The sequence below is a fragment of the Pungitius pungitius genome, chromosome 6, assembly GCF_949316345.1.
Source record: "Pungitius pungitius chromosome 6, fPunPun2.1, whole genome shotgun sequence".
In the NCBI taxonomy this organism is placed as follows: Eukaryota; Metazoa; Chordata; class Actinopteri; order Perciformes; family Gasterosteidae; genus Pungitius; species Pungitius pungitius.
The window spans coordinates 18029197-18099390 of record NC_084905.1 but is presented as its reverse complement, the minus strand read 5'-3'; the positions used below and the strand labels follow the sequence as shown (position 1 = coordinate 18099390).

The 70194-nt window shown below is 46.5% G+C and overlaps 4 protein-coding genes across 7 annotated transcripts; 3 read left to right on the top strand and 1 right to left on the bottom strand.

Annotated features, from left to right (window-relative positions):
• The first annotated feature begins 23427 nt into the window (after positions 1–23427).
• LOC119196041 (prickle-like protein 1) lies at positions 23428–45840 on the top strand. Of its 2 annotated transcripts, none has more exons than XM_037451409.2 (8): positions 23428–23771; positions 39271–39474; positions 41157–41270; positions 42040–42177; positions 42760–42963; positions 43184–43370; positions 43460–44329; positions 44428–45840. In XM_037451409.2, exons 2-8 carry the CDS (start codon positions 39286–39288, stop codon positions 45294–45296), a joined length of 2571 nt encoding a protein of 856 aa, XP_037307306.2. In that variant the 5' UTR covers positions 23428–23771; positions 39271–39285; the 3' UTR covers positions 45297–45840. The 2 variants fall into 2 exon arrangements, with proteins under 2 accessions (XP_037307306.2, XP_037307307.2); XM_037451410.2 differs by lacking the exon at positions 23428–23771 and adding an exon at positions 34760–35020.
• A 37-nt stretch (positions 45841–45877) lies between these two features.
• LOC119196042 (periphilin-1-like) lies at positions 45878–56416 on the bottom strand. Its single transcript, XM_037451411.2, has 10 exons — positions 55991–56416; positions 55443–55508; positions 55125–55198; positions 54464–54685; positions 54013–54074; positions 52319–52381; positions 52043–52212; positions 50705–50766; positions 50195–50362; positions 45878–46566 (listed from the first exon to the last, which is right to left on the bottom strand). Coding segments are annotated over exons 2-10 (1017 nt in total). The 5' UTR covers positions 55444–55508; positions 55991–56416; the 3' UTR covers positions 45878–46371.
• Positions 56417–56543: 127 nt separating this feature from the next.
• On the top strand, positions 56544–60116 carry LOC119196043 (YY1-associated factor 2-like). Of its 2 annotated transcripts, XM_037451412.2 has the most exons (4): positions 56544–56710; positions 57066–57191; positions 58958–59110; positions 59193–60116. In XM_037451412.2, the coding sequence occupies exons 1-4, from the start codon at positions 56685–56687 to the stop codon at positions 59431–59433; spliced, it is 546 nt and encodes a 181-aa protein (XP_037307309.1). In that variant the 5' UTR covers positions 56544–56684; the 3' UTR covers positions 59434–60116. The 2 variants fall into 2 exon arrangements, with proteins under 2 accessions (XP_037307309.1, XP_037307311.1); XM_037451414.2 differs by lacking the exon at positions 57066–57191.
• A 396-nt stretch (positions 60117–60512) lies between these two features.
• Positions 60513–67576, top strand: LOC119196482 (glucoside xylosyltransferase 1-like). Of its 2 annotated transcripts, XM_037452207.2 has the most exons (8): positions 60513–60979; positions 61317–61409; positions 61852–62035; positions 62317–62448; positions 62528–62779; positions 63686–63809; positions 64539–64711; positions 66938–67576. In XM_037452207.2, the coding sequence occupies exons 1-8, from the start codon at positions 60762–60764 to the stop codon at positions 67097–67099; spliced, it is 1338 nt and encodes a 445-aa protein (XP_037308104.2). In that variant the 5' UTR covers positions 60513–60761; the 3' UTR covers positions 67100–67576. The 2 variants fall into 2 exon arrangements, with proteins under 2 accessions (XP_037308104.2, XP_037308105.2); XM_037452208.2 differs by lacking the exon at positions 61317–61409.
• Positions 67577–70194: the final 2618 nt, after the last annotated feature.

The window sequence follows — 70194 nt, the reverse complement described above, 5'->3', positions numbered from 1 at the left end:
AATTTTTCTGAAAACATAACTAATACCAATACTAATATTTGGGTGTAAGATGTTGAAGGAGTCCAAAACACCATATTTCATTCAAAACATCAGGGTCCAATGAAGTCAGTCACTGAGTTTTTTTAGGGATTTCTTCCATTTTATCTGCACAAAAGGAGCTGAATCAGTGGACTGTGGCTTCCACAACGTGGTGTCTGTTGAATTGTGGTTCAAGTGAGTCCCAGTGTGGTGAAAATGTGTAACTCTGCCTTCTCCATTCTGATAAAAAAAAGGGTGACTCAACCTTCCGCCTCAAAAGAACTGTTTATTTATTTATATTTGTTTATTATTATTTATAAAAGACTGGGGCATAACCAGCAGCTCCCAGGTGGATGTGTTCGTGACTCTGGGAATGGGTGAAAAAGGGCCGAGTGGCAACATTCACATTCAACCGAATCGATTTATTCAAAGTTTGAAACAACATCTTCCCTTCATCGCTCCATCAAATCACAAACATTTCAGTGACACCAGCCGGTTTTCTGTAGAAGCCCAATAGATCATCTCTCCCACAGTGGGAGCAGTTATTGAGTCAGACAGTGCTTCAGCAAACACATTCTCACTCACTGGCCATCTGATGTGATTGACATTTACAACTCTGAATGTCTTGAATGTGCTACCTCTATGTTTCTCTGTGGAATATGGTTTTTAATATATGTTGCATGAACGAGTCTCTATACAATTGTACATTGTAAATATACTTATACTAAATATACAGTACCGCTGGTTTGTATACCAGCAAACAATTTCTCAAACTTGTATTAAGTAAAGAGTAGTGTACTATACGGATATATACTGAAATTTAGTTAGAGTAGACATAGAAATGTGATCTGAGAAATGCTCCACATCCCTATATACACACATAGTGTCTCCATAGCAACCACAGCACTAAACACCTGTTCTCACTTACACAACAAACCGGTATCCACTTGCATAAACCAATAAACACATTGAGTGAATGATTGCACTGTAAAGTGTGTGTGAATGGTTATAATGTTCCATCTTTATCAAAAACAGTTTTTGTGAACATTGTTGCGTGAACGTATAAACAGCTGCTACTTTTCTCATTTATATAGACAATGCGGGACTGATACCTGCCCCGGTCACTCCAGGACTTACAATTTGAAACGCACAAAACACCCTCTGGGCATCATTCCCAACAGCCGATTTGGAGGATTTTACAAATCACACACTTTTCATCCTTGCGTCAATGCGTGTTGTGCAATGAGTGGTGCTTTCCTTTCATCTCGCTTGCTTCGGAGCACAGGCGCTCTGTGTGGATCTTGAAGTTCTTGCATGCTGTCAAAACCCTCATCGCTGCGGAACAAAAGGCATAAACAGCCAGCTCTTAGGGTATAGTTCTTATGATTTATTGTCCAGCTGCCTTCAAATATGTTCAAACTTGGCAGAGACTTCTGCGGAGGATTAGCAGCAGCCGCGGCTAATAGGCGATTGAATATTTATATACTGCCGAGGGGGGCGGCAAACCAACCCCCTTTTTGACGGTCAGCACTGTGAGCTGCGAAATGGCACTATTTATGTGCTTGTTTACACAACTCTTACAGTGTTGTCATGGTAAATGAATTCAAATTCTATTGAAATCCGAACCCGGCTCACGGGGGTTAAGTGGTGCCAAAATGCGTATACGCATAAAATGCAGAGGCACAAGTCAAACAATCTGTTCTTTCTGCATGAAAAGGCTTTTAAAACGGGGGTGGTCACCCTCTGGTCAGAAGGTCCTCAGCCAATGAGGGCAGTGAAGGCAGCATGTTGCCTGCAAACAGCAGACAGGCTTTGCACCCGCACAGCCCGAGATCTTCCTTCTGCCGCTAACCTGAAGGTGTGCGTATTAGCTTTGTCCGGATAATCCTTATGCCACAGAGAATAGACGAGGATTAAGACTTTAACCCCTTCAGGGAGAAAGTCAGAAAGGGCCCTCAGCCAGCGTCTCTCGGCTGGAGCTCCTCACGGACTCATTGTCCCGTCACGAGGGCCAGCTGTCAGTGTCCTTGGGACGACCAGATGAATGGGGAGCCCTTGAGCAGTGCGTCTGCTCCCTCTGTTTACTGTGGGGCCCGGTGGGTCTTGCTGTGTAAATCACATCTTTGGGGCGGAGCGGCGTTTCGGGCTGGAAGAAAAAGGGATACTTTTAATATTTATAAAGGAGACTAAACTTATCTATTTTGATCCCTTCCCTGGAATTTACACCTTCACTGCTTATCTGCAACAGTGAATATGTTTTGAGAGAAATGTAATCCCATCTCAAGTATATTTTCATGATGATTTTTTTCTCCCAAACCATACGGATCCACTGCATATACATACAGTGACAAAGCAGTTTTAATGGTTTTCTCAACAATCCAATTAACCCCTTATACCAAGTAAAGCATGATTCTTAGGAGGTTTCTTAGGATTACACACTTAATGGAAACATTGTAGCTCTGGTCAAAATGTAAAAAAAGTCGAAAAATGTGTTTACTTTATTAATATATATTTTTTTGATTTAAAATCCCCCAAAAATTCTTATGCTTTTTTCTTAGGATAAAGTTCAATGCTAAACTCCAGTCTTGCACAGCAGTTTCCTACCTGTTATTTCAATGTTCCACCCAGTGATAAAGCCTTCGCAGCTACTTATTCACTACTTTGTTGACCCTTTCCTAGTTCTACTTACTTAAAGTTACCAATGTATCAAACTCTTTCCGTTAAAGTTATACCTTTTAATTATGGTCTGCGGGTCACACAACAAAATGTTTTGTGAATACTTCCCCTACTACCAACATACTTGTACCAGACAATTTTAACAGTCAAGTGCCACACGGAGAAGTAAAGACAGAAAAAGAAGAAGGCAAGCAGGAATGCGCACGACTTGGAGCCGAGTCGTGGTCCACCTGCGCTGTTTATGGGCGACTGGGAGGGGAATGTTCAACACTGCGTCCTCACAGCTCCAACTGACTGTAGGTGGTCTGCTCTTCACACCTGCCTCTGCATCCTGGACCTGTCAGCCCCACAGCTGCACCAAAGCACTAGGAGTGTTTCTGCATCACAGGTATTCCCCTTTAGGGTTATGTGATGTGGAACCAGCGGGAGGTGAGGGGAGAGGGGGGGTGGGGAGCCGGGTCACCAAGCCGCATCAAGCCGCGCAGCAACGAACCCACGGGGCCATTGTGCCTTGTTTCGCCTCACCGCAGTGCGAAGGGAGGAGATCCCTTCCTCCTACCTCTCACACATTTGGCTTGGACTTTTCTCACCACCCGAGATCCCCGCATGCGCCTGCATGATTAGACGGCGTCGCTGTCGATCTCCCGGGGTCCAGCCCACGGGCCAAGAAAAGACCACCAACGGGGAGGAGCTCTCACAAACTGGTGTCCTCAGGTTTTACCTCACAAAGGCTCGCAAAGTTACACTGCAATCACCCAAGACCTTCAAAGCTCCCATTGATGGTTGCGAGCCTCGAGAAAACAGCACGTTTTGTGGGGTTTGTGGTTTGGCGGCGAGGGGAGGGTCCACTTCATGTAGTTGACTCAGCACTTGCTAGATGGGGTAAGTCCCGCAGGGTTCGGAAGGAGAGCCAAGGACCAGCTGTTTTCCCGATGGTTACCGCAAAGGTCTGGACCCCGCGGAGGATCTTCACCCACTCTAACCTGCGAGTCAGCTCAGCTGTCAACGGCTCTTCGGAACGGACATGTTCATCCCTTTCATGTTGAACTCTCCGTGAGATTGACAGCACCTCCTCATCCCGGCAGCTTCAGTGAATCAGCAACTGCTGCCTGTGGGGCGAAGAAAGCTCGTCCTGCATGTTCGCAAAAGTCAATGGAATTCGTTTTGGTTGTTGTTAGTAGTAAAGAAAAATGTTATCTTCCAGATTCAATCGCACCTCCACACATTCAGTCTAAAGTTCGGGATGGTCAACCATGGAAAAAACTGCCCCTCCCCCGAGCGTTCTGCCCATGGTTTGCAGTGCAAGTGCACTCCATTTGTCTCCGTGGATCAAATGTCCCAGGGACTGCCTCCTTATAAGGACCGAGCAGTGAGAGCACAGCCTTGAGCCATCCCTACCAGCCCTCTGCCTTTATTTACGCAGACAAGCATGGAAAGTTCGCCCTATCACACTTTCTTCACAAGTCCCAGGAACCCTGTCAAATTCCACCACCCCCCCCCCCCCCCCCCTAATGTGGCACGACCTATCACTGCAATGTGTTTGGTTTTCTGTTTTCTTTCCTCTCAATTTTTGAACCAGGTGATGGATACAATTTAATAAAAGTCGTGTTGGACGTTTAAACGGGCATTTCATTCGTTTTCTTTGCCGGTCTGGAAAAGAAAAAAGAAAAAAATAATATGAATGCATCTGTGGGATTCCGTAGGCCTCACATGGCAAATGTCTGACATCTTGCCAAACACCAGAGGAACTCTCCGTTCTGCAAGACTTCATTTCATATATACCCAAAATTTATAGATTACATTCACAGAGGTCGTTAGAGCCCAGATCGGAATTCATATTGTGGCAAACACTTAAGCTCTACGCTGGGGTGCTGTTAACCTGAACTTTCTGGCTTAATCTGTCTGGAAACGGTAATATGTTGTTGTTTTTTCTGCTTAGATTTGACCATGTGACCGGTTGAATAAACATGTATTCAGAGAGGGCCTTGCATGAACAGTACCTGCATTCAGCTCAGCATTCCCCCCCAGTTCCTTTAACCACTTGCTATAACACATGGTCACATGGCCTCTCACTGTGACATCTGTTCTTAACTTAAGGTAACGGGATTGTGTGGCTTTGTCGTAGTAGAGACCGATTTGCATAGTTTGAGTCTACCCCAGCCAATTATAAATGATACATCGGTTAAATTTAAGACGAGGGCTGGCTCTCAGGAAATTCACATCCATCCACCCAACAACACCTTCATTTATCATTTTGGGCTGAAAATTTGAAGAAAAAGCAAAAACAGTAAAGGGATTCTGTTATTGTAACGTAGGGCTCAAGCCGTATTTAGTAGAAAGGTTTTATCATGCAACTGTTTAGCATCAGGTCCTTGCAATAGTTGATGGTGAAATCATTATAAATACATACATTTCATGACACTACAGCTGCAGATTATGCAAATACATCATTTATTGTCTGTACACAGCCCTCCTTTGTCAAAAACTAAATTCCTGTGTGCATTTTAATTTGGCCACCCAGGCTTTCAGTATCAGCTTTCCAGGTGCATTCATTCTTTATTTCAATCACCCATTGTTAATCACCTGCTCGAGGGGAGTCACAATATCGTGCACACAAACAAACACATATAAGCGGCACTGTGCATTTTTGCACAACTCAACATAATTGCAATCCTTACAATAAAGTTAACTATCACGTTTATTCAATTCAGTGGAAAACCAATCAAAGCTGTTGATTCAAATGAAGTTTGGCATCTTAACCAAAACTACTAGTATGGGCAGACAAACGTGCACAGCCCAAAGGTGAATTACCATGGCAGGGATGTTTGTATGCCTTTAAAAAACTTGGTTGCTGAGCAGAACGTCTCAGACATGCAGTTATACAGATAATGAGGGAGTGGAGCCGGGCTGAGGACAATCAGACGTGTGTGTGTGTGTGTGTGTGAGCACACTGTGCGTCAATCCAGCGTCAAGGCTGGCCAGACTGCAACGTATAGCAGCCTTCAGCGGTCAACACATTTTAATACATGTTTGCGAGGAGGTACAGAAGCAGCAATACTGCCATTCCCTGAGCTGGCACATCTGGGTTGGTTGCATTTCTCGTGCAAAAATATTGTGTAGTTGAATAAGAAAAGAAACATCTGAAAAAGTCCCTTAAAGCACATACTTGCTGAGTCAAGTTTTTTATTAAATGAGAGTTTACAAGCCCCTTGTGGATGCACCTTGATTCAATAATGGGGGGAAAACCTGTTGGGAAACACATGCATGCTACTATGTCTTCTTACGAGTAAAGTCAGCCAGACAGCCAGCCTTTTAGCTAGCCGAGCAGGGAGCGAGGCCCCAAGGCAGTCCGGGTAATTACTGGCAAGTCATGAAGGCCAAATGGAATGTTTACTCTCTACCCCGGGGTCAGCAAGCGTTATGGGAGCTCTTCAAAAACCCTTTAAAAGATTTGCAATGCACCACTTAGTTGGCCTTCTTTATGAGATAATTAGCTTTTCATCATAGCTAGTCAAAAAATGGATAGAAGCTTTGCCTACATCTTTCATGACCTGGAGATATTTGCCGTTGTGTGATAAGTCTACTTTTGTTAAGCAAATAGACATATTTTTCCACTTTTTTTCCCCTCGCATACACACTTACAACATATTTTGACATTTAAAAAAAAAAATATTTTTTATTTTTTTGCCCTTTACATCCTTTATCTATTTTTTTTAATTAAATGTTTTAACCACACATATTTATTTATATATTTAATTTCTTGTATATTTATTTTTTTTAATCATTATTATTTGACTTTTTTTCCCATAATTTTTGATCTAACATATTTGATATGTATATATATATATATATATATATTATTTTTTAAATGTAAAAGTATTTTTTGACATAACACATTTAACATTGTTCCATAACTATTTTAGGCCTAATTTTTGTTACATTTTTTTAAAAATCTATGACATTTTTCCAACCTAAATATTTGAAATAAGCTGGGATATATTCTTTGTGCTGTAGTTTTCCAATAATAGTCCATAAATTATCTTCCAGGGCAGGACACAGGTAAACACTTTGGCCATAAACAGTTTTGTTTGACAATCCCACCTGTGCTCTAAGTAAACCTCACAAAGGGCCTCGATGAGTATGATGTCGAAGCATAACTCTTAGCTACTGGGGCTGTGGCCTGTCCCTGGGCTACTGACCCTTGACCACTAGGCAGTGACTTGACTGAGTGTTGAACCCTGTGACCCCGAGGGCAGAACCTCCACGACTGGTTGGTAACCAGGCGGATGCCTCCAGGACCAAAGAAACACGTCAGCTTTTGTGTCTTAGGAGTTGGGACCACATTAAACATCAGGACGGAAACAGGCTGAAGCTTTTCACATGTTTAACACTGCTGAGACGTTGACATTAAATAAATAGGAGGTCAAACTTTTCTCTCTGCACCGGGGCTGTTGCTGACTGAAAGACGAGCCAACTCCAGCATTATGATGTTTATCTGAGCCCTTATGCAACCCCATCAAACTCATGTCTGTGCTTTAGATATTATCTTGTCTAGAGCGCACTCTTGAAAAAGCCATAGAGGGTCCGTATTTATGAGAGAATCTCATGTGGGAAAGCCTCCCTTTCAGTGACTTACGTTACGCGAGTATCGCAACCCGAGTTCATCCAAGTTACAGCCGCGTTAAACTTTAATGCCTTCTTAATTAAAGCGGCCCAGTGAGTATCTGGCTCCACAAGGGTTACCAACTTAATCGTTCGTGGAGTGTCCGAGTGCTTCCCCCCCAGCTCAGTGCCTGTTCTTGGCAGCGAACAACCCGCCGCCATCAAGCCAAAGTCCGTGCGGTCGCGATCGTTTCCCCTTCATTCCGAGCCGCTGCTTTACCCGTCAACTTGCTTTCAACAGTTTGTCCAACGTTTTTGGAGCCAAGTCGGTGTTTGAAACCGATGAGACGCGCCTTGCCTTTCTCTGCTCGCTTTTGGTATTTTTATTTTTTTTAGTCAAGACTTTTTAACAAAGTTTTGGGGTGTGTTGTATCATCTCATTGTGTGAGCTACATTATCTATCTCTCCCCATCTGCACATGTGATGCCATGATGTCATTCACTGTTGCCTCTGCGGAGAGCCAACCGGTGGAATTAAATAAATATGGGTTAAGTTACCCCACCGATAAGGAGAGATAGCATCGCTTTCCTCCGACGGAGGGAAGCACGGCGGTACAGTAGCAACCCGTTCAGGGGATCTCATATGAAAGCCCCTCTTGTTGGCTTTCCTGCATCCGAAATCCATGTGACAGAGATCTCTGTTGGGATAGCAGCGCTGCTTCCCACCGCAACAAAGCACAGCGGGGCCCTGCTGCTTAAAGGCCGATGCTCCGGCAAAAACTGTGCTGCTAGCACATATCCGCTGGAAACTGAAGCTGTGAATCATATCAAGATCTTGTAAAAAAAAAAATAAAAAAAAAAGGGAATGTATTTTAGCTCCCGGAGCCTGAGTACCGGCCAAGCTCAGGCTTATGGAATGAAAATGGAAAAGTAAAGAGAGTAATAGTGGAAGATATATAGCAGTGTGACGTTAAGGTCTCGTCCTCCTCGATGTTTTTTAGCCGGTGCGTTGGAGACAACACGTACGCAAATCACAGCGAAAGGGAAACCTAATCGTTCCGTGAGAGAGCCGGACCTGTTCGGGGCTGTTTGTGTGGTGCGAGAATCTCAACCCGGCGTCAGTACGGCACATCTCTGTGGCATGAGGTCATCTGTGTGTGATCTCGGGTGCCATAGGGGCAACAGGCAGTGGATCCACGCTTGTGGAAATTTGATATGAGAAGGCTTTTACCTCTTTATCGCATCAGCAATCGTGCAAATCATTCAGTAAATATGCTCGTATAACACAAACACCCGGCAACCTGGCTACACATTGAGACATGTCTTTTTAAGTGTTTGTGGTGAGATATCGGTGCTTCACAGTGGTTGTAAAGGATTAGATGCTACCTTTTTATTCTGATCCAGTGAAGTAGATGAAACCCACAGACGTAATATATATATATATATATATATTTTATGATCAGAATATTTGAAGATTCAAAGCAACTCGTTTTTAAAGTAGAGAAGAGCTGAAATTATGTATCATTTTCCACCAACCTTTAGAAATGATTTTCCTTTTAAGGGAATGAAAATAAATAAAGACTAAGACTTCACACCAATAGCAGTTCTGTTAGGCTGTACTTTGATCTAAATTCTTACATAAGCACACTGAATCGCTTACAATGACGTCGACAGCATGATGTACTGCAGATGAAGCTTTTTGACTCAAAACCAGGAACGTGAGGCTCATGGTGGCGATAGAAGCAAAGTTGGGCGTCACGAATGGTGAGAGATTTTCCACATTGACGGATAGACGAACGTGGCGTTGCAGTCGCCGAAGCCATGTGCAGCGTTTAAAACAAATTGGGTTCGGGTGAGCAGGTTCGTTGGGCCTAAATGATGGAGGTAAATGTTAAGGTCTAAAGGTCCTGTTAAAAATGGTGAATAAACCCAAAGGAAACCCGCAGTGTTGCTCACGTGCTCATCATTCGTTATAACATTATCGATTTGTTTTTGCAGGGAACGTAAAAAAAATCCCAACAGAACGACGCTGTAATTGTAGCCGGTTAATATGCGGTGGTACGGTTTGCTGAAGGCAGGAGGTGTTCAGCCAAGTCCCATTCCGGTAAAAAAAAAAAAAAAAAGGGCTGCGAGATGACACAACACGTTCAACTCAAACCATCTGCAAAGCTTGTAGCCAGACTCGGGATGTGCCAGAGCATGCCAACTGCTTCCTGTGGGCTGCCCGGTCCCACCATGTCAACGGATGTCATCTGGATCAAAGGGCCGGCGAAGGGTCATTAGCATCGACACGGAGTGACAATGTTATTCCATGTTGATGAAACCGTGATGTGTGTGTGTGTGTGTGTTTAGTGATGAATGTTCTCCATAGCTTTAAATCCTGAACCTGAGGAACGGAAAATCCTTCAAATGCTTCTTGTTCTATGCTGCGTTATTTTTCGGAGGGATCAAACCCTGAGGGTGAGTTCCCTTAATGAAAAGCTAATAAATGGATGCGTACTGGAAGTCTCGTGTGTCTGATCAGGAATGTTTGTCCACTTCACTACCTTATTTTATTCAAAGTGCTAACAGAGTCTCTCTGCTTGAACGAAATCAGCAGCATTAATTGCCCGGATAAATGTAGATTGATCTGACAAGTGAAGGATGAGGAAACATGTGGTTAGTCAAGTCTCCCCGGCAGTTCTTTTCCGTGGCCTGTGAGCCAAAATGAAGAGAAGAAGAGGATGAAATGGTTAAAAAAAAAAAAAAACTTGTGCTGTACTGCATAATCGTCAAAAGTTGGGTATCAAATGAGAGGCAGCACTCCAGGTGTGTGTAGAAGTAAAAGGCAGCGCTTTTTTTTTTTTTTGGTGGGGGTTGGAATGCAAAGTCTTGAGAAAACATTTTTTGTGCACCTAGCGGAGGTGGGGGAATGAAAACAACGTGGAATGAATGCAGGGCCTCAGAGCGCCGCGTCCGGCATGTGCTGACGAGAGCCAGAGCCCAGACCTAATCCACCCGCCCGGCTCGGACCAACACAAGCGCGCGCATACAGGCAGAAAAGTGCCCACTCATGCACAAACCCCCCCCCCCCCCCCCGAGAGCTGCTGACGCTACAAACAGTCGGCACGCAGGTAAAAAAAATAGGCCAACATTCTTCAAACTAAGCAGGTACTCGAATAGTGTATTTGAGTATAATTGAAGTACTACTTTACCAAAGTTTTTTTCTTTTTTTTTGTTGCATTTTGTGATTTGATGTCAAGCATTCCAGCAATGTTTTAGAGGACAACACATTAGGAACTTTGATATAGATGTAGTAATGAAATCAAACCCTTTGCATTTCTCGTTTCACTCTCGCATCATGTGATGCTTTTGTGTTGACAAAATCAGTCCACAGAAGAAAAAAAAGACAGAAAATCCTGGCGAAACGTTCAAAACCGCTTCTGTGGTCATTCCGGTACACGAGGAATCTCCAGGGACCACATGTTCCATGATGACACACACACACACACACAGACTCACAATGTGAAAACAATTACAACAAGTCCTACATTTTGCAGGGTACTTTTAAATCCTCTCCGAGACTGTGGTACCGTTCAACAAACTCACTCGCCAAACATTTTTAATTCATTGAGACTGCTTGGAACGAGCCACAGCGCCGCAGTGCACGAAAGGCCAGAGCCCCCCCCCCCGTTAAGCGTCCTTCTGAAAGCTGCCCTTTGGTGATGAGTGTGAATCAGTGTAAATGGTCTAGATCGCCGATCCTCCACCCCCGGGCTCTCCACTTAACACGTCGAGCCGTACGACAACCTGAAGACGAGTGGAAACGTGGATGGGCTTGGTTCTGAAGCCCAGATATCCTTTGGTTTCTCAACACGAATACCATCATATTATTGCGCTCAGTTGTGCATCTTTTGTTGCCTCCGTGTAAGAGTGAGCCGACTCGCGTCAATCACTGAGCAGTTTTATTCAAACCCTCCCTCACACGCAGGGAACTCCTCTCTTCTGAGTCCTGTTGTGACCCAAATAGAAGACCACACCTACGAAAAGTGGAAACGGGAGCTTTTCAGAGAGCAGTGTTGGAAAGTCTCTCTTTGCTCAAAGTGAAACCAGATGATTCAATCCCTCGTTGTGTGTTTTAGCTGCAAACGCCGGCAGTCGGGGGGGTGGGGTGGGGGGTGGGGGGGGGGGGGGGGGGGTGAAGGTGTTGAGGAAAAACACGAGCACGCAGAGAGGTTGTTATGGTCCCATTTAGGCAAGCTGGGCTGGGTCCTCTTTGCGTCTTGGCAGATATCACACGGCGGCCCTGCGGTGCTGAGGGGGGATTGGACTCGGCTCTTCGTTTTGCAGCCACTCACGGGCCGCAACGCTCTGCGCTTACAAAGTTTACAAAGACGATGACAGATCACTGTCAAGCACTACGGAGGGACAGAGCCTGCATGTGGAACAAATGCGTGACCAGAGGGCGTCCGCGCTACACGACCTGCTGCCCAATCGGAAAAAAAAGCAAGCACGATGCTCGTAGTCTTCAAGGTTGGAAAAAGCTAATGGTGGTGGGAATATTAAAGGAATTGTTTGCTTTCTTGTTGAGTTTGATGATTTGGACCACCTTTATGTGTCTCGCTGTTTTGGCGCTGCGGAGGTGGAGAATTGAGCTGTTTTAAAGCTTTCTGCTGTGGTTGAAAACAACCCTATTGAGTGAGAATCAAAGGAGTTCATTTCAGGGCTGTCAGCTCAACTTGGAGATGAACGAGTGTAGCTGCTCATTCGGGTAATGAGATACTGTCTGATATCGGAATATTTCTTCTCTTTTTTTGTCAGAACATTCGTTTTTATTGATTGCCTTTAGGATTTAATTCAAATGTCAATGGATTTTGCAGTGTCCTAACAGATTGGCTGATGATTTTTGGATGAAAGTATTTTTCTGCACCGCCAAAACTGCAACCTCTCTTTTCAAATGATTCAATTGCGAAGTAGCAATTTGGCATGTGTCTTAGATGCTCCGTCTCTATTAGTGTGCACATACACCAGAGCCTTTTTGGAACAATTGAGTTCATAGTTTCCCTGAAACAATCTCTCTTTTCTCAGTCTCTTGCCATTACTCATCGGTGGCATTCAATTTGTCAACGTACTTCTCGCAGTCATCTGTTATTATCCGGCTGCAGATGCTGCACAGCCCCCCCCCCCCCCCCCCCCCCACCCCCACTGAGCAGGGATTGCCTGTTCTCAGACATTGGTCCCTTATCACAGCTTGCTGGGCTCGTATCTAATAAGATGCACCATCTGCACTGCAACATCTCACTTATTTCCTGCAGCTTGTTCTACGTCTCTCCGTTGGCTCGTTAGTGAGGTGGGATCTGTGGGTCGAGCCAGCCTGCACATTGAGGATTCTTTTTATTGCTCCCCTCTCACAAGCTTATTTAACTTTGTAAATATAGTTTCAGCAGTTTATTTTACAAATTGTCTTTTTCCACCTTGACCCCTTTGGTTAATAGCACAACAATTAATTTTTCTGCCTATAATGGTTCTCGAAGTTTTCTATTGGTATTTGACTGCTGGGGTGTTGGAACCTCGCTTGCTGAGCTAAGCGCTACATGCCTAAAAATGTTTGAAAATGTCACAGTTTGTGACTTTGAAGCAGCAGGCTGGCTCCTAATCAGTTTACCTTCCCGTTCAGCATGAGCAGCTGAACTGTCGGGCAGGATGGATGAGTCCGAGGCCTCCCCGCTTTTCAAAAGCAGAGAAGTTACTGTAGCATGGAGACCCCCCCCCCCCACACACACACACACACACACACGCCCCCTCGCCTCCCTCCCACCGTCTCCCGGACCCACGCAGCAGGTTGAGTGCGGCTTGTTTGGACGCAGCTGGCAGACGACAAAGATCCGATCGGGCCACTGGGCTCCTTCCTCGCTGAAACAAGACTGGCTGCTTTGGTTGTGTCTAAATAGTAGAATAATTCATTATTGCTGTATGTTTGGCAGTTCCTGTAAGACTCCATTTTTTCCTTTTTTCCCCTGATTTTTCATACGTTACGGCACATTTAAACAGTGTTCCGTATAGTTCATGCTATTTGTGCTATAAAGTGGTTCTGACTGCCAGAGGATTTGGAGCGTTTTGGGTTATTTCAGCTGTGGTTTGTCCTCCAGGCAAAAGGGTGCAAATCCTCACAGCACGAATCCAACATAAATCTGTACAGTGTCAGACCTTCTTGTGTTTCCAATTTGGCTTCATGACACAGTTCACTTGATATTTATTTCAATATGGACAGCAGAGATATCCCGCACAGCGAGGGTAATTGAAGTTTGATCATTAAAATACTTTTCTATTCGGTTATTGAAAAACTTCCACTTGTTTCCAAAAATTAGCACAAAACTGCAGCTCTTTTGGTCATTTGGATTAAAATAAAAAAGTCTTTCCACATAAGGTGCAGTCTAGTCATCACACAGATTGAACAAATGACAGTGAAAGCATTCAGTTGAGACACAGTCGCCTCTTCTTTTGTCTATTGTTGTCTTGGCTTCACACACACACACACACACACACACACACACACATGTACCCACCCCTCCACTCCGCCTGCGCTTAACTCATAACGGAGGGGCCAGTCCGAGAAACGACAATTAGGAAAACATTCTGCAGAGTGAATCACATCTCTTAAACTGTGCCATTCATGACGTCGCTTCAATCTTCTCGTCATAGCTTGTCTCGTTCCCAGTGACATGTGTCTGGCATTGTTCTGCGGTACGGACATGAAAACAGCCTGGAACAAGTTTCCCTCCCTGATGCCTCATTGTAATGCTCACCAGAGTGTCTCTGCCCTGAAGGGAAGTCAGAAACAGCCGCTGACAACGGCTTGAACTTGAACGGTATCCTGCTGATGTGCAGGTGAGCAACTGTTGAGACACAGGTATCACTAAAAATAACCACTGTCCATTTTGCTGATGTTGGAGTCACGTGAATTTGTATACTGCTGCAACAGTGTCTTTAAGCTGCAGTAATGTGACTTTGGTCAAGCAGAACTCAGTGCTTACATTTTAGCACTCCTATTTACACTTTAGCAGGCATGATCAAATGATTAAAAGATGAATAAGAGCAATGAGAGAGAACCACGGTCAAGTTGTGGGCAGTAAAAACCAAACTGTCTACAAAACTAAGATAACCAAGAAGTGCAAAGTGACAATTTTCTAGATTGATTTGTCCCTTTAAGCACCTCAGTTCACATTGCACATACCCATTGTTATTATAAAATAATTGATTCCTGTCCTAGTCTGAAGATGCTCCCTTGAAGCACTGTATTGCTTTACTTTTTTAGGACTTCAAAAAGAGCCAAAAGGGGGATTTTATTTAGGACTTAGTCTAAAAATATAGCGCTTCCCTTCAAGCGAGTGTTGAAATGGTTGATCAATTGGGTTTTTAAAAGAATGTGCCTTTTCAAAGACGGATATATTTTCCAGCGTGATCCTCCCGTCTTCTCTCTCTCTCTCTCTCTCTCTCTGGAACAAACCGGTGCCGAATATAAACCAGAACAATATGAACGCCCTGACAATAAATTATGCTCCTAGTTTACCCTGTGTTTATATCCTCGTACTGGCCTGATCGGCCCCGTTGTCCAACTGGCTGAAAGAGGATCATTTGTCTTCATCAGAAGTGCCTGCTCCGTCCGAGCTGTAGAGAACTTCTTTTCTCTCTCTCTCTCTCTCTCTCTCTCTCTCTTGCAGGCATATTTTTTTTCAAATCCCGAGCCATTAGGATGCTGACAGAACAGCTCCACAGTGATGGACACATCTCCACCTTCGCCGACCCGAAACGTGTGTGTGTAGCTGTAGCGTTGTGCGGGCGTGTGTGAGTGTGTGTGTGTCTCAGCGGCCTCGTGCCTGAAGCGGTGACAGGAGGGGCGATGACACCGCTGTTGTTCGCCTGGATGCTCGGATCACTCGGCACGGCGCTGAGGTTGTGTCGGCTTAAACTGATGGACGAGCACTTGAACAAGAGAGAGAGAGGGGACAGTGGACGGGGGGGGGTGGAATTGTGTACACAGAGGTTACGGTACACCCTGTGAGTGGCAACACCTTTTGTTAACATGTGAGCTCCTCAGACGTCGCTATGACTGATCTCCAAGTGGCTGTTGCCTCTTGTGTGTGACGAGCATATAAAGAAAAAGACCAAAAAAAGTCAGAGGCCGGTGATTTTTGGAAGGTGATTACGTGCGGATTAGTAGTTCCTACACGAATCTACTCACAACGGCTTATGTGGATTTCATGGATCAAGGTCACAATTTCTTCAAAGACATGCTGATGAGTTTTTTTGGGGTCCCATTATATTTGTACACCTCCAAAACTTGGTAACTCAAACAATATAGAGTGAGAAGTAGTGCCATATCTTAGAGGGGGGAAAAATGACTTACTTACCGCTACTAGCGCACAACGAGATGTCTTTCAAACATTTTGTCAGAATCCTTAGCGGCACTTTTAACTTCACTGGGTAGCAGAGCCCATGATGCCACTAGGACGCGATTGACATTGTGAATTGGAACAAAAACCCTAAGTTAGGTGAAGGAAAAACCTCACGGGTCACTTCACAAACGTGACTTCCTCGGGGCGTCTCAAAGTGACTGGTTGGCTCGAAAGTGGCTAAAGGGGGGGCCTCGTGCGATGGTATCAGGTGCAGAGCGACCTGACAAGGTGACAAGGTGAAGGACGACTGCTGAACCAGCAGTGCAATTGCAGTCTTTTGAAGATGAAAATAATTTGTGAATTGTATGTATATGAGAGATCAGAAAGGTTTTAACATCTCGTGTCACCTATAAAGGGGGGGCAGAAAAAGGATGTTATCACAGTGAGGTTCTTAGAAAGGAACTCAGTCAGTATTACCTAAAATCTGTGTGTGTGTGTGTGTGTGTTACACTAAGATGGACCGTGACACCACAAATGCACAAACACATGTGAGATCGAGGCTAATTATTGTGTCTTTGGATATTTCAGATTTAAGTAATTCCTTGCCTAGCGCAGGTGTTGACTTTATCAAATTTGGAAAACAATCCAAGTGTGTGTTTTTAGAGGTTGATCCCAGGGGGGGGTGGGGTGGGGGGGGGGGGGGGGATCTGGTTTCTGGGCTAATTAGACACATCCTTCCCTCAAAGTCTGCTTATTTCAAGCTTAACAAGTCAAATCTCTCTTGTGACACTTTTAATGAGCACATTCAACCATAGACATCACACAGTGGACATGGTAATGATGGTGTGTGACAATGGTAATAGCTGGGTCATTAAGAGCAGCAGTGTCCGGGCTTCTTTCATTGCCCCCCCCCCCCCCCCCCCCCCAGCGCATCATGAAATTCAAAATAAGTGAGGGACGCAGATCTTTCTTAAGGCAAAAGAGAGGCTCAAATAAAAGCCAGACAGCATTCACAGATAGTGTGTCTGATTAGGAAAGGGGTTGATTGACAGGAGAGCTTTGTGATGAGACGTTCCCAGTCACGCAGTGGATGCCACCTTGAGTGCGTGTGAATGCATAAGAAACAGCGAGCGGGCCAAAAGGACGGAGACTGACAGATGGTGCGACGGGGCTGTTTCACTTCTCCCTATTCCGGTCTCCTTCCTTCAAATCATACATCTGTTCCTCAGTGTTTGCTTGGCAAAAGCACATCTAGGACACTGCGTTCTTGGCAAAGATGTGAGAAAAAAAAGGCACTCGATCATTACGAAGGAACCAAACAGCTTTTCTTTAACAGTCGAATTTTTTTTTTTTTTCATCCTTTGAGTCCTTTAAGTGACGGACACATGATGCAGATTTGGTGTCATTTAGTCATCAGAGAGAGCTGAAATGGATTAACACTGCCGTATATATAGTATAGTTTACGAGTACAAATGGGCCCGAGTGGAATTGGTCCTCTCCGGAGACTCATCAGGCCTGTTTGTCCCTAGCCCAGAGGGATGAAAGGCGACACCCCCCCCCCCCCCCCCCCCTCCCGTCCCCACAGTCTTGTATTTTTATATACTGCTCAGAATACTCTCCTTTCACCAGCAGCGTGTAATCACACCAACAAGGACTTGTCCTTGTCTTCCACGTGTGCTATATTTAGAGCCCCTGTCTTTGTAGAGCCTGTTCACGTCCACCTTTACTCCTCGGTGGCACGTTTTTTTTCCACCTCCTTCACGTCTCACTTTCTCAGAATCCTGCTTCCTCCCCTTTTACTTGTTCCGAGGGCTTGTTTTGACATTTCCGCTGTTTATATCCTCCACAGGCGCAAACCGTCTGCGGCTGACCCCCCCCCTCCCCTCCGACCACACCGCGTTGTGTCCCCGCAGGCACACGGACTCTTGTTATTATCATCCGGAGCGAGATTTCGTGGAGTGGAAAAGGATTGTCACGACCGCAAAAAACATTTCACATTAGGGCCGCAGAGCTCGGAGAGGAGGGAAGCGCAACACAAATCCCTCATCCTGGCTCAGCGCTCGGTGGGTGAAATAAAAACAAAAGGCGAGCGAACGGGCCTGAGCAGGGATGGCGCTGCTGATAAAGATCTGTCAATGACGCATTTCCACGAGACAGAGGGCTGGAAGGAGGGAGGGTGAGAGAGAGAGAGAGAGAGAGAGAAAGAGGGAGCAAGGGAGCAAGGGAGAAAGGAGAGCTGCAAAAAGTCTGGGCCCAGAGTTGCAAAAAAAAAAAAAAAGCGGAAACATGTACCCCCCCAAAAGCAGGTTGCCTTGCGAGGAATTTAGGGAATGGTGCAGATTCCCTTTTCAGAGGCTGCTACCCTCAAAAGTACTTTTTTCCGAGACCACCCCCACAGCCCCCGAAAAAAACATTCCCCCATCAGCCTGTCAGTCTGGGCAGAAGTGCAGACAGAGCCGTGCTGGCGCGGCCCCAGGTTGAAGATCCTCAGGATACTGATCTGCAAAAACACATAAAAGCCTCGCTTGGAAAGACGCCTGCGATCAGAGCGAATTCCACCGTCACGGTCAAGTTGAGGATGAAGTCAGATTCGGGGACCTATGACTGCTGGTGCGTATCCGAGAACCCTATGCCGCAAATCTGTTTATCTGGCCTTTTTCAGCCTCTAACAAGTGAGTAAAAAAAGTATAGGTTAGTACGAAAAGTGTCACCCGAAAATGTGGCCGACCTCATTTTGTTGGTGTATTTATATTTTTTTTGTTTGTTGGTGGCGGAACAAAGCCGCCGATGGTATTTTATATTGAAGCAATATGACCCAGCGCTGGATCCCACACATTAAACCACAGCCCGGTGCTGCTGAAAGCTGCACGGGATTGCAGTTGAAGATGCGAAGCCCCCCCCCCCCCCCCAGATGCTGCCCGTTGGGTCCACCCTTCTGCAAATGGTTTACATTGCCAAGTAAAGAGAGGATCATTCTGAAAGGGGGATTATATATATACGGCAGGCTAGCAAATAGTACAAATAGCTCCAAGGCAGGAATCTCTCGACCACAGCAAATCTCCAGCTTGTGCTGAGTCCTTTTAAAAGGTGTGAATTTCTTCATCAGCTTCTCCCCTGGAGTTGCAATCACATACTTGGGGAGTATCTTTTCATGAAATAGGGCCCGAAGTGTTAAGTCAGCCCACCATAGTTCTTTTGACAGGGGGTGGGGGGGGGTTAACTGCTGGGGGAGAGATCCCTTCGGGAGGTGTTGGTTACAGTCTAGGGTGCCAGAAAAGCCGGGTGTCAAAGAGCCACAAGCGGCCATCCAGAAACCCAACACCGGAGCCAGTGTGCTGGTTATGATTGGACAAGGTCTGAGGACTCAGGCGGGCGAGTGGAAGATGAATTAAACACAGGAGCATCAGCGGTCCTTGCTGAAGACGGCAGGGGGGGTGGAAGGTAGACGTCGAAAGACACGAGAAAAACAAAAACAAAGCACAGCCGGACAAAAAGCAGAGGTCCTCTTGTTTGCCTGATCTGGGTTACATAAGGGATCTTAGTAGTAGTGCAGGCTGCTGGTGCTCTGCGCTACCTCACAGGTGACAGAGGAGCGTACCGGGGGGGAGGGGGGGGGGATGCAGCGTGCCTAAAGGGGCTTCAGTCCACAGCTGGGAAATGAATAGCGGAGTCTGGGGGATGCGAATGAAAGGCCGAGGGAGGACACAGTGCCGGAGGATGGGATGGGGGGGGGGGGGGGAACGGAAACCAGCAAACATCACGGTCTGATTTCTGAGGCCGTTTGGGTTTGAGGCACAACATTTAGAGAGGGGCGTAACGACTCAGCAGGACCGCTCGCCCCCGCACCATCAAAGATCTGTCAGAGGGTGGAAGATAATGGGTCGGGCTCAGTCGGACCCTCTGTTTGTCTCCCGCTCAGCTTCCCGGTTTTCCCGCCTGAGTCAGCTCGCCTATGGGACAGGGACAGCACTGTGAACTTCAGCAGTGTCCTCCACAACGTAAACGCGTAGCCAATTGGCCAATGATCAGAGAGATGTTAAGCCGATGCAGAAGTCTCTGCCCGAGCCTCTAACAGAGAATGGTTGTATGACAGGTAAACTTCTGGACAAGTACCTCGTTTTGTACACTAAACCAGCACTGGAACTCTAGTTTAGTTTTTTTTTCCAACTAATTTAAAAACCATACCAACCGTAAAAAGCCGTATTTTAAGCTTACTCCTGTCAAAGAATATTTGCTTCACGTAGCAGAATTGTGGCATGAGTACAAATTCCTTCGGGATGCACTTAAATCATGAAGTGGAATTCACAAGGATGTAGCTCTTTTATTACCGTTGAGAGAAAAGTAGAAAGTACGATCGCAGATGGCGGATACAGTGGCAGGAAAATACATTAATTTTGAATAACTCCACAAAAGGAGCCTCTCCAACCTAACACATGAATGCTAGCTTGTATTGACAATACACTTATTCATGATATTTCCAAGAGTTGGATGATGCTCTTGATTCTTCTGCGATGAATATTGAGCTGGAGGCCGAGGACGTTTAGCTTAGCTTGGGCACAAAGACGGAAAGCAAAGGGAAACGGCTAGCCGGGTTCTGAGTGAAGATGACGAAATCCAGTTAATAAATGAGTCACCCCTACAGTATAAAATCAACACTTGACCGACCATTCCTAGTAAAGATCTCCAACATATGGAATTATATTTGGATTAACAAACAATGGTGGCAAAAACCCTGATGGAGATACAGTGATGCAGGCCAGCAAACACTGCCAACAATTCCACAATCAGCCCGATGTCAGATAAGCCGCGTCGCCTTTGTTTGGTTGCTGTTTGCAGTTATTTTAGGAGGGTTTGAGCAAGAGCCAATTAGACTACAAAAGAGAAAGCGTTGCATAGCAGTTATAATAGTCTGGTATTCACAGAATGCTCGATCATCAAACCAAGCAGAACGCCAATAGTCTGTTGTTCTTGTAGCAGCGTGTGCAGAACCTTGAGTGCTCCGGCTCTTCTTCGTGGAATTCCACGGAAACAGGGGCCACCAATCACCCCACTGGCTGACTGACTTTATCTCCAGCTCAAGCATTCACTTGATTGATTTCCTAAAGTGATCCCATTCGTCAATCTTGGACAAGCCGTTCAACCACAAATCGAGTCAACAGACTGAGTTCAGTTGGGTCCCCTTGGGGCTCAGGGGTGGACCGGTTTTCCTTAAATTGGTCACCAGTGTTTGAGCACGGACAGCTAGGTGGGAGCCGCTGTGTCAACTGGTTCCGCCTTTCTCCTTCAGCAATCGGCCCTGGTCACTTGTTTGTTTGTTTTTCCTGCCTTTGTTTGGACTGGAGATTTCCTGTGTAAACTCCAAGAAACAAGATCCCTTTAGAAAAAGAATCCCCTCTGAATTGTTTGAATGACCCTCAATGTGGATGGATTGGTCGGAGTAATGTAACGACAACAAACAATGCATATCTCAAATGGCTTTATCGGGGAAACGTGTGTATGGGGTGAATGCAGTTTGCATCTGTAACTCTCTTTATCTCTATATATTCCAAAATGCAAACAGCCAGTAGGTTAGAAGCCATAACTTGGCAAGTAAAATCTAAATCTAACTATCTCAGGCAATCTTGGTTTTTACATATTTACTTACCGAGAGCCAAGCAAACATGTGGCAACACATAAAAAGTAGAACAAACACGGTTAGTTAAGACCACACAAACACTAATGCAAATGTCTCCGCTAAAACACGGCAACCCAGGTTATAACTGCATTACTGTTGGTGGCTTGAGGCGTTAAACAGAGACTCGTGTCTCCTAGGCTGCCATTTCAGGCCTAATAGCAAACAGGAGTATTCCTGAATGTATGTCACCTTTCCCCACTCCACCAGATGGGAAATGGGATTCGCTAAAGAGGAATGCAGAATTCCCATCAGCATGTAAAACTGGGTCTCCAAGAAATGCACATTAGAGATGTGCCTTTAGTAACTAATAGAACAGAGCTTCCATTGAAGGAAAGACATTCTGCAGGACAGGAACAGAGGACGTTAAAGAGAAGCAAAGAAAAGTGTGAAGTCATGGCACCCTGAGGTGGATCTGCATGCAAACGGTAAACAGCACTTACGAAGAAAAAAAACTCATCTTCTGTAATTAAAGCAGATTTATCTGTGAGCTCCTGTTTCAGGGGTTACAGCGCCTTAAGCTGCTAATCTTGTTAGAGTGCTCTTTAACCAGCACATTTACTGTCCCACAGGACAACAAACACCAAACAGCCGGGGACGGTAAAAATATGTCGCTTTGTTGACCAATTGAGACCCTAATGCTCAGCAATTTGGCAGGATTACATTTGAATACACGGCAATCAGGCTTAAGTTCTATGTTATTAAAATCATGGGGGGAGAGTCGCATGCCACAGAAACGAGACATATGTCGGAAAGTATGCGGAGCTTCTTTACCGTCCCGATTCATGTCAGCGATGCTGCTCCAACAAGCTCCAAAAAAAGAGGGAAGATAAGTGATGGAGGGTGGTTTTAACATTCAGGTCCGCCCAGTCAAACCTTCTTGTTCAAGGCAAAATGGCTCCTCAAAACAACCAGTGGTTTAAAATGACATCTATCTCCCCCCCAGTGCTGTCTTTATAGAAACTTGCCCAATTTGTTTAGCTGTCCTCCTTTCACGTGCTCTTTCTGTAACCTATGCTGCTCACCTCAACATTAATCGAATCTTCATATCTGCGGCTCGGCTCTCGGCACAGTTAGCGGCGTCGGTGAAGGGTGATAATAGTAGCGTTCATCCATCTGGTCCATATAAGACATGGGGCTGCAATATGCTCCATTTGCTCGGTGCCAGCGCTGTGCAGGGAATGACTGACAGGCCCGAGCTCGCCAAACCTGTTCTTACTTAAGACGCATTCGCACACCCAGACGCCAGGCGGTGACCGGGTCGAACCCCCGGGGTCAGGCGGCGATGTAGCCGTCTGTTCCGGTGAGGGAAAGAGCCGCGGAGGTCAAAGGGCACGCGTGCGAATGGGACGCGTTTGTCACATTTACGCTTCGCCTTTCACCCGACATGTTTTCAGAGACGACGGGGCTTTGCAAAACACCGACTTGTTTGGGTGCGCGCTGTCACTCTCGATGCGGTGCAAGAGGCTCAAAGGTCCACCCTCTTCATGCTTAGTGTCTACGTTGTATTTACAGTGGGTTGTCGGCCAGTGACCACGTGGCGCGTGTTCAGAGTTAGTGAATGGTGCCATTAAAAATGACCCTGTGCGTGATTTTCAATGCATCGCCGTCCCTATTCTTGGGTGAGTGGTGGCCATTCTCCTCAAATCTTAGAACATTCCGTCTAAGTCAATAGATATAGCTTGCTTCTTTTCACTCTTTGCAAATAGACATACCTTTTATTCTTTTGGTCCAATCACACGCTGTCTATGTGGGAGAACATAAAGAACATGTTATATTGGCGGCAGGTGGGACGGATCGTTTTTTCTATATGTGATGACACACCAGAACTAACCGAATTTAATAATATGAGCTGGTGGCAGGTTCATATCAAGGTATGGGCACTAGGCAACGGAGGGCGATTAACTCTTTAACTTTGTAGTTTCCAAGCTCCTAATTACGCAAACAGTTCGTCAACGCCCCGTTGGAAGCAGCAGGAGACTCACAGGAGCGTTTGTCCCATGTGCTCCACACTGGTCCCCGTCTCTGGAGTCGTGCTGAGGGCCGCTGGTTTTAAGCCAACGGGCAGAGAGCGACTCATCTATGTCAGTTCGCTGTGACGCGCAGAGGAGCGCCACAGCGAACCGTGCGCAGCGGCGGTCCCTGAGATGTGGTGATAAAGCGGGTGAAGTCAGACGAAGATCTCTCTCTCTCCCTCTCCCTCTCTCTCTCTCTCTCTCTCCCTCTCTCCTCCCCTTTAGCGCTGGCCTCCACCGCATCGTGGAGTTTAGGCTTATCGCGTCGCGCAGCTCCGGGTTCAGCTCTGCGGCACAGTGGCGCGCCCTCTCTGGACTTTTCATCTTGTGCCAATGAGGCGCAGCGTGAATCGCTCTTCTCACTTCGGGAATATCGGTCCTGGATACTCCGTGTACTGCGACTGAACGCTTTGGGGTGAGTGAAAAGAGTTATTTTTGACGGTAAATTTGCTACTTTAAGTGCAGTTTTAAAATCATATCATTATCAGTCTTATGTGTTGTTTGATTTACAAAAAGAAAACGCTCTACATGGTGCACAGGTGACAAAAACACGAGTAGATGTCTTTCTGTTTATTATATATAGTCTTAATAATGCAACTTCCATTAGTCAAACCGACACTGTTTACAAGTCATATCGTGTCAGCTCCCAAAAGTCCTCTAATTGACCTCATTGATCGGATGCAGATCTCCCGATGCCGCGTTGCGCTTTTAACGCAGCATTCCAAAATGTCACTTTCCTCTGCGTGTAGCCTCGTTCCTCTAAAGCTGGAAGAAAAACAAACTTGAGTCCAGTCAACTCAGAGTGAGAGGGGTCCCCCCGGGGGCCTCCAGATGTATGGACTCAGCTGTCGCCTGTCACTTTGGTGACAACTGGTCGGCACAGTGACCGCTGCTTGTCCGCCACTGCAGGGCTCCGTAGCTGTCAAGAGCGCTGTTGAGTGAAGGAGAATGTGGTCACACACACACACACTATGAGACGTCCTTCTCACTTTCTTCAATTCAATTATCGATAAAGTGGGAAAGTCTTGACAAAAAAATTGCACCAGCTGCAAAAAAAAAAAATGGGGGAGAAAAAACCCCATTCACATTCAGGCCTGAGATGTTTATTAAAGTAAGTGAACGCGTCTGGCAACTTGTTTGCACTGTGAGAGAGCATTCTTCAGTTGGGATTCGTCACTATTCACACTATTCTGCATTGTTTCCGTCTAAAACAACGAAAAACTGGTTTTCAGACCTGTGCACGAGCCCAACGGACTTATTAGGTTAGACGTGTCTGCTGTGCAGCCTGCTCTTTGAATCCCACTAACGCTGCGAGCTGTTGGAGGGAATTCATCACTCCTCGTGCGGCTCTCCCTCCCAGAGCTAAACATGCCATGAAGTGTTTCCTTTGGAGAACCACAACGCACCACGCCGGTTTCAAACAATTCCCATTCTCAGCTGCGATAGAAAGGTGCTCAACCCACACAACACAGGAGAGCAGATAGTTGCTATATTTAACCCACGGCTGTCTGAGATAATATTTTGCTCTCGCCCGGAGCACAGCGAGCATCACCATAAGCCATTAAAGTCCAGTGCTCGCCCTCGCGGAGGCTGACAGAGTGACAGAACCTCTTGGCTCGTACCGAGCGCCGAAAAACGCAGGGTCAGGCCGGCCTTTAAATCTGTCACTATGGCCACAGCTGACCCGGGACAGGTCAGCCCTGAAGCCTGACAGCTAGGTGAGAGGACAAACCCACGGGGATGCCTTTGAGCTGTATTTGGACACATTGGATGGATTGTGGAAGGGATTTTGAGAAGCGCTTGGGGGGGGGAAACAAGTTACGTTCTTTGACAGTACAAAGGGGGAACCAAAAGATTCTGCACAATGTCAGCTTTCCGCTTGTCAGTGGGACACACCGGGTCACACTCGTGCTTCAATGCAGAAAAAAAGTGGTTTGAAACAGCTCATCACTGATACATTTATTTTTCCTTATGGCCATCGGTCGGTCAAGAAAGAACCACCGAGCGTGAGCGTGGTGGACAGAGGGAGGACAGAGAAACAGAACCAAGGTGGTGGTGTCACCTAGTGGTTAGAAGACAGGTTGACGCCTTGAGGGCAGAAACTAGCCAGCAGCACTTTGATTACAACGTGAATTCATTCACAAAGCGAGAGTTAACTATAACGATGAAGGTTGATATTTTTTTAGGGTTTAATGCAGAAATACAGAAAGTTCTGTCTGTCGTACCAATAGTCCATTTCTTGTACTGTACTGTCGATGTGATTCACATATTATTCATCTGCTGAAACCTGGACATCACGCCTCAGTACAGCTGCAGTTATGTCACGTTTTTCATAGGCCCAGCAGACACCAGCTGAACTTTTACGGTTAAGAATGGTCTGTGTCTACATTGAGCTATTTATACACATCTCGTCCACGTCTCATTTCCAAAAGCCTTCCAGTGATTCAAAGGTGCCACTAATAGAATCAAAAGACTTAAAAAAGCATTTTGTTCTAGATGTCCACGTGAAAGCCAGAGGGGAATAGAGTAGCTGGCCTTGTCATACATCTTCTTGCAAATGGCAGAAACAAAAGGTTTTGATCCTCCTCTGCCCGACTTGATGCTTACGAGGGTATATGTTCACGGCCTCTTCGGGCATCAAAACGCATGGAGGCTGGACGATTTGAGCCCTTTAAAAAGGGGGGGGAGAATCTAGCCGTAACGTTAGCTCCCCTCGTGAGCCACTAGACGAGGGCTCAGCAAGGGCGCCGGGGGTGGAGACAGATCGCAGCCGCGGAGCCGCTCTCAGACATAAACAGTGGGGCACGCCGCGGTGTGTCTGTCCCAGAGAAGCAGATGGACAAAGACAAAGCGGTCACCTATACGTGTTCATGACTGGCACACGCGCGCGCGCTCTCCCCGACACCTACAGACGGACACCACACACACACACACACACGCACGCACACACACGGCGTGTGTATACGTTTCCCAGTGTTGATTTAAAAGCCGAATGTACACTGAGGCCTGTTTGTGCGAAGCCAGAATGAATCACCCTCGCCGTCCGTGTAAATCGCCTGCGAGCCAAAACACTCTGGCAGCCTTTTATCCCCCCCCCCCCCCCCCCCCAGACGTGGTCCAGCTCACCGCAGCGGGGCTAAAAGCAGAGCGGCACAGGGCCGTGTGTTGTGAGGAGCTGTCAGAGGAGGCCAGTCTTTGGTGGCTCTGGACGGGAGGGGGGGATGAGATGTGGCGAGAGGAGCAGTCGGGCTGCCACAGGCGATCCGCAGAGAGCCCAGCGCCTTTGGACTGTAAACTGTTTGTGGCAGGCTGGCAGCGGGCCGGGTGAAATATGGGCCCGTTTTAAAAAACGCCGGTGGTCCCTGAATCGCAGGAACCGGGCTGAGCGGACGGACGATCTGCCCCGGATGGAATCGACATTTTTAGGGCTCACTTTGTTTTGCGTCCATAGCGGTGACCAGTGACCAGACTGCACAGAAACACCCTCTTGTTATCACGTTGGATCCACATGCTCAAGCATAAAGTGATTAAAGGTAGCCGGCGATGTAGCGCTTCCAGACACTTAATCTGTTTATTAGGAGGCTGCGGGGATGATGCGGAGGGGGGGGGGAAACTGGATTCGGCTCTCACACCGAACCCCACCGGGGAAGGGGGGGGTTGAATACCACAGCAGATCTCTTGTGACCACACGGCATAATTGCGGGACTTAACCATCAGACCACCGCGATGATGAAAGTCATGCCTGACACACATGTTTCATTACCGCCGCCGTGCAGAGGCCATGTTGCTCAGCCCCAGGAAGCACTGCACAAGAAACCACTCCGCGGGGCGCGCAGAGCTGGTTATTGCCCAACACGTCTGCGTTTAATAAAGGCCGGTCGTGGCTGTCGAGATGCCAAATGTCGGAGGGAGTTTGGGGAGAGTTCACCCGCACCGACCCGGCACCAAAATGGCCGACTGCAGGAGGGCGTGTCTTCTGCTGTGTCCTCATCCATCCATGGGGATCCATCCAAGTAATCACAGCATCAAGGGCCAGAACTAAAAGAAAACATGTTACTCCATATTACAGTCATTATGAATCCCAGCTCATTTCCCCCCCCCCCCCCCGGCACACAACGGGGGGATTTAGTTAAAGTTTCCGGACGCACGGCTGGAAATATGCAAAACAACCCACCCCCCCCCCCCCACTTCCTGCGGCTCTCTTTCCTCCTTCCCTGTTGGCATTGTCACAGGGGTGGAATCAATGAGAGTGGATGATATGGAAAAGGTCAACTGGGTTTAAAAACCCACTCCGCAGGGCAAGGGATTTTTGGACTTCCTCAAAGGTATTTCCTGCGATTTGATGTAAGGTTACAGTAACAGACGGTGATGGATGTCTTCCAGAATGATCCATGGAGAACATCTCTTTGTTAAAATGTTCATCCTGTCAAATTTGAACTACACAATTAATCAGGTATCCCCCGTAGCAGAAACTGAAATTGTGCAACGCCAAAAGAGCTCAAAATAATGTATGGAAACATTTTGTTCTTGACAATCTAGGTTCCAAACAAATAACCAAACTCAAAATCAGGAGGATGCATACATTAAAGGTAACAATTTAGACCACAAAATAATGTTTTCTTGGTCTCTATCTCTCTCCATTCAGTGAAGTGTGATTTTGAATCACTTTCGCTATGTTCGAAGCAGCATCAGAATTATCATTAAACTTTATTCTAATCCTGAATTTCATTGCATTTGTCAATTTGCGATAGTGAAAGTCGACTATCAAAGGATTTCTTCCTCTTCGACCATCTCAAATTGACTGCCAGTTTTTCCTGCAGTTACTAAGTTTACTGTCCCAGGGTGGGACAGTTAGGATTTTATAATCTAATTTGCCTCGTCACACAGAGGGAATGTTTTATTGCCATTTGGAAACCCGTCACGGTAAAGGTCGAGGCTGTAGGACGACGTGCAGATGGGTAAATATTGTTAAAGGCCGACTGAGGACACGTCTTGCAGAGCCGCAGCCTGAGGCCCCACAGAGGCCCCACAGTGGGCCCACAAAGGGCCCACAGAGCTGACGCAGAGACAGTTCGTTTGGCCACAACAACCTGACGGCAGCTCCTGGTGAGAGGCCGGTTCAAAGAGCCGGGCCTTTGTTTGCTAGGCTCGCACTGTCTTCCTGTCAGGGGCAGGGCTCCCAAAAGAAAACAAGAGCAGTGGCTCACCAGATGTGCACATCTGTGCATGTGCGTCCTGTCCAAACAAACACACACACACACACACGCTTGACCATTAAGGGGCAGAATGTTTTATGGTGTTGACGAGCGATGAAAACTTGAAGCAAAGGCATCTCAGATTTTATCGAAAGGGTTATTATTTTTTGGAATACTCACGGCGTGAACGCACACTCATATGTCATATGTCCCTGAAAAATGGTTTGGTGTCATTAGTGTCCGCAGAATTAGCAGCTCCAAAAATAACAGTGATGTAGACAAAAACATGTGAGGGTCCCTGGTATAAGCTCTACCCAGGGAGGGGGGGGGGCGCTGACCTTAATTGAGGGGTGATAAGGCGGCCAGTTGTGTCCTTTTTTCCATGGCACACACACTATGTGCAAACACTCCCACGCACACACATGCACACACACACACACACACACACACACACACAGATCCTGGGCACTAATGACTCCATGTCTGGCCCGTATATCTGCTCAACTGAGTGAGTCCTCTCCACCGCTTCAGATTGGATATCAGTGGACCTGAATACACACACACACACACACACACACTACATAGCATGCACCCTCCGTTCACACACATGCAATCACAATCTTCTGTGCTCTGGTACTGATATGGTGTAATGTAACAGATTCACAATAAATGCAGTTTTCTTTTTTAAATGTCGTTGTAACAAAAAGGATTTTTTTGGGAGCAGTAACATTGATTCAGTCGTGGCAGGCGATCCACAAGTTTTAGTGTTACAGCACTACCTGTCCTCACGTTAACTTACTATGGAAGTTCAAAGGTTAAATTAGATAACACAATGCAGAATGGACATTTGGGAATTCAAGAGGAAGCAGCACTGTATATTTCAATGTATCAGTATTGTTTCTGAAAAGGTGGATCCCTAGTTTAGTTTTTTCTATATATATATATATATATATATGGAGAGTTGTGGAGAGCTAAAACTAAAACAGTTCTGAGAAATGATTATAAATCACAAGTGAAAAAAAATATATATGTCAAGAGAGAAGCACCAACAGATGCACGAATAATCAGCATATGCCTCCGAAGGTGTAGGAACTCTACTGTTTTTTAACCTCTGTGACCTCTTCAAGGCCATAAAAACCATTGACACAATACATTCTCAAAGTCAAACGGGAGCAAAGTCTCCGGCCGGACATCTCATAATGAAAGAGTCGGCCCCGGACCGTTTTTTTTTTTTTTTCCTGTACTTCTGAACGTGAGTCACGAGAGGAGGTGAAAGGGTCAAGAACATCAGAGCCCCGGGGAGCCTTAAATAGGAGATCATTGGGCCTCTCCTCTGCTCTTTCTGCTGCTTTTTACTGCCACCTTAATGACTTTAATTGTGTCCAATTAAGCAGAGCTGCAGAGAAGCGTCCCCTGCTCTTAGTCGTGTCAGGGGGGGGCGGGGGGGGTTCCCTTCTGTGCTGTGGCACTGGAGCATGTGTTTAATTAGAACGCTCTAAAAAGGAGTGTGACGGAGTGATTCTCCGGGAATGTTAACCATTAGTGGGATCCTGACTGAGCTAACTCTTAACTCAGTGTAGTCGGATTGCGCGGCCTGCCCCCTCTTTAAAGCCGTGCGGCCTCGGGAAAATGCTTCCATGTGTGGGAATTGCCAACTTTCTCTTCCTATTTAAACTTTTTTTTTTTTTTTTAAACCTCTCCGTTGAAGACTCGTTCACAGCGGCCCGAGCGACGGCTGTTTTGTTACGGCGGGCCTCATTCATGTGTCCATTTGAGCCCCGGGGGCCTGGAAACGCACAGGAAATAGTTCTCCTGCCGTAAGAGGGCTATATACGGTTGAACTTCAAGGAAAGGTGAGGAGAAGAAGAAGAAGAAGAGAAAAAGAAAAGAAAAAAAACTCCAGATGTGTGAGCCGCGAGGTTTAAGTGGTGTGTGAGGTGAGGCTTTCTGGAAGTGTGAGGTCATAAGCTAGAAAATGTAGCAAAGTCTTAAAAGGGGACGTTGACGGCGCGCTGTTTCAACAGCGAGTGACCGAACCTTTTCACACCTCACGGTAAATGCGTCCATGGTCCATGTGGAAAATGTTTGAATTCCATTCAGGAGTGAAAAAATAAAGGTAATAACAGAGACCTTAAAAGCCTGTTTTGTCTTTTTTTGTTTTTTTTACAGAGACCACACATGATTTTTTTTTTTTTTTTGCCGTTTGCTGATGCAGTGCTTTTGTCAGTGCAAGTGACTGGTGTAAGAGCAGCCCATTCATCCTCGGGCCGCTCTGTGTGCAGACAGCCACAGGCTTTTGTTGAGTTATAGTGTCCTCAAATAAAGGGGCTTCCTCCCTTTTAACAGCCTCGGGGAGCTCTGTCGCTCCACTTCCTATTGTTCCCAATGAGGTTCGGCTTTTACAACTAGGTGAGAGGGTGTCACATCGAGATGGGTGAAATATGAGCTGGTCCGATAATGCGTCGCTGTGGCGTTTGGCAAAGCTGTTGGACAGCAGTGTAGTTTGGATGAAGTGAAGAAGCGAGCGGCGTTTGCTCGGACTCAAACTGAGTGGTGACGTCATCCGTGACACAACAGGGTCACGGCAGATGACCCCCAAACCAGAAATGCATTTAAAATGTTCACACATTTCTTCCGTGAAATCATCTTCTTTTGCACGCTGTCATTTAATAATCAAACACACGGCTTTCGGACTCAGGATTTTATCATCGTGACTTTTTCTTGTTCCATCTTTTATGCAGTTGAAAAGTTCAGTCCAGGAAATCTTGACTCCTGTCCTTTTTTCCATTTGTTTTTTTTTTTCCTATTCAGCACTCTTAAGAACCACATGATCCGGGTGTCAAGTGAGTAAGGTATTTGTCTTTTATTTTCTATCTTTCGCCAGATACTAAGCCTGGATCTAAGCTCCTGTCCTCAGCCCCCCCCCCCCCCCCCCTCCGATGTGTCAGGGCGAAACAGTAAAAAGGGGTTATGTGAGGGTTATGGGGCTAACAAGCCCACACGGCCTGACCTGAGTTTGTCAGCGCCAATCTAGCTAAGTCAATATCAATGCGCCGACTGCTCCACCGGTTGACCTTTTCCCCCCCTCTTTCACGGCTTAAATAGGATCGTCGTTACAGTACAGTGACGGGGTTTTATTGGCCTTTATGACCGCCGGCAAGTCATTTAAACCTTGAGAATGCCTGCTTGTTGTGAGGCAGCTCACACAGCAGTGAGAGCTGCTCTCGACAATGGTCCTCAACGACGGCGAGTTAGAGACTGACCTTCCCTCTGCCCCCCCCCCCCCCCTCCCCCTCTGGTGCCCCAATTTACGGGACTCGAATTAGTGCCTTCTAAACAGGTTGCTTTTTAGATTTTCATTTGGGCCTATTGTGCATCCCCGCACAGTCTGTCAGAGTCAAGTCAAGTCAGCTTTCGGGCTCTTTGTTTTTATTGGTACACCCCCCCCCCCCCCCCCCCTTCAAAAAGGACGTGTTTGGACCAGAGAAGAATGCAGCGTTATCACGGGGCGTTGGTTCCGATGGTGATCTCCTCTGTCCTGTCATTGTCAGGGCATGCTTGTCACAGAGTACCCTGCCGCCAGCATACGCCCCCCCCCCCCCTCATTTTACAGCGGTGAGAAGGTGCAGACCAGGTGTGAGATGCTGTTCAGGTCGTTGCGGCTATGACAGGGGAATGGGCCGTAAAGCCCCGGGGGCTATAGATTTAACGGGTCATCTGGTCTGTGGGTCAGCTGGTGCTCTCTAAGGTCAAAGGTCGGGGACGCAGGACTTGTCCAACTTTATATTATTCAGCCGTCTGAGGCGAACCTTGAACTGAGCCGCCAGCTACATCTAACTATGGAGCTGTAACATCTCAGCCTCTGGTTCCTGTTTGAAGGCTAAAGACGACCCCGTTAATAGCTGCCCTCGACTGAGGTCATTGTCAAAGGCCACGCGTTCGCTCTTACAGTTTTTGTAATGTGAACTTTCTTGACCTTTTTAAACCTGTTTCTTCAAAATCTGCAACTTTGAGATGTCAGAAAAACAACGAGGATCAACTTCGGCAAAACTTTGCATTGAATAAAAAGCTTATTTTGTACATTTTAATGACGTCGGGCAAATTTGGTTTACACTCGCTGGCGTTGATGGATAGGCTTTGCAACTTTTGTCGAGATAACTTTACCGTCTTAGCTTTGCATTTCATGAATGTCTCCCCCAAAAGCAGGATGCCGTGTTGACCCTCCCCTCTAAGAATTGCTAATGGGGCAGGGTGCAGAGTCATTTGGACCGGCACAAAGGCCCGAGGTTTGCAGTGAAAGGCTCCCTCTCCTCTGCGACAATGGGATTTTGTCTCTCCTACAGCATATGCAACATGAAGCTCCAGAATATCAATCATCAGTTCATTCAATCGTGATTTTTTCTTTTTCTTTTTGGATAAAACTCTACTCACTTTCATCATCTCCTTGCATTTCTTTACTATTGAAATAACATTGACATTCACCATTCACCACCCACGCGTTGATGTTTTAACACACGACGGTGTGAAAGTGACGAGTGGGGGGCGAGCGGAGTCACATGCTGTCAGTCATGCAAAGGTGTGCTAATCGAGGAACGGGCCGCAAATCATTCTTTTGATTGAAACATAAATGCTTACTTAATGTTTTTTCTGACCATTTAACGTGTAGACAATCCCGTTTTGTTGCACTGAGCTCCACATGAAATGCTAATGAAAGGAGGCCGTGGACTTGGAACGAGCTCATTTTGAATACACTCTGGATTCGTCCTTAAATCATTGGCAGAACTGAGATTTCATGTAACGCAAAGATTATATTGTATTAAAGTATTGACCCTCGTGACCCCCCCTTGTATCAGCCCCCTTTAACCCCTCCCCCCCCCCCCCAACAGTGTAAAAGCTTCGCACATGTGTTTGAGTTCACAGAATTACATCCCGACGTCATCCTCACAAAATTAAACAGCTTATAAAACGTTAATAAACAAAGCAATTCTAGCTGTTTAATAGATGAATTGCTTTCCCTCAGAATGCTCTCTTGCTTTGTTCTACGGTGTGAAACTATGTTAACCCTTTAGCTACGATGGATGGAGCTTTTTGCTTTTCTTAGAAAACAAAATAAAACTTTTAACACCTTTGAAATTGCAACCAAACAACCACAAAAGTTGCATCCGTCCGGAGTTCGACCTTAAACCGGTCACTTTTGTTTTCTGAGGCAACAGGAAGAGAGTCGGGCTGTGACATTCCTGCAGAGGTGAAGGAGAGGTTGAGGTCAGCGTCCCGCGGAGATTTACTGGACAGGCGGAGGTGTATAATTTGGTTTTATAGAAACTCTTAATAACTATATTTCTCTTTTGGTGTCTTTTGAAAGCGTTTTATGTTCGGGGAAAGTTCTGAAATCACATTTTGAAAAAAAAGTCAACCAGTCAATTTATGCCTTCATAACTTGACCAAAAAGGTCAAAAGCCTAATCAATTGATACGTACCGCATGACTTCACAAAGTTGAGCTGAACCAACTTGGACATTTTAACCCTCAATTCTGACCATGTTAACAGATAATAACAGCTTTGTGGTGAAAGGGATTTCTTTTTAAAGCCCTCGGTTGAATCATATATGAAACCCCTGATAGCTGGACACGTTCAGACTTGTTGACATCATGCTCTGTTGAGGAGGGACGGTTTACGCGAGGACACTCCGGGACGGAAGCGTCTCGGGAAGCGAATCCACTCTTTAATCACAAAAGCCGAAGACAGCGACCAGCTCTCTGTGACTTAACGGCATTTCAGAGAGAGAAAACCCACAGCTAATCCGAAGCCTGGCTCTAATGTCCACCACCTTCCCCACATCTTTCAGCCGTTGATAGGGAAGCAAAACGAGGAATGTCATGTGAAAGCTCGTGTGGAGAGAGAGGGGGGGTTGGGGGGGGGGTCGGTGTGGTGAGACGAACGCAGCCATCGCTGATGGGGCTACTTAAAAGTGCAGTTCCTGTGAGCGGTGGTTCTCATTTGGAAGCATGCGTTTGAAGCACACGGGGGGGGGGGGGGGGGGGAGAGACGCCTCGCTCTCCCACACCCTGCCGTGACTGGGTGTCCTCGGGGGGGTGAAGGGGCCGGGCTGAGGTTCGGAGGGTTGGGTCTGGGAGGGGAGGGAGTAGGTGGAGGAGGAGGAGTGCTGCTGGTTGAGGGACAGAAGGGTGGGATGACCATCTGGTTGAGCTCCTCCACGTACCCGCACGTGCACACACCCCTCTCAGACTCTCTCTCCCACGCACTCAGACAGACATCGCTCCGATATGGGCTGTTACTGTGCTCACAGATCCAGTAGAGGAGGCTGACTGCTTCTGGTCCTGGAATTAGAGCTCTGAAGTTCCTCCTTTATGGACAGAGACCAGAGGTTGAAGAAGAACTCAAGTCTGGATATAGTGGTGACAAGATCCTTTTTTTCCTGGCGGCATCAGGGTAGTTTGCCAACTCTGAGGTAAGAACCATGGCTGAAGATGTAATCTGTTTTTTAGAGCAGTGTGAGGATTCTAGTGAGTTGAACTGTTTTTCCGTTATTAAGTGAACGCCTCTTTTACTGTGATGCAGATTTCTACTCAAGACTTCTCTTGGATATTTCAGTTTTAATTTGTGTTTTGCGTGATTCACAAGACATGCGCTTCATAACGAGGCACATTTTCCGCATGGGGGGAGGTATGAAGGGCGAGTTCCTACATCGCAAAGAGGATTCACGTCGATGTAAATGTGTTTGATGTCTGCTATGTGACAGCAGCACATGTGTGTGTGTGTTTGGTTTTAGTACAGGCTGGCCAGCTCATGCAGGTGGTCCCTATAGGGAAGACCTCTGTGTGGATGTCACTCCCATCCATTTGGCCTTGGAAAAACACCCCCCCCGGCCACGAAAGGAGGCCTCAACAAGCTGACCAAACTCCAGCCGTGCAGCGCCTCAGCGCCGCAGAGCCCGAGCTCCTCTCTGGGTCTGAACAGCCATTCATTTGGCGATGTTACTCACATTAAGTGTCAATTGAAGATATTTCTGCAGCAGAGAGAAATAATACGTTTAAAGTTAAGACACATCTCTTCTGAAATTTAAAAAAAAAACAGAGATCAAGGGACTTTGAACCGAAAAATCCTGTTTTTCTCCTCAAGGAGAGCCGATCCTGCATCGCCGAGCTCACAGGAGCCAAGTAAAATACGCTGGGTCGGTCCGAACTGACAGAGAGCACTGTGTTTGGGTTGTGTGCATGTCCATCATCCACTTCCTACAGGAACATAGACAGTAATTGAGGCCAGAAGCTGCTTATTTTCCCCCGTGCACTCTCTCAAGGGTTGTTAATCCAATGATCCAGTGTCTGCATTTTAGGGGGACTCTGGTTCAAGTGTTTTTGAACACGCTCTAAAAATGTGACAGACGGCTGCAATTATTGGTCAGTGACGGTAAGCGGCCCCGTGAGAGGTTTGTATTTCACAAACCGATAAATAACATTAAACTGTAGTCAGCACGTAATGTAGCTAACAAGTCTTTGCAGTGCCCTTAATGAATCAAGTTGGCCCGCACTTGTTCATTGAGCTGCTGTTGTGTGGAGCTCGTTGGAATATCAACTTTCTGCGCAACAAGACTGTCATTGTGCACTTTTTTTTTTTGTTCAAAGCAAAAATGTGTTCCAGCTTCCCTCATTCACCTGCGTTGACTTACATTGATTCTCTTTTGTGGACGCATTAACTTTTTTTTTTTTAAATACATCCGTCACCCTGACGGTACCCCCACCACCCGCTGGCCGTCTGTGGGCAGATCAGTCGGAAACGCTGCTCCACAGCTCCCAGCAGCCATGTTAACAAGCGCCTTTACAAAAGAGTGAGGGGCTGTTAAACATTCAGGACTACAGGGGTCTGGCTAGTGTGGGAGGAGGGCAGGGTGTGTATGTGTGTGGGTGTGGAGGGGGGGGGGGGGGGGGGGGAGATGTAAAACTAAAACCGTTGTTGGGCGAAAACTTAAAAGGCCAGCACAAGTGATGAGTCAGTGAGTTGGCAACTCAGCGTGGTTTAGGTTAGTTGGCTCACTGCTTCCGTCATTTAAAGAGTCACAAAGGCTTTTCTGGGTAGAGTCAGGGGGACACAAACTGCACGCAAGCAGATGTGGTTGTGCGATGGGAAAGCGAGCCGGGGGCATCCTTTGCGCGTCTTTTAGCGAAGCCTGGCTTAAGTTCAAGCCTGACATTCCTGCGAGTCAGCTTCGGCTGTGGGAGATGTCCTCGTGGAGACTTGGCCAACGTGTGAAGGCAAATATCTCTCTAAGAAACGTGGCGCATGAGTGAGTCTGCGCCTGATACATTGCGAGGCCGTGAAGTCTGAAGTCTCACGGGCTCCTGACTGAACCTGCCTGCAGTAAGCTATCTCCACGTGAAACCCAAGCTGTTCTCAAACAAGGAAACATTTTTGCAGGTTGTTTGGGTCTCATTTGCAAGTCAATAGATGGGAGTAGAACAAGAGAGTGTCTTCTTTCTTGCACCCCCTTCTCTCATCTGAAGACAGGTTATCTGGGTTCGAGGGTTTTATCTATCATGCAAAAGGAGATAACACACCACATCTTCAGGAGGAAAAAAACTTAAAGGGAGATAAGGCTCCCCAAAAAAGCCTTCACAAAGACGCCATTGTTCAGGACATCAGAGGCGTTTTAATGGGACGCGTCATAAGCCAATCCGCCTGATTTGACACTACGTGGTGTAATCACCTCCCAAACACATGATTCCTCTGCCACCGCTATCCGTCACGCTTGACTGTCTTCAGGCAGGGCCAGTGGAGCGCATGCCAGTCGGATGCCACGGACGTGTCCTTGAGGAAGAGGAGTCGATATGAATAGCCAGTAGCCATGCGCGTGCGGCGGGTTAATCATCCACGAGCGCGTCTGGCGTGCCGCTATCTCAGAGAGAGTTGCCACTAAGCGACGAGCATACAGCAAACCCTAAGAGGGTGTTAATGGATCTGCACGTGTGTGTGTTTGTGGATCAGCTCGGCAAATGGCAGCCCGTGTCTAACAGTTTGCACGCCTGCCCTGCGCTCCCAGTGACCGCCCCGGCATGTATATCATTCTAAGAGAGAGATGACTTTCAGGCCACTTCGCAGTCACGCCAGTGTGTTCAAAGGCCGCATTCGAGTGCGTCTGGTTTTCTCAGCTGTCTCTCCGTGGCCCTCGGTGCCCTTGCCGGCCATAGGGGGTAGAGGCTTTGGGGGAGGTGGTGTAAGGGTTAGGCTGCTGGACGCTGCCTGGGCTCCCATTTGATCTCAGCGAGAGCCTTTGGCTCCGTGAGAGATGACCATAACTGGAGACACATTCATCATCCCCATGTGTGCTTGGTCCCGGCAAAGCTAACAGCAGCACCCAAATTTCATAGGGGGTTCTTAATGAACCTAAACTAATAAAGCTTTTGACGTAATGTGCTTTTAAAAATTAATGTCACAGCTTTTGTCACAGAGAACAAAACTTGCATCATTGCTACAACCTTCCTTGGTCTGGAATTACCATTAGCATTGTGGCTAACGTTAGCAAACTTAAGACCAATATTGCTACTTAACAGATGTTGGCTTGGCAGTGGAGATTAGTCTTTTTGCACTGGTTTATTTTGTTTCTGTGTTTGTTACCTCAGCAGTTCCGCCGTGTCTGGTGCGGCTGTAAAGACAAGCATGACTGACTTCGGCCACCACACACGTAGATCAACACTCGGACACTCTTTGATCTCCCCGCTCCACTTTTCACCCTATGTGGCATTGTCAGTGTCCATCTGAGGATCGGTCAACCTCATCCATCCATCTCCCCTTGTATCAATCCCTCCCTACTACGTCACCTGTCTTGTTCTCTCCATCTAAAACATGAAAGGATGAGGCAGCAGGTTGGAAAACAAGCAGTTCCCAAAGAAAAAGGAGAGATGAAGGGAGAGACCAGTCTTGTGGACATTCCCCATATGGTGGCCCTGTTTTAGGCCTGGCCTGTGTTTGTACAGACCTCAGGCTCAACTGATCTAGGCCGCACCGGACCCCTCTTGGGACGTAGCTCCTCCTAACAGGCCAAATTGATGACTCATTCAGACCCAAGCTCCACAGATAAGGTGAAACCTGAAGATTTAACAGGTAGTGTCTGGTGCAGTTGATGGCACACTGAATTAAAGTTTTAGAAATAAATGTCTGGGCCAAAAGCTGGTCGTACGTGAATTTGTCGTGTATATTTACGATCAGCTAACTGCTTGTTATTGTCACTATAATGAGATCAGACGGCACCTCATGAAGCTTGCGGAATTTCCTAATGGTCTTCATATCCTCAAAAGCCACACGAGGAGGGCACGCGTTTAACTGCCACCACAATGGCAGTGAAAGGGTATATAGCTCTCGTTATGAGTGCCTTCATGAAGCGGACTAATCACCAGAATGGAAGCAAGAAAAGCTTACTCAGATACATTAATGGGCTTTTGAGGGGCCTGGTGGCCTCATGAAAGAGAAAGAGATGGTGTGATTCAGTCAGTGTTTGAGATTTAGTGGAACAGCTCTGACGTTAGAGGACGGGATTAGATGGAGTGAGGACACCGTTATGCAGATGTTGGTTGATGTAATAGCTCGTTAACGAACATTTTATTTTCTTGTCTCCTTCAATCCTCCCTCCTCTTCACCCCAATTTCTCTTACTTTCCTCTTACTTTCCTGCCATCCTTCCGTTTTGCCCTTACTTTCATCTGTCTAGTGAAAGGAGAGTCTGATGAGCCTGGCGAGTGTGGCAGTGTCGGCGGCGGTCTTCCAGGGCGGGGCCCGCCAGCGGGACTTGATGATGGAGCACAAAGTCAGTAAGCTGACCTCTGGATTCCAGCGGAGCTCCACCTCCGACGATGACTCGGGCTGTGCGCTGGAGGAGTACGCCTGGGTACCACCTGGCCTCCGGCCTGAGCAGGTGAGGAAAATATTTGGTTCAATTGAGTATTTTTATCCTAAGATAACTTACTTTAAAATACAATTGTGGTTCCGGGAAATGTGTTCATAAATCCTCACCACGGTGAATCATTCTGTATCCTCCTGACAGAGGTCTAAAAACAGATCTGACCTGGTTTTCACTTTAGCCCATTTGCCCGGCCCAGATATTCTGTTCAGCACATCACTGAGCAACACACAATCCAGAGAATCAGGAGAATGCCACTTACGGAGCAGGCTACATCCTTCCCTGTTTGAGGCTCCACTCGGCAGCCACTTACAGGCAGGATGTGTGTATTTTTATTTACTGCGGTGTGGCGCAAGTCTGCTTGTGATTACCAGAGATCTGTTAGGAAGAGGAATTGGTGGGTCGCGCCGATTGCTGCTGGCAGGATCACGAACGGAGGGGCCGTCCATTAACAAGACCTCTTTCCCACAAACGCAGGCCGGGCTGTTAGACGTGTCCGCGGGGCACTCGGTGTGATGTGGCACTTTTCCCAAAATCGGCTGCATCCCCCCCCCCCTCCCTCTTCTTTCCTCGTTTCTCTCCCTTTTCTTTCTTTGCGTCTCTCTCTCCCTCTCCACCCTCTCTCCATACTGCTTCCCTTGTTAAACAACACACATGGAAGCAATGAGGGGGAGATGTGCAGAAAGAGATGAGTTAGCAGCGAGAGCCTCAACTCAACTAAACATGCAGGGCTTTTTGTTTTAGAAGTGCATGGGTCAACTTTGATGCCTTTACTGCAGCCATTGACCTGAATGGTCAATGTATTATGGGTCATCATTACAGTGAAGGCACACATAGATAGTCTTGGGTGATGGCTGACTCTTCCCCAGCCCCTCAGGAGCTGGATTAGGGGTAATAGCAGCATGAAAATGTGCATAATTTATGACGTGGGGGCAAACGCTGAAGGTTGATTGTCAGGGTAAATTGCTGTTTCCGCCCCCTCTAGACGACCAAAGCTGCAGGAAGCCCCCCACAACACACAAGACAAGCACATCCCACCTCTTTATCTGGCCGGCTGTAATAGCCCCTCCCTCATAAACTTTAGTTTTCATTTGTCAGCCCCTAAGGGTCAAAGCTCCACAGCGACAGGCTGCTTTGTCCTGTCCCTATAGTGACAAGCGTATGACTGGAAAAATACAACCTTTAAACTGATTTAACCTGTTGACCTGGTTTGACTTGTTTAGTGCAGATTTATGAAGATAATGATTATTTCAGGGCCATCAGCAAAGAGCATAAATGCTGCGCTTTTGAAATGAAGTCAATTTGTGGGGGGGGGGGGGTTGATTCCTCAAAGTCAGTCTTCCGTAGGTTTTACACAGATTTGTCCAAGAATGTAACTCATTAAAAAAAAGAATCGGTCAGCTCACTGCTGCAATTCCATACTTAATGCCATGAAGATTTGAGTTTTAAGCTCAAACTCTGTGCAGATTGACGAGCATGTATTCTTGAAAATACATCTGTTGGAATAGGCTTCAAGGGTCTTGTGTTGTGATTTATTGTACCGCAAAAACTTTCTGCCTCATCATCATTTACGTATTTGGACTTTTTCAACTTTTCTTTCGCCCACAGTGTCCTTGTGCCAGTAACTAGCCCTCGGGCATTGTGCCCTGCAATGCTTCTCTGCCTCATTTCCTTACTCCACGCCATGATTTCTCCAGGTCCAGTTGTATTTCTCCTGTCTGCCCGAGGATAAGATTCCCTATGTGAGCAGTCCGGGAGAGAAGTTTCGAATCAAGCAGCTCCTCTACCAACTTCCCCCGCATGATAATGAGGTGAGCATTTTTTTTTTTTCTGTGTCCCGCAGGACACATTTTGTCTGAGTGGTCGCATCATGCCCCCCAAACCCACGTTGTGAACAGCCCCACCGCCTCCATTGATCCCACCAGCGTGAGCCCTTGGCATTCACGTTGACATCGCACAGGGGGGATTTTTGTTCCGCAGCCTCGTAGACGTTCGGTGTGGGCACAATGCGACTTTTGACTTGATGATTTTATGATGTTTGCCGGGAGCCCCCACCAGCAGGATTCCTGTCATAGCAGTGTTTTTTTTGTTGTTTTTTTTACGAGGACTGCTCGACGGGAGGCAGGACTGCCGGTTGAGAGGGGCTTTATGTGGTGCCACTGCGGTGGTGGCACCACAGTTCAACTTGGCTGTCCCTCTTTTGTTAGTAGTCCTCTTGATTTCCCTCTAAAACACGGGTCTTGTTTGTGTAAATGTCTGCTTTCACTCTTGTTAAGGCTTCGGGAGGGATGAAAAAAAAAGAAGAAAATAAAGGCTGTTGTAAAAAATGATGTCCTCAATCAGGGACTGTGGGTGGAGATATGGAGGGGGTGTAAGAAGGGCAAACAGAGGTCAAGAATTGCCTTTGTCCAGCATGCTGTGGCAAGCACTCTGCCCTCTCCTACACTTGAGTTTACCACCTTTTATTGGTGTCCGACTCTTGCTGTATCAGACCGTTTAAAAGTAGCAATCCCATTCATTAAAAAATGTGGGATTGTGAAATAGGCCTTTGCATCCATAACTTACACATTTCCTTTCCAGGTGCGTTACTGCCAGTCCCTCAGTGAGGAAGAGAAGAAGGAGCTGCTTATGTTCAGTGTGCAGAGGAAGAAGGAAGCACTGGGAAGGGGCACATTGAAACTTCTGCCCCGTAATCTAATGAACAACATTTGTGGCCACGTAAGTTCCCTGTCTTGGATGTATAATTTACAACTGTGGAGAGGAATTGGGATAGCTGTCGAGCTTCAAAGTTGTTTTTAAAGCCAGGGCCGTTGTCTTTTTAAAAGCCCCTTCAAGCCGTTGCAGTAAAAAACAATTTAGTGCCTGTCTACATCCTTTTGTACACCATTTGACATTTGGCTAATCTGAATCCAGTAAATATGTCAGTGACATTAATGCTATTAAGATATACCCAATATCTCCCAATGGGCTTGTAGCCATGCAGACAGTGTTTCACTTAGTATTAACAATAATGATTGAGCTGCCATAGGGTGCCGATCAACCATATCCAAACATAGAAATGCATGCTTTTCTGGTTTTTCTCTCCCTCTTTCCACCGTTGCTGTCCATTCTATTCAAAATGACGAGTTGATTACGATAAATACCTCATCATGCGCTGTAGATTCTATGGTGCGAGGCTTCGGGTTACACATATCCGTGCAGTCGTCTGACAGATATAATCAACTCGACGGGATTCTGTTTATTTTCTGACTACAGTCATTACAGGATGCTATAATCAAACCATGTGTCTGCACATTGCAGTGTGGTGAAAAGATCAACGGTGGAGAAATGGCAGTGTTCTCCTCGAGGGCGGGCCCCGCGCTGTGCTGGCACCCCGCATGCTTCGCCTGCTCCACATGCAGTGAAATGCTGGTGGATTTGATCTACTTCTACCATGATGGAAAAATCCACTGTGGAAGGCACCACGCTGAGCTCCTCAAACCGCGCTGCTCAGCCTGCGACGAGGTAAAACCACGAGACTGGAAAAAACCAGGGGGGGACAAAACAACGTAGTGAAGCATGAAACATTTGACGTTTTTGACGTTTATGGTCATTATGAATTAAACTTGGGAGAGGGATGAAAACGTAATTCATTGCTCCGCTGTCACGAAGAAAAGGGCCGATGACAGCCGGGAATGCAAAAGCTTGCCGTCTCTCTTCATTCGGTGTCCATCTGTGTTTCCAGATCATCTTTGCCGATGAGTGCACAGAGGCGGAAGGCCGCCATTGGCACATGAAGCATTTCGCCTGCTTTGAATGCGAGACAATCCTGGGGGGGCAGCGCTACATCATGAAGGACGGCAGACCCTACTGTTGTGGCTGCTTTGAGTCTCTCTACGCAGAGTACTGCGAGGCCTGTGGGGAACACATTGGTGAGAAGACGACTCTCCGCCAACACTTATGTCACGATTTCCCCAGGTGTTGGAGGAGCGCTACTAACCCGCCTTGACTGAATTTCCAGGTGTCGATCACGCTCAGATGACCTACGATGGGCTCCACTGGCACGCCACCGAGGGCTGCTTCAGCTGTGCCCAGTGTAAGGGCTCTCTCCTGGGCTGCCCCTTCCTGCCGCACCAGGGCCGCATTTACTGCTCCAAGGCCTGCAGCGCCGGCGAAGACGTGCACGCCTCCGACTCCTCCGACTCGGCCTTCCAGTCGGCGCGCTCCCGCGAATCCCGGCGCAGCGTGCGCATGGGCAAGAGCAGCCGCTCGGCCGACCAGTGCCGGCAGTCGCTGCTCTTCTCCCCCTCCGTCAACTACAAGTTCCCCGGCTTCATTGGGAACGCCGAGGACACCCTGACCGACAAGCTCTCCCACGTGAATTTATCTGACGAGCATTTCTGGAGGGAGCGCGGCGAGGAGACCGAGGCACCCGAGGACCAGGGGGAGGAGTGGGCCGAGCACGAGGACTACATGACACAGCTGCTACTGAAGTTCGGGGAAAACGTGGTCTTCCAGCAAGCGAATGACTCCAGACCCACTGATTTCTGGGTCGCTGAAAAGGACCAACGGTCAAAGCAGGAGACTTCAAAAGTGGGCACTGGCGGCGTCGGAGGAAGGGGGAGCCTCGCCAGTAAGAAGTACCAGGCTGACATGTGCTGGGCCCAGTCACAGGATGGGCTCGGCGACTCGGCCTACGGTTCCCACCCGGGTCCGGCGAGCAGCAGAAAGATCCAAGAGCTGGAGCTGGATCACGGGGCTCAACGGAGCATCCAGGGGGAGGAGATACAGTGGTACAATGACTCCTTGGAGTGCCTCACGGACGAGTTCAAGAAGACGGATCAGAGTGTTCGGGACTCCATGGACTCGCTGGCACTCTCCAATATTACCGGTGAGTAGTTGGGACGCGGTGCACGAGATTCTTGGGTGTGTTATAAAATCAATGATCCCATTTTCAAGCGTTCTATTATTACTCTCTCTTCTCTCCAGGGGCCTCAGTGGATGGCGATAGTAAGGATAGACCTTTGGTATACTCCCTGCAAGGCTTTCATGAACTGGAGACAGAAGACTGTGAGAAAAGCAGCAACATGGGAACCCTCAACTCCTCAATGCTCCACAGAAGTGCCAATTCCCTGAAAAGCCTTGCATCAGAGCAGGAGGAGGTGGAGGAAAGAGTCCCAGGCGAAGACGTGAGGCCTCTCGCGGACGGACCCCAACCTCACGTCCCCGCTCTCCGGAGGACGCGCTCGCAATCCAGGCCGCAGCAAGTCAAGTTCTCCGACGACGTGGTGGACAACGGGCGTTATTGCGATCTCCCGCTGCGCCAACCGCCCATGAGTGAACGGACTCGCCGCAGGGCGTACCACTTCGAGGAGGAGGGCCGGGAGCCCCACGCCGGCCGCCACCACCACCACCACCGGAAGCATCGCAGTCGCAAGTCTCGCTCCGACAATGCCCTTCACCTTCTGCCCAAGGAGAGGGTCCAGATGGGCTACAAAGCGGACCACAGAGGGGCCGCCCTCGGCCCCGGGGGCCACCAGGGCCTCCGCGGCCACCGCGGCCACCGCGGCCCTGGCGCCGCGTCAGAGTACGGGCTGCAGGGCCAAGCCGCGGGGAGGCTCTTGGAGCTGTACGGGGACGACGATGACTGGTGCTCCACGTGTTCCTCTTCCTCTTCAGATTCTGAGGAAGAAGGCTTTTTCCTGGGGCAGCCAATCCCTCAGCCCAGGCCTCAAAGACACTACTACACGGAGGACTTGCCCGGCCCCGGGGCGGGAATGTCCTCTCCTCCTTACGGCCGACGGACTAAGTCCAAAAAGAAGAAAGGGCACAAGGGGAAAAACTGCATCATTTCATAGACTTCGATGGCTCGCCTGATCCTTTTAGCGTTGGATTACGCTCTGACACCAACCTCTGCCTCTCGTGTACACTGTACAAAATGCAATAACACTCTGCTTGCTTTTAAATGTTTTTTCAAGCACTCAATATACCGAGGTCTTCAAGCCTAACATTGCAAACACCAGTCAAGTTTAGTTCAATGTATATTTATAAACCACCATCTTATTTAACAGCAAATATATTAATGTATATATTGAAACCAAAAAAAACAGATCAAAATGGCTATTTTTGTACCCTTAAGTCAATGACATGATTCATACCAAAATGCCATTAACATTTAACAAGTGTTGCCAGTGGAGCCATTGTTCCATGAGGCTATCAGAAGCCTGCAGGTTGACTGCGTTCTTCTCTTCTCTAAGCCGTGTGTTCAAAAAAGCCTTGTTGAGTGGTGTATTTATGAGTCACTGTAATGTTAACAAAACATTGTAATCTGTATAAATGTACAAACTGGAATATAAGGCTAAGATAGATAATAATTGTAATAAAACTATCTATATATCGTGATTTGCAACTTGTATCTTTCCTGCACAGAAGTACTTAATGAACACGAAGAAACAATTTCAAGGCTTACGCTTTTATTGGAAAAACATTGATATTTGACTTTGATAAACGCATGATCTCCACACAGTATAAAAAGTATTTGTCTATATAAAATTGCGCTGCACTGAAGCAAACACACATGGACTCGTCCCATTTAATACAATGATGAGAGTAGTTGTTACAGTTAGTTGCACGGCCTCGTCTGCAAGAAATACATTTACTGGTAGCATAATATACTTTATAAAAACCAAAAGAGCGGTTGTGATAGGCAAGAATGAGTAGGATTCCACAAAAAATATCTTAAGTCTTCTGTATTGACTGAAGAAAAAAATTGCAGCTGAACATTACAAATTATAATTGTTCAGGTTTCCAGAAACAACAATTATTGAATCAATCTTATTTACATTTCAGCGAGGGGAAAAGTGTCACTACCAGATCTGTTTTTGGGGTTTTTTTTTTTTTTACATAATAGTTTAAAAAACACATTTTAGTTGTTCATGCGGAGGGCTCTGGCTGCTTTAATATCTCGTCCAGCTCCTTTACAAACTGCCTCAGCGCGTCCAGGCAGCGCTCTTTGATCTCCAGCAGGTTCTCGTCCAACGGAGCCTGCAGCAGGTCGTCCAAACCGGGCTCCTTGGTCACCAACATCTTCACCACCGTGCGGAAGGTCTCGCAGTCCTTCCTGTATTGCTGCACACAAATCAATCGTGTTCAGGGTGTACGTAAAGCAATCAGTGTGGTAAACAAAGTCCAGCAAGACCGGGCCTTCAAGTTAACTAGTCAAATCCGGATGTTCAATCTTTGCCCAACCGAGCACGTCACGTGACTGAATGTTTTGGTATTTTAGGAACATGGAATACATCTGCTTACAGAATAAAACAGTATGCAAGAGGGAATTATAATTGGCTGACTGATGAGTAAGCGCCTCCATCTGAGAGCTCATTAAAAAAAAAAAAAAAATGACACACCGGCTCCTACGTCAACGCCCAACTGTGAACTTAACAGACCCAGCTCTGGTAAATTGGTGAATTCCATGAAACAGGTGTGTCAATGTGTGTATGCCCGTCCGCCCATAACAAAAGGGGACGCGAGGTGTCAGAGTGGGTTACTGGTGCCGTGGCATTCTTTCACACCACATCGTAACAAGCTCTCACATCCCTCTCGGATTTTTACGGCTGACCCAAAACGGCTGTTAAGTCCTTTATTAGAGTCCCAGGTGCAAGCTCACAACATCTTTATCACCTGGGGGGGGGGGGGGACCTGAATGTGGGGCCGTGCACTGAAGCCACCCTCAAAATGCTTAGGGCTCCACCCGGGAGGGGGGTCCTCCAGGGTTACCTTTAATGCAGAGAGAAGGATTCTCTGTGGCTTACAGACAAATTAAATCTAATTACTACTGCCTCTCTTTTTACTGTATGTCATCACTTCATCAATCGTGAAGCGACAGGAGACGAGACGCACTGATCTGAAGCCGTTCATTAGAGGAGTTGTATATACCTGTGTCATGATCAATTCACTTATTTTAGTGTGCGGGTTTAAGTTGTGGAAGGAAAAAAAAAATAATAATCAGTTGACAGTATCTCATCCAACATGAATTTTCTGTTAAATGTAATAAAAACACACAAAAATGCATAAGCGCCGTTAAATCGGAAAAGAAAAATGCTGCCTGTCGACTTAAATCAGAGTCCAGTCTTGAGCAGAATGTGAGGTTAACCGGCGAGGCGGTTCCAGGGTTCTGTCAGCTCGGGCTGAATCCAAAACCACAGCGGCCGTTACTCTGCCTGCATACACACACTTTTATATATCCGTAATATCTCTGTCAAGTGACTCGACCGTCAGCGCGGATGATTTCAGGAAGGTTTTGACCGACGAGAGGTCGCGGTGAAGGAGTGGCCGTACGTGTCTAAACGATGTTCAGGAAACAACAGAAACGTCCTCATCGAGGGGATCTGTCCCGTTGAAACCCGGGAAGGGAAAGGTCAAAGAAAGAGAAATAACAATAAGGAGGGAAGCAAAGATCCACAAAGGGACCCAACTCAGTGTTTCTAGCAAGAGGCGAAAAAGGCTCGTCTGCGCACCTGCTGCGGGTCACATGTTATACCAAATAATAATAATAATAATAAACTCACCGAGTATTGCAACAACACAGCATCACAACACTCAGAGGAAGGCCTCGGGACCGAAATATCCCCAGACTGCAGGAGATGTTTGGATCGGGTGATTTAACGTCTGCACGTCAAGTCGAGCGCGTTCGCGGCCCCCCCCACATAATGACAGCCTGCCGCCCCGACCGCGAGGGAGTGAGAGACCAACGACACGTGTGGCCCAAACTCCTCCGACAACACGGGTTACCTTCCGTCTTCCCAGGCTGCTTTTAAGCCGTCATCTAACACTGCATCTACGCCTCGCCCCCCCCCCCCCGCCCCCCCGCCCCCCGCAGGGCGGATTTGAGTGAGAATCATTTAGCGGGAGGCTAAGATCGGTTGAGGGGCGCCGCCTCCGCAGCATGTTCATCACACCGCTGGACTGCTGCGTCAGAGTGCATTCTCTCTATGTTGTGAAACCCCCCCGCCCCCCCAAACACCGGCCCTGAGCCGATCTTTAAGCGTGATACCAAAAGGGGCCACACAGGACGGGCTGGAGCCCCGAGAGAAACGGCAACACCGTGGGGGGGGGGGGGGCGAAAGGAGGAGCCCTCACAAAGTGGGCTTCTGCCCAAAATCGGATGTTTGCGGAGGTCCAAATTGTGCTCACACACACACACACACACACACACACACAAGGGTGCTGGGGTACCGGGTGGCCAATGACAGGGGGAGGGGGGGTTGAGGTAGATTATACATAAGGCCCTCACATGGACGTTTAGTGAGGCTCTGCTCCAATGAGCGGCGGTGCAGGCGGGGGTCCTGCATAACAGGGGAAGTGGGGTAATGACTGGAGGGCTGGTACACATTAGGGGATATTAAAAGGGCCGTTCTAATCACTCAAGCTGCAAACCGGACCTCTCGACGGAGGGGCTAATAGTTGAAATGGATATGTTTCATTTGCGCTGATTGGGATGATGAATGGACTCCTCTGAAAATTACAACCAGGCACTTAAGCTCAGTATTGACTGGATATTTTCTATGTTGTTGTTATCGTCAGTTTACAAGCTCGGATTGGCTCTGCGGTTGGTGCCGAGATTGATAAATGGCCCCCGTTGGTCATCTACGGCTTACAGCCATGTCATAACAAAGTGTTTATTGTGTCCATGAATTTGTGGTCACTATTGTAATTTATAACCCTGAACCACCCATTCAAAAGTATGCATTACGTCAAGCTCTTGGCCAAAAAAGATTGAGTGCGTAACAAATACTTACAGAGCCATTCGGACCGTGCCGGTGCAAACTAATGGGAAGACTAAAAAAAGGGTGTAGTGGATTATTTAAATGTATGTTGAGCGCTTGTTTTACACAAAGCGCTGCGGATTGGAACCGTTCCATTTGAAGCAGGTGGTCCGAGATGCAGCTCTGCCCTGCCCCCCCCCCCCCCCCCCTCCCCTTCCCCCCTCCGATGGATCGGTGCTCAGCCGCCCGGGGCAGATGTTACAGTAAAGACACGGCAGAGGTTTTCAGCCGCTCACCACGTCTGTGGAAGTGGTTGGAAATGGCAGGGTAAAGCGTGTGTGTGTGTGTGTGTGTGAGAATGCCAAGAGACGTGCCACGCGGTGGGTGGGCCGCCTGCATCCTGCGGGGCAATTCCTGCCCCGCTTTAACGGGAACAGATAAGTGGCACTGTGGTGCCGCGCGATGAAGGGAAGGCGAGAGAGTGCGACTTCAAATAGCAGGCCAGCAGAGGCATCTCCCCCCCCCCCCCCCCCCGAGCCACTGCCCTCCCCTCCCCCTCAAAAAATTGTTTCTCTATTTCTTAAATGTCATGCGAAGCAAGCCGAGGAAGGTGAGCAAGGTGAAGCCGTACCACGTCCCAGCGGTCGGATTCTTTATACAACCCAATCAACAAAGGGCGGCAGGGAGCGTTTTTCTTTTTTTAAATACAGTTTGTTAGTTTCTCTCCACAACTGCCCACTGACACACTTTGACTGTGAGGCAGGCTTCATTTTGGAATGAAAAAAGGCCACAATTATAAATCCCAGCAAGTGGGGGGGAGGGGAGGATAAGTCTGCAAGTTCTCCACAATGATTCCCTTACTTCAGGCCTTTTATTTCAGAGCGGTCTGACCTCAAAGACGGATTTCTGAGAGGCTCGGCGGGCACAAAAAGGTGTTTTTATTTCGCAGAGTTCAGAGAATTGAGGTCGTTTCACGGAGGAAATCGCCCTACCGTCTCGATTTCCAGAGCCTTGGCCTTAATGGCCTCCGACCGGCGAGTCTTGAGGACTTCCTCCGGTGTCGGCTTCGGCTCCACGCCGGCAGCAGCCTCCTCCTCCTCCTCCTCCTCCTCCTCCTCCTCCTCCTCCTCCGCCTCCGCTACAGATACCACAGCATTTTCCTGGCGGGTGCAAAAGGTTAAGAAAGGTTAGGACCCCGAGGTCACTCGGTTCAGGGGCTGGTTCGGCTTTCAAAGCGTTTCAAATGGAGACGACTCTGCTCTCGTTTCCGTGCACGTCTCATTATGCATGCTGCATGTCAACGGAAGATGCGCCGTATACCGTGCATCCCTCTGATTAAAGGATCCGTACAGCCAAGGATCAAAGCAAATGGCCACATGACACGTGTGTTATTTCGGTCTTTGCTGTAGCTTAAAAGCGATGAAATAAAACTTTGGTGGCGTTTCGTGGTTCTTTTGCTCGGTGCAACGCGCGTTTGTTGCCGGGGGCGACGCTGGTCTTACCTTTGAGGAGCCTGAGCTGTGAGTGGACTCCTCCACGGGGCTCATCAGCACGCTGGGCAGATCTATGGAGAAAGCGTCACCAGAGAACGGGTAAGAAACCCAGAAGGTAAAGAGAGGTCCATGTAGGGACCACGCCATCCCCTGATTTAAATGTGCTGCGTATTTAAATAAACCCTCGGTTGAGCCGGCTGGGACGCGTGCCAGGTTAAATGCGGCATCCCTGATTCCAATCTGGAAACGGCCCGGTACCGCGCCTTCCTGACTTAGTTCCACACGGCTGTCTGTCTAATAACTGGAAAATAGTACATTTCTTTAAATGCCCTGGGGAACAATCAGTCTTCACTGCGAGACGTCAAACAACGACTCACTTGTCATTGTGAAGCTGAAAAGGATAAGTCAATAGTTTTTTTTTTTAATAGTCCCTTGTTGGACTTCAGCGGGGCCTGGATTGAAATATTGTCCTTTGCTGGCTCCAATGTGTCTAGAAAAAAGTTGTTTGTTTTTAACGGTTTGGAGTTTGGATCATACAAGCATGGAAATGGGCTGGTGGGGCCTATGATGATGACCATCACCATCATCATCATAGGCCTAAATTGTGCTAAACTACAGCTCCTGGGTGTAGGACAAAGCCCTCGTGTACATACCTGATGACTAAAACCCTATTTTTGTGAACTTAGCAGAGCCGGGCCTAATTAGCATGCCAGATGGAAGCAGTGTGTGTGTGTGGGGGGGCGCTTTCTCACACTTTTATTGCATCTTCAAAAAGAGCGCTACGCCATGGGGCAAAGTCTCGGGCTCATCTTACCGGTTTTGCCAGATTTTTGTCAAACGTGAAACCATGAAGGGCGTTAGAACCCGAAATGACGGATGGGGATCCAACAAAAGGAGAGTTTGTAAATGTTTAGACTCAAATGGCTTCTGAAGGCATTGTTAAGCCAACGCATGAACCGAAGAAAAGGTCAAATTCTGACTACAACCCCCCCCCCCCCCCCGCAATAAACCCAGGCTATCCTTTTTTCCCCAGCCTCTGCAAGTGTGTGCGTGGTGTTTGTGTAGTTAACGCCTTAACGTGTTTCAGCACACCCTGACCCTTCGCTTCAGAAAAAAAAAAAAAAACAGATGCTTCACCTGGAGCGGCTTAATGCCTTCAGACGTCATAATTATACGGGTTCCCTGGTGGAGCCGCTGCTGCCATCAGAGGGAGAGGGAGAGAGAGAGTAACAGCTGCTACGGACAGAACCGGGCAGCGCTCCCATTTCACACCGATGTACCGCTCGGCTGGTAGCGCCCCCTATCTGCCACGTGGGGGAAAAACTTGGAAGGCGACTTAATACTTACGCCGCTGCTGCTGCTGCTGCTGCTGCTGCTGCTGGGGGGGGAAGCCTCTCTCTCGGTCGGGGGAGAAGCTGCGGCTGCTGCTGTTGGACCCGGAGCGGGCGGGCTCAGGCGGACGGGCCGCCCTCCGCAAAGGAGAGCGGCCCCGCTTGTCTGCTACTGGCGGAGGACTCCTGCCGCCACAGGGATGAAACGTTTACAAAGCCACGTCCTTGGAGCCCTGATCTCGAGCACTGCTTGATAACGGGGTGTGTGTGTGTGTGTGTGTGTGGCACTGACCTCCGAGGAGGGCCCGACTTGCGGCCTCGGCTGCGGAAAGAAGGGCCGCTTCCGCCGCTTTTCCTGAAGGAAATACGAAAGAAAAAATATATATACAGGCTTGAAAAAGGCTAAATGCTAAATGGCTCTGCAGCCTTGTGACAAAAGAAAAGTGTCAGTCACAATATATGGGATGAAGAAACCGAATAAATGCCTCAGAAACTTATATTTAGTCTCAGTGGGGCCCTGATCAATTTGTTTCACTTTGGAACATGCAACAGTTGGACCAGCACTGGTCTTCTTTCACTCCTCTTTGTCTTCAAATGAAAGGCGGAGTCCGGATTAAATATGAAGCAGAAGTTACAAAGCACACCGAGCACTAACGCACTGTGTGTCCAGTCCAGGCCAAACCCTGTGTCCCGACGACAGCCTTTTAGGTCCAGCGGCGTGAAATGACCCAAAGGCACCTGGTTGTCGTGACCTCAGTCTGAACTCGGGCCACATCTCAAACAAAGAGCAGGTCTAACGAGACCTCAAACCTTTACGACCCGGGGTCTGTTTGAAGCAGCCAAGAATCGGCCTGCCATGTGACAAGCACTAAATTGCCATTTGCGGAGTACAAAACTAACATCAAAAGATCAGTCAGAGTTTTGTACTTAATTTAAATTAAATTAAATTTTAAAAAGACATGTACTCATGGAAATATGCACTTGATGCTGAGAGTCCCTGAGTGACTGAGAAACTAAGAAATAACCAGAAGGACTATTCCCTATTTGCCAGCTTGTCAACATGGCCGCTGTGCGCCCCCCCCCCCCCCCCCCCCCCCTGCTTGCTGTCTTTCAGAGTTGAGGGGAGAAGCTTTTTTGAAAATTAAAAATTGCTGAAACCAAAACCCTGGAGGACGGTTCTGACTGAGGACTGAGCATTTATTCCATGGATTGGTTTGATTTGTCTCAAAATAATACTCAGGTTCCCCTTTTGTACAGTGAATGGCATTCCTGTTCATACTGTCTATATTATAATAATAAAAAATAGAAATCAGCAGTTCTATCTTGTGTAAAAAAAATGGATAATCTGGAGGTGGAATTGACTTATAATGTATCCAACATTATTATAAATTCAATGCAAAACACTTAGAATACCTGACGAGTGTCATGGTGTTTGACTGAGGAGGGAGTGGTCCAGCAGTTTTTTGCTCTCAGGGTGGGGTGAAGGCGTGTTTGACTGAGTGAGTAGACACTAGTGCCCTTTGTCCCCCCCCCTCTCGAGCCTGGTAGGACTCCTGGAAAGTGGGGCTCGGGCCCGTGGACTGTTGGCATGTTGAAGTGGTCTGTTGATGAATACGTAGTGCGTTGCTGCTGGACTTAAGCTCTTCGGCTTATCTCAAGAGCAGTGTGTTCACGGATCGTTTAAAAACACACTCGTTATATTATTCCAAATGTAATGCTTTTCTGCCGAGGCGAAAAAGTGTAACAACCGTTTGAAAATAATTTACAAATGTGATGTTACACTCGTGAGTTTGGTTAACCCCCCCCCCCGCCCCTCAATGATATCACATGCACGGAGGGTCACACAACATGATGGTCATAAATAAATGTCAAGCTAATGACAGGTTTTATTAAAGACCAAACTCTGCCTCCACCTTGTGGCCATTTAGGCGCATTACAAAAGACACCCGACATAATCAGATGAATACAAATATCAATACGACTTACCTCAAGCCCAACTGATGCCTCAAATCATCTCGGCCATACCACTGTTGAGAGGACGGGCCCTCCTGAAACATAAATCACGATTAAACACCCTTTAAGATCTTTTATTTAGTGGAGTCAGCAAATTCCGCTGAGCGACCACATGAATAATAAGGAAGACACTTTCGCGTAAGTACAGAACAATGAAGAATCTAAATTTTAAAAAATCACTGTGTAAATGTTTTATGGCATGGGGAATAAAATGATACATTGTTGAGAACAACAAAAAGAACAGACAACTCAATTAAACTATTGAAAACTACCATCCCTACGGGAACTTTCTGAGTCAGATACATTGACATTTCTAAACAATTTCTTTAAACACACTTTAACAACACTCTGCTCTGACAATTGTTACACGTCACATAAAGCAAATGCTGGAAAGCCAACGTGAGACAACCCAAGCTTTTCTTACATTTTGTGAAATATTCCTGCGAAAATTGCACGGTGGGCTGTCATCAAAGTAGCGACGGTCATTGGGCGCGAAACCGTCATCTCCGTAAGGTTCTCTTGCATCGTGGTAATTGCGAGGACCGCCATACCACTGGTCATTATCAAAACTTCTGTCATATCCCACTTGCACCCGAGGCATTGGGCTCCTCTTGTCAACAATATTGACCACCCGATGGAGAGTCACCTGCAATGACAAGATACCGTCAAGAAAATAACACTGATATAGCCACTCCTCCTCTTTAAAAACAAGATTTCATTTGGGAATTACCTCCATAAAATAACATATTCCTATGATATAAATTGAAATTGTGTTTAAAACGCGGCACAAAAAAACCCATGTGAACGATGATATGAGCGACCACAGCATTATGATACATACGGAGAGTCAAAAGGCTTTGGATGTGACATCAATATCCCCATGAATTAACTTTTTACGCTACAAAATATGTAAAAGTGGACGGACACTCAAAACAGCTATGAATACTTACGAGGTGAGAAAGAAAATAAGCGAATCCCTAAAATGCAGCTTAAAAAACAGCATGATGCAACAGACTGTTGACCCATCTGAGGGGCTTTGTCTAGCTAATATATTTTGAACCTTGAAAAACAACATACTCCCGTACCTCTCTTGAATCCATTGGACAGAAGCGCTCTTCATATACCTCTCGGATGGATTTTTGATCACGTGCATATGCCACTACAAAGAAAAGTGTGTTGGTTAGACCACGAAAACATTTCCAGATTGAGTGTTAAAAGGTGGGCAATGCAGTCACGGAAACACGCTTCAATATGTACAATCCTTCAGAGAAATAGTTATTTATTGAGGACATTTTGTATCAAATGACACTCATTGTCCACGTGTCCAGCTGTCGGCATGCTGAACAAAGTGCAACAGACAAAACAGTGCAGGTAGAGGTTGCTAAACAGTTGTTTTCACTTACTGTGGGAGGAGTGATTGTGGTTCCTTGTCTGGTATGCACACTATGGTTCAATGGAGAGGGATCAACCTAGATTGGGGGGGATGATATAGCCTTGTTTAAGTAGAGCCATATTAACCAATTATTGACATGTACACATTAGAGAATCAAAATAACACACGTGCACACAAAGACAACTTTATCATTACTTTGTGTTACTCACTTGACTGAGTCTTTTTTGACATGCCAAACAAACGAAAATGTTTGTCTGAATAAATCATTTCAATCAAAATAATTTGTTTATATAACGTAAACTCAATTAATGGGCTCCAACCACGCACCATCCACATAACGTTATTTACAAACAATCTGCTCTCTTATCACAAACGTTGAAGCACTCACAACTTAACTTTTCTTTACTAACGTTAAAACACCAAAGTATCCAAATATCCGAAGGGTACAAAGCTGTTTTGATGAAGATTGGGCGCCTGTTGATGTTCGTTAGCCTGGATGGGAAAGCCCACAGGCCGTTAGCACGGTTAGCATCACTGAGCAAAGAGGGACTCACTCACCAAATGAAGATTGATTAATAGTCCGGTTACATTTCTCGTACCGGCAAGGGAGACTTATACTGTAATCCAAACCAAAAAAAGAGAAAAGAACAAGGAAATCCTAGCTACACTGTCATTACAGAAGCACCAGAATGCACCAACTTCCTGTCTGCTCTTCTTCGTTGAACGACACACTTCCGGAAAACCACGCGGTGCTGCCCCCTACAAGCGAAGGTCGGGAATGTCCAAACCTCACAAAATAAGACATTTGTCCATAAAATGTTGCGGAGTAGAGGTGTAAAGTAAATATATACCTAGAGCAATCATTCAAGTATAATTCTAGCTTTTAAAAGTATCTTTCGAAACAGCTACATTTTTACCTCGCTAGAGAATATCTTTGTATTAATACAATATTTCACTTTGTTTACATTTTTTTAATGCGTCAAAGTTCCGATCTACAACCCACTGTGGACATTTTCACCCCGCCATGCGTTATTAATAATATACAAATGTACAACGCGACTTTCATCAGCGTCGGGTGACGCGCGTCGCCGGCTTCTGTTCGTGCTGATCACCTCGAAGGCGATTGGGTGAACCCGTGTCACGTGACCGGGCTCGACAGGAGTTTCCACGACAGCTGAATAGCAGCTAAATGCGGTTTTTTTCACCTGTAACATCGATCATTTTTCAACTCATTGAGTCGAAGTTTCGTTAAATGGGTGACAAGAAGAGCCCGACAAGGTAAAACTGCCGCTAGTATCTGTGAACGGAGACTTTATCGGGCCGTTTGAAAGCAGAAAGCTCGGTCAATGGATGGAGCTTTTTTTTTTTCTTCTTCTTCTTTTTTTTTAAACTGAAGTGTTCATGGCGGCTCGCTGATGCTTTAATAAGGGGCAACTGCGTGCGTGAGCGGAAATCTCCCAATTTCCTAAATGACTGACCTCTGTGCAATATAAGAACTTTTAGACTCGTGTCTTTCCTGTTCCGGTACCCAACCCGGCAGAGGGGGTTTCTCTGAAATCATTGCGCTCGTTGCAAAAAAAAAAAAAAAAAATATGGCGTTATCACAGTGTTTTTGTTTTGTTTTTGTCTGAAGGCCAAAGCGGCAATCGAAGCCCCCCGCCGACGATGGCTTCTGGGACTGTAGCGTCTGCACGTTCAGGAACACCGCCGAGGCGTTCAAGTGCATGATGTGTGATGTCAGGAAGGGTACGTCCACTCGGTAAGGATTGCTGCAGCGGGTCGTTAGCACAACAACAAACAAACAAACAAGAAAAAACCGAAGCAACCCCGCAGGACTATTTCTAATTGCATGCTTATAACGTGAAAGAAGTGCAGTCAGTGAGCAGCGGGTTTATGAGGCAACGTGACATCGAGCGGTTACAGCAGGCCTGCAGTAGTTCTTGTGTCCGGGAAGGGTTCATTTGTTCCAGCTTTGGTGGCTGAGAGTGTAGGAAGTACCACGGAGGTCATGTCCTTAAAATTTCGCGAATTTGATAAGCCTACTTATGGGAAGAGAAAATAATTGATATCCAAATATTTCAATAAAACTTAATGTGTGCGTGTTTTGTGGCATTACACGCAGTATTATCCAAATCCTTATCGTTATAATCAAGACTCCAGAAAGTCTATTGAGTTCATTCCCCAAATCTTTAAAAAAATAACTGAAACCTGGCATGCAAGCTTTCAAAAAGGCTGAGTTTGTTGCTTTGTGGCTCTTAAGCCCAAGATTTACCTATATACGTATTTGCTCTATGAGAAGAAAGAAACATCACATTGGGTACCAAAATAATAATACTGTATGACTACAAAGAAGGAAGTAAAAAGCGATGAGGAAGAGGGTAACTCCCAGCCAGATAGTTATCTTTAGGGGAGAATTTTCACAAAATACCTCTTATCAACTAATATCTGGGCATTTTTAAGCTCTTGCACCTTCCCGATCTCTTTTTGTGTTGTGTCACAGACAGTCTGCCAGAATTGAATTGGCGTAGAAATACAGCACAAAAATAAGGTTCTCTACAAAAATCGGCAAACGCAACCTAAATGATCCTCCTGTTTTTTTTAATTTTTATTTCAAGCATGAGTTGAATCTGCAAAAAGTAAAATCATAAACGAACCGGGTCTTGATGAGCATGGGAACACGCGACGAGAGGTTTGATGGCTTGATGACATTTTGTAGTCTCATAACACATGTAAAAGCATCTGAATTAGCCACAGGAGTAGTCACTGACGTGTTACATTTTAGAACAAAATGATTGAATTTCATGGGCTGATTGTAATTGGATCTCATAGTGAAAAAAATTCTGATTTAAAGTCCAGGACTGAGGACTCATTCCTGCAGCCCTATAAACTGCTTCAGTGCCGTTATGTCATATTTTAGGTGCAATACAGTAACAAACATCATCACCAGCTTACAGTTTAGTAGCATGACTATACATGCATCCCGTAAATAAGAAAAAGGGATCTTGCGCTAAGGAAATAATTATTTAAGGCTAGGCCTGAACTGCAAAGGTTCGAGCACTTGTTAAGTACACTGCGGGACATCTTTTAATGCCTCAATACCTTTTTAAGAATATTCGTTCAAAAAGGAAAAGTTTGCACATTTTGAAGTCTGTCTTAAAACATTAGGCGGTGGACATTGACACCGCCTACAAAGATGTGTCTTTTGATGGTACTATCGCTCCCCTGCTGCTATGGGGGAAACCTAGTGTACCTTTTTGGAAGATGCCCACTTGATTTGACACACTCAAACTACTGAAGCCTCAAACTTCAGAATGTAATTCTACCACTGTAAATTAACCATAGATTTTTTTTTTCCGAACTGTGAGTGATGTGGTAGAGGAATGGATCTCTTCATAGCCTCCAGGTCAAATTGAATTGTAACACAGTACATTGGTGCAAACGCATGCTCACCCTACCCGTATGCTACTGGATACAAGAGTAACTATTAAGCCATTGACTGTTTTTTTTTTTTTTTTTGTCCTTCAGAAAACCCCGGCCTGTTTCTCAGCTGGTTTCACAGCAAGCCAATCAGCAGTTTGCACCACCGACGCTTCCTAAAAAGGAGAAGAAAGAAAAATCTGAGAAAGACAAAAGTGACAAAGAACCAACACTGAAGAAGAAAGGCCATAAAAAGATGAGGTAATTGGTTTACAAAGTAAATCGTCGAATCCCTCGTCTTATTCGGTGGTCTCTGATCTTGTTGGTTTGTCTCCCCAACCAGGCCCCGGTTAAAAAACATCGACCGGAGCAGCGCGCAGCATCTGGAGGTCACCGTTGGAGACCTGACCGTAATAATCACAGACTTTAAGGAGAAAGCCAAACCCGCGTCCACGTCGACGAGCGCCGCCTCGGCGGACCAACACAGTCAGAGCGGCTCGAGCTCCGATAACACTGAGCGGGGGGTCTCCAGGTGCACGACGCCCCACGCAGAGGGATCGCCGGTGACCGGAGAGACCCACTAGCCTTTAAAACTCACCGGTCAGCACAACCCGCCCTCCCCCCCCTGCACTCCGGAGATTCAACCTCAACTTGCATTGACGAAAAAAAAGTACAAATTCAAACGTGACCGCGTTGACCTCTTTTTTTGGGGACGATATGTTTCACTGCCCTTTTTTCCCCCGGTGACAAAAGAGGTCAGGAGTCGCGACGGCTGCTGCGTGCTCAGCGACAAGAAACGTCACGGTGAACTGAAAGAATGAACGGTAGCATTAAATGTTGGATTTTGGCCACGTTTTGTGGTCACTCGTGTTTTAACACTTCAGTGTTGCGTCAGCGTCACACTGGGTCGGTCGTTGCTGCACAGAATACTTGATGCATTGTGAAAGAAAATGAAAAAAAGTCATCTCGGAAGTGTTGTTCATCCTTGAGTTTTGTTAACATTATTTGCACTTAATGTTCAATATTTTTAAGCATTATGTCCTTTTCCCATTATCAGTAAATCATAACACTGCCGGTCGTTGGCTTTATTCAGCTCTCAGTTTATGGCATTGAATGCAATAATTTTCTTTTTTTTACTGTCTAACATTTGAGAAAAGATACTAAATAATTATTCTAAGTATGCTTCTTTCACTTGGTAGAGTTAAGCATGATTTAATCTAGAGAATGGTTTATATTGTAAAATGTTAAATAAAATAACTTGAAGATACCTGGATATGTCTTTATTTAATTGTCTACATTGTAACTAGGAACAGTTCAGAAGACGCATATTTCTTGCTTTACTGGAAAGATTTCTGCTCTAGAGACTCCAGTCAATGGATCATATTTCTGAACGTTGCTGACCTTTTTCCACATCAAAAGACATGAAGGCAATACGTTACTGTCAATGAATGACCTGCACACACTTCAAAGTACTGTGTTTATGTGGACTTTTCTTTACCTTGCACCATGTTCCTTGCTCTAGTTTTGTCTAGAAAGAAAGGCCCTTAGAAGCAGTAAGTGTGCATGAACTTCCACAGCCCTCACTCTTAACTAACGTTACCAACATGCCACGGAAGTGGGACCTGGGGGGGGGGGGGGTGTGTTCCCATCCCGTGGGACCCTAAAGGTCACCGCACAGGTACACACGACCATTCACAATAAGAATCATATTATGTCCTCGACCTTTGAGATACCTGGATAGTTGATGAAACTAAACACAGTGCTGTGGGTGGGGCAGAGAAGAGCAGCTGTGCTCTTTGGTTTAGCTTTTCTTTTTTTAGATAAGATTTGTTAGCTCGTACCGTCAGATGGCAACGTGAGCCGAGATCAGCGACCAACATGTCCAGTTAGCGCATGCAATTTGAAATGCAAAATGCGATGCTACCACCGAGCATTTTTCCTGTGCATGGTCTCCACCTCGCTCTCACTGCTGTACGTGTTCACTCAACTAGCCGCAACCTCGGAAGACCGCGAGGGCTGGGATCTGAAAGCACAGGAGGGACCCGACGGGCGCAGCCATGACACCGGGCACCTTCTCAGGAAAACCCCAGGATCAGCGGGCCTACGAGACCGCGACGCAGGGCTTGGACGGTAGCTAGCCCGGCTAATGCCACCCGACGTTCATGTCATTACTGAGCACATTTTCGTTACTTAAGCTCATTCATTAAAGGTTATGCGTTGCACGTTGCTAATGCTATCGTGTTAATGCTAAAGCTACTATCCGTTGGCTAGCTTAATTGACTAACTAATGGGCCGCTTGCTAAACAGCTAACGTCAACTCCGAGGTAACACCTTAACATGATTGAAGAGATTCACTTAACGCTGAGGATCCAAAAGATTCCCCCTAGGTCTACAACTAGGTTTACAACAACACTGTCAGTGTGTTACAATGATAGGGGAAACACTGAGCATGATTTTATTCTGTCAGGTGTAAAAAGCGGTCAGTTTCTTACTGGAGGCCATATTGGAGTCTACCTGCTGGTGTGTGTGGAGTGAACTGCTTATTGGAGTCATCTGTTGGGTATGACTGATTTTGTGCATCTCTCTCTTGATATAACAATCATTGTTATTTACAATTCTTCGACTTCAACTTGTAACTCTCACCTACTTTCATATCTGAACATTTTAAAAGTAAAGGCTGGGCCCATCGCTGCACTATCAGTGTACCTTGAAACCACGTTTGACCCTGAAGTCGTAAACACGAGCAGTTCTTAGAAACACACACACTGACAACATCTTGAAACCGTATAATCTCCTGCTATCACGTTGACCCATGTATAAGATCCAAAGTGGTCAATGTGGTTTCTGAAATTACAAGTTAGATTCATGATGTCTGAACTTAAAATGTGCAACAGTTCAAACCCCCACAGGGTCAGCTGATCCCTCGCCATGTCAGTGCACCCATGCTGTGGGTAATGAATACAAACTGTGGTTGATGACTGATTTTATTCCCGGGCTCTTAGAAAGAGGTCTGCCTCTGAAGTGGGGGAACGCGGCGGTGGGAGAAGTCACCTGGCGGTGGTGGCCTGTGGCCCCAGGCTGGAGGAGACTCTTGCCATGTTGAAGTCGGCTGTTCTCCTCAGCCACAAATCTCTGCACTTTTACGTCTTCGCTGAGGATGATCTACACGACCACTTCCGAAATGCCGTAAGCGCCTTTCTCTCCCCCCCCCCCCCCCCGTCGACACCAGAGCTTTTGCCTTCGCCGGCGTAGTGAAATCATAGTCAATAGCTCATTATGGCTACGTTTTATTGTCAGAGAAATATCAGGAGGCCTCGCTGCAACCATTGCGCAACTTGTGCACGTAAACCCAAGTTCAATCTACGAATGTCGTGTAAAGTGTATCATTCCTTTCCTGTTCCTTAAAATCTTAAAATGTCGACATTTTTGATGTAAATGTTTCATTTGTGCTTGTTTTTTTTTTAAAGCTGGACTCGTGGCCCAGGACCGTCCAGACCAAGTTTAACTACACCATCTACCCCATAACATTTCCCATGGAGAATGCCAAAGAGTGGAAGAAGCTCTTCAAACCTTGTGCCTCCCAGAGGCTCTTCCTGCCTGTAGGTGCACAGCCGTCCTTCCTGTGTGTAACTTGAAACAATAACACATTTTTTTAATATATATTTTTTTGTTTTCCAGCTGATTCTAAAGGAAGTAGATTCTTTGCTCTACGTGGACACGGACATCATTTTTCTGCAGCCGGTAGAAGAAATCTGGGGCCTCCTTTCTCAGTTCAATTCAAGCCACTTAGCCGCCATGGCTCCAGAGCACGAGGAGCCACGCATAGGCTGGTACAACCGCTTTGCACGCCACCCTTACTACGGCGAGACAGGCGTCAACTCAGGGGTCATGCTCATGAACATGACGCGCCTCAGGGAGAAATCTTTTAAGGTAATGCGCGTGGTATTTATTGTCAGCTGTTGCTTCGTCCTGCTGCCAAATTGTTATACGAGTGCATCCTGCTTAAGTGGGTGAAAGAATAAGTGCCTTTATGCCCTTTATTCTGGGGTTGTTTGTCTGCTGGTACCAGCAATCATGGTGGCCTTCTGAATTGCTTCCATTTGGGGATTCCTTCAAGATCATTTTAGGCTGTTTGATTAAAATCTGAGATTTCACATTATTATTATTACTCTAGAGACATCCAAAAGGCTTAAAGCGAAATCTCGCTACAGTTCATAATTATATTATTTACACATCACAGCTTTCATCTGAGCATTTAATTCTTCTGGCGATGTTCGTCCTTTTTATGATCTTATTCTATACAAAAAGAACTGATTAAGAAACCCTTAAATTATTGTTTCATTTGTTATACATAAAACACAGAATGTTGGTAACGTTAAACTAGTTACTTTACAAAAGAACATCTCATCAATAAATTACAGCATCAGTGGAACAATGTTTTTGTAAATTAGTAAGATGAAACAAATGCTATTACACTTTTCATTTGGGTCCCCTGTTATTGAAACCAGAATCAACATTTTTCTATGGATAAAAATGATGTCAACTTATATTGAACCATATTTTCTTCATTCAGTCATCTTGAGATGTGTGAAATGTAGTGATTTAAATATAGTTCTATTGGGTTCAGTAGCAGCTGTAACACCACGACCGACCAGCTGAGGTCGCTCTTGTTCTTTTCCAAACCACCACAATGGGCATTTGCTCTTAAAAGAAAAAACAGTTTCTTTTGAGATTAACGAAGTGTTTACAAAGTGATTCATTCAGCCAAATATCAGGTTAATGACTTCCTGAAAGTGATAGGAATATTCTTTTGATTGCCTTATTTTTTCCCTCTAGAATGACATGACAACAGTTGCACTGAAGTGGGAGGAAATCCTTATGCCCCTTCTCCAGAAGTATAAACTCAATATCACCTGGGGGGACCAGGACCTTCTAAATATAATTTTTCACCATAATCCAGGTTTGTGCAATCAATTGCCTTCAATCGGATTTCATAAGTCTTAAAATGAATACTCTACTGTTGTGTTGACTGGAAATAATCAAGACGGTTGTTGGAATTGATTTTATTTTTTTCACGGCGGGGGAGAAATAAAGTTTTTCCACCATAGTCAGAATTTACTTGAGCACATTCCCTCTCTGCTTGTAGTCTCCGCGATATTGGTTAGCCACAATAACGACAACAATATTCAAAAAAGAAAAGCGTGTAATGAATTTTGCTCCGTATTCAGGTTTTCTTTCTGTTATTGGGATAAGCTTCCCTCGACACAAACTGCCGTCATGGAGATCAACCCCTCAAGCTTGGGGGAGAACTAACACACATATGTAAACATGACAATCCAAAGCGGAGGGACCGTGTGTAAAACAACACGTGGCGTTTCTAGGTATTGCAACACGTCTCCGGCCAGTGTGTGTTTCGCTCTTCGGTCTTCTTCAGTTATCATTTTGTGTTGAAGGAGCCCATTTGAGGCCTGATGATTGCTTTGTATGAAGAAGTCCAAAGTAGAGGGATCAAAGAGTCTCAATGAGAAGTTGCCAACAATCCCAATGTTGGAGCTGGTATGACTGCGAAAGTATTAATCTAACCTAAAGTTGAAAAGACTTTGTAACTTGTCCCTTTTAAATAAACCCACTTACTTGCCGTTTTCATTGACCCCCCCCCTCCCCTCATGTGTGCTTTGCTTTTCCACAGAAAGCCTGTATGTGTTTCCCTGCCAGTGGAACTACCGTCCAGACCACTGTATCTACGGCAGCAACTGCCAACAAGCTGACCAGGAAGGTGTCTTTATTCTCCATGGTAACAGGGGGGTGTACCACGACGACAAGCAGCCCGCGTTCCGGGCCGTGTACGAGGCCATCCGACAGGTAGTCAGCCTCTCTCACGAGAAACGTGTGTGTGTGTTTGTTTGTTTTTCTGAGCCCCCACAGTCCCAAGGATCAACCTGGTGGTTCTTAATTGTCCACATTAAACACTTGTTAGTTGAATGAAGTAGATTTATTCTTTTAAAAAGGTGTTCAGAGCGTTTGAAACCCAGTTAACCGGATGACTTAATGTGAGGGGGAGTAATGATTGAAAGGCGTTGTTTATTCCACAGTGCACAGGAGGGGGCCAAATGACCTTCAATTCATACCACAGTATTTAGTGGTGTATTACAGTATTTGAAAATTCAAAGAGACACTCGACTCAAAACCATATTTTCTTTCTCAATGTGAGGGAACAAAAAAGATATAGAATATAAAAAAAAAAACTTTATTGCCACTAAATATTGCAAATCAGGAGAAGATCTGCATGTTATTTGGAAGACCTGTTAAAATGGCCGCACAAACTGCAGTAGCGCGGCCATAACCATAAACCATATAAACAGTGTGGGAGTGCTGAGGTTCATCAGGTCCATCACGGTAAAGACTGCTTCGCCATCTCCATAACCGGTAACTGTGATGAAGGCTGTGCGCCGCCTACTCCTTAGTGAGGAGGAGCCACCATTTGTATTCCTTCTCCTGCCCCCCCCCCCCCCCCTCTGTTTATTTAGAGGGCAGTTATGTCGGCCATTTTAATGCCATTACATCATCAATAGGCACTCAAGGCCATCGCAGTTCTTCCCCCCCCCCCCCCCCCCCGGCAGCCTTTCGGCCACCGGTGCTTAATCAATAGCCCGGTGCACGTTTCCGTCAGCCTGTCTTAGCCTCTCTAATGGCTGCTTTAGATGTGGTCGGATAAAAGGCCAGAAGAAGAAGATGAATTGAAGACTCATAAAAGGCAGTGAAATTGTGTTACTCGTGTCGGATCGGAGGCACGCGCACTCGGCTTGTTAGCGGGGGGGGCCATTCATTACCGCTTTGGTCTTTTCATTGGATTTGTCGACAAAAATCTCCACCCTCAATCCCGTAATGTCCTCCTGGTTTCACTTGGAACAGCTGGTGAGGCCACCTTCACGCCTTCTGTTAACACCCAAACATTTCCCTCTTTGAATGGGCACGAGCCCCCTAAAGGGGCGCCGCCCGGGGGATACTGACAATGGAGTCACTGTGATTAAAAAATAACAAAAATAAAACCAGGTACGACGTCCGTCGGATTCACAGATGTACGTCGCTTCAGCCGCCTCTCCCCCGAAGTCCGCCTCATTGGCCCGTCTCCATCCGTTACCGTTACACCCCCCCCCTCGCTGTGCTTCCACCCGTCTCTGGGGGTCGGTGCCCGACTTCTCCTGGTTGCAGGAGGCAGAGAGGACAGCTGTGGTTTATCATCAGTGCGGTAATGAGTAAATAAATGTAGGATACGAGACCTTGGCGTACAATTGGCTTATTAGAGAAGAGCCCCGGTCTTTAACCGAAGAGCACTCGGCCCTTTTGTTGTTATGAGCTGTGTTTTTTGCCGAAGCTTTTATCCCGGCTTCCTGTTTCTCCCCCCGCCCCCCGCTCGCCCACTTTGTTCCCTCTCGGTCCCCCCTTTTTTTTTTTTTTTTTTTTTTTGAGGAGCGCACCCTAAAGCCCCGGAGCAGGCAATTTAGGAAGGAAACTCTCGTCTCACATCCCACAAAAGAGCTCCTTGGTTGGCCCGGTTCTGTCAGGCTGCCGAGGAGCTCGCAATAAAGAGCCCTTCCGCTACGCAAGGCGAGCCCGCAGAAGAGTTGTAAAATCTTTTAGTGCCGATGCTTGTTTGAGACATGGTGTGTGTGTGGCTGTGTGGACAAAGCCACCCGCGTGGAAATCGATAGGCGGCTGGTGATGGCGCTTTATTGCCTGTTGACGGCATGTGAAAGTTAAGAAAGGGCGCTGTGACTTACCTGATGCTCGGGCCAAGCGGGGGGGGGGGGGGGGGGGATTTCTTAAGTACTCGAGCTGTAAGGTATAAAAACATGGAGGCCTGCATCCCGTAGCTGCTTATAGGAACAGAGTTTATATCTCTGGAAGCACACGTGGCGCCTTACTGAGCCCATTCGGGTGGAGTTGTACTCACAGATATTCATCATCCACCCGCACAGTCGTTCTTTTTTTTTTTTTTTGTCTGCTTGATTTTCGTCTTCCTCGATCAATGTGACGTCATGTCTGAAAGCAGAGATGTAACGCGCTCCTCTCCCCCCCCCGTCGCAGTACGCGTTCGGCGAGGACATGGAGACGTCGCTGCTCCAGCCGCTGGAGGCGTCGCTGCGGAGCGCCGCGCATACCTACTGCGGCCGGAGCGCGCACCTGTTCACCAGGAGGTTGAGGCGGAGCATCGCGTCCGTTCAGCGGGAGGCCGACCGGAGGCCGTGATCCCCCCCCCCCCCCCACCCCCCACAGCACGGACGTCCTGGACGTCACCATCAGCGGCCTACTTCTCGCCGAGGGGAGGCGGGGTCTTGGATCAGCGGACACACACCTGTAGGCGACCTCTTTGGCTGCGCTGCTGCAGCTCGTGGGAACAAAGACACAAGTGGCGTCTACTGGCCGGCGGCGGGAAGACGTGCACGGAGCTACACGTGGGGCGAAGCAGCAGGATTTGGGGTCAGTGAGGCAACTTCTTCTTATGGCCTCGTTCTTTCTGCTGCAAACCCGACGGCGTGAAAAAGACTTTGGAAGCAGAAGGAAATACGCCATAACAGCCAAGTAGACTCATAATATAGCACATTTTAGAATCAGGGCCCGACGCTTCATTCGTAACGTTGACGTTCGGATGAATATGAGGCTGATTAGTTGGAGGAACCGTAGAGTCTGAAGCTCATGTGATGAACACATGTGATAGTTTCCACATTTTTAAATTGTGTTGCAGCTGAAAAGAATGACAATGAGGCCACAATTGTCACACACACACACACACACACACACACACACACACACACCATCATTTCCCCAATGGAAAATATCCAGTGTAAAGAATGAATGAATAATTCCGTAGAATATACAGCTGTAACCACAGTCGTATCTCAACGTGTGCTCTTGATGAGGCAATGATGTAGTAAGCCTACTGATTCATGCGTTGATGTGTGTATTTTTTTATTCTCATGTGAAACCAACGATGGTACTTCTCTATCCAGGGAACACACAATCCGCTCGAGCTCTTTCTCATCATGGTGGAAAATGCACTGACACTTTAGAGAAAAACCGTCCAGTCACTTTGAAACAGTTGTTTATGGTCTTTTGGTAAAACAATCACAGCAGGGTACTTAAATGTATATTCTTATATGTAGTAGGATTAGTTATTTTAATATCATCCAGGTTTTGTGCCTCCTCATCAATCATGGAAAAGAGTTATTACTTTCAGGTGAACAAAAAATGAATTTCCCATTTAGAATACTTTAAATTTGTATTTGATATTGTTGCACATCTGTAGGTGGAAGGACTCCGTTGCTCCACCTTTTTTTATATGACTTTACAGTGATTGAAGATGTGCTCAGACAATCGGTAAATAAACGATGAAGTCTCTGAATCAAAGATGTCTTTCTGGGTTTATTTCTTTAAAGGGAAAAGCGCGCAACAGCTACTCGTTGAAACCGAAACGGCACATTTAGATGTGAACCAGAACAACGCCCTCTGCCTCCCTTTGTACCAACCGTCCTCCAGGTGTGTTGCTCCTTTTGAATATAGTCGTCATTTATAAGTCTAGATTCATTTTACTCTGGAAGCACAATTACGCGCTCTCAGAAAATTCTCCAAATATTGTTCCTTTCTTCCTTTTTAGGGTTTGGGCAGAGTTTATTCGATTTGAGAAATTTTGCACGTCAACGTATACCCGATTTGACATTCCACTGTAACGGAAATATTTTTAGGTGGCTGAGGTTCTCTTGGAAAATTCTCGTTACCAGCATCATACATTTTTGTTTTGTATTTTTATTTACTTAAATTATCACGGTTGCCACCTCACTGGGAGAAAAACCTCGATCTACGTCTCCGAGAGGGAGCAGCCAGCTAGAAACCTTCAGGTAAGTGTTGTTCGATGGCCGCTGCGTCTCGGCCAGCCGCCGCTGGCTCTTCGTTCCACTGTCTGATTGACAGATGTGCCTGGAATGGACAATTGATCTGTGCGATGAATGAATTTAAAGCGGGTCGCTTTTGGATGCGGGCGCGTGCCGTATTCCTGCAGAGAAGTGCGTCATTGTACCACTTCTCTAATCTCACAACGATGTCTTTTAGGGATTAAGTACTACTTATGTTGGTTTGCTTTGTAACCCCCCCCCCCCTCCATCTCAATATTTTTTCCCTGCGATGCTGTGATTCTACATTAGCAGACACTATTGAACACCGCCTATAGTACGATGGATGTTTACCACTTGGATACGCGATGCATATTGGGTTTTTTAAGAGGGAAAGGCTAATGCTACTATTGCCTGGTTTCGTTCCCCTGAGTGTGTATAATGGTGATGGAGGTCTCATTTTCTCCTGGTCCAACAGGAACTGCCAATAGATTATTCATGTTATTGCTTGCACCACTTGGCCTCCGTAATGTTCAATAGCAATTTAAAGGCCAGGCATAAATTCAAACAGTCAGAAGCAAATGGCCCAACACAAAGTAAAAAAGGTATTATGTAAGGAGGGCAGGAAGGGTAGTAAGGATTATGCAATTATACGCCAAGCAAGTCATCAACATTTGCTTAGCATGTGCAACTTGCATCAACAATGTTTAAGATTACAGAGGAGGTTTTTCAGATTGCACATAGTAAAGAGTCCGTGTGCAGACAATATACTGTATATAATATAACATAATACATAGGGAGGGAAATTCTACGGAAAATATTGCAATAATGGATTTGTTTATGTCAGCGTGAACTAAAACTGAACACTGAATAGCTTGTGACTAGTTGTCGCTTTACACACTAACAACATGTTTCAATAATTTGCAGTCACATTTAAATGGGGACAAGAAACAGTTCAATACAATTGACTCTTAGTTGTTATTTTAGTCATTTTGCTCTGTTTTGTGGGGTTGATCCTGTGTGAATCGAGTCCTCCCTCACAGACCCTCTTCAAGGCCTTCTGCAATTCACGCCCATAATTTTATGTTCCCGAGACATCTGTGTTTTGAGAAAAAGACACTCCAAAACACAATGGCAATGTAAAAAAAAAATGATGTGAAAGTACATCCTAAAAATGGACTTACGGTTTGTGTAGTATGGTATAAAAATTATGGCCGGGACTTTAGCGCGTTAATTCCGATTTATTAATTACAATATGAATTAAGATTAATTAATTACACAAAAAATAGCACATTAAACATTTTTTACGCATTTTTACACTTATTTTTTGCACCGCGGAACGTTTCTCACTGAATGAGTTTCGGAGGACCGATTATACTGGAGCACCAACTAGCGTTCATGACTTCAGACAACAACAAACCACAGTGAACGTGAACGAAGAAGCTGACGAGACCATGT

What these genes read in the sequence shown, in the direction of transcription:
- LOC119196043 (XM_037451412.2), top strand. Translation starts at nt 56,685, where the DNA reads ATGGGTGACAAGAAGAGCCCGACAAG. An exon ending in GACAAGAAGAGCCCGACAAG is followed by an intron (nt 56,711 to 57,065) that starts GTAAAACTGCCG and finishes TTTTGTCTGAAG; the next exon opens with GCCAAAGCGGCAATCGAAGC. An exon ending in AAAGGCCATAAAAAGATGAG is followed by an intron (nt 59,111 to 59,192) that starts GTAATTGGTTTA and finishes CTCCCCAACCAG; the next exon opens with GCCCCGGTTAAAAAACATCG.
- LOC119196042 (XM_037451411.2), bottom strand. An exon ending in GTCCAATGGATTCAAGAGAG is followed by an intron (nt 54,686 to 55,124) that starts GTACGGGAGTAT and finishes TTGTCATTGCAG; the next exon opens with GTGACTCTCCATCGGGTGGT. An exon ending in ACAGCTCAGGCTCCTCAAAG is followed by an intron (nt 50,363 to 50,704) that starts GTAAGACCAGCG and finishes TGCACCCGCCAG; the next exon opens with GAAAATGCTGTGGTATCTGT.
- LOC119196041 (XM_037451409.2), top strand. Translation starts at nt 39,286, where the DNA reads ATGAGCCTGGCGAGTGTGGCAGTGTCGGCGGCGGTCTTCCAGGGCGGG. An exon ending in TGAACAACATTTGTGGCCAC is followed by an intron (nt 42,178 to 42,759) that starts GTAAGTTCCCTG and finishes TGCACATTGCAG; the next exon opens with TGTGGTGAAAAGATCAACGG. An exon ending in GGCCTGTGGGGAACACATTG is followed by an intron (nt 43,371 to 43,459) that starts GTGAGAAGACGA and finishes CTGAATTTCCAG; the next exon opens with GTGTCGATCACGCTCAGATG.
- LOC119196482 (XM_037452207.2), top strand. Translation starts at nt 60,762, where the DNA reads ATGCGATGCTACCACCGAGCATTTTTCCTGTGCATGGTCTCCACCTCG. An exon ending in ACGACCACTTCCGAAATGCC is followed by an intron (nt 62,036 to 62,316) that starts GTAAGCGCCTTT and finishes TTTTTTTTAAAG; the next exon opens with CTGGACTCGTGGCCCAGGAC. An exon ending in AATTTTTCACCATAATCCAG is followed by an intron (nt 63,810 to 64,538) that starts GTTTGTGCAATC and finishes GCTTTTCCACAG; the next exon opens with AAAGCCTGTATGTGTTTCCC.